General features: G+C 38.5%; 1 protein-coding gene and 1 pseudogene across 2 annotated transcripts; one reads left to right on the top strand and one right to left on the bottom strand.

Moving 5' to 3' along the window:
- The first annotated feature begins 36,346 nt into the window (after nucleotides 1-36,346).
- Nucleotides 36,347-41,802, top strand: LOC146364298 (serine/threonine-protein kinase SBK1). Its single transcript, XM_084915875.1, has 4 exons — nucleotides 36,347-36,552; nucleotides 37,292-37,454; nucleotides 38,267-38,469; nucleotides 39,341-41,802. Exons 2-4 carry the CDS (start codon nucleotides 37,292-37,294, stop codon nucleotides 39,932-39,934), a joined length of 960 nt encoding a protein of 319 aa, XP_084772001.1. The 5' UTR covers nucleotides 36,347-36,552; the 3' UTR covers nucleotides 39,935-41,802.
- A 4,122-nt stretch (nucleotides 41,803-45,924) lies between these two features.
- On the bottom strand, nucleotides 45,925-59,994 carry LOC146364299 (scavenger receptor cysteine-rich type 1 protein M130-like; annotated as a pseudogene). Its single transcript, XR_014798877.1, has 16 exons — nucleotides 59,937-59,994; nucleotides 59,536-59,727; nucleotides 59,274-59,428; nucleotides 58,310-58,457; nucleotides 57,760-58,063; nucleotides 55,015-55,320; nucleotides 54,438-54,734; nucleotides 51,978-52,286; nucleotides 51,103-51,399; nucleotides 50,543-50,815; nucleotides 49,977-50,140; nucleotides 48,056-48,164; nucleotides 47,722-47,880; nucleotides 47,223-47,318; nucleotides 46,172-46,282; nucleotides 45,925-46,031 (listed from the first exon to the last, which is right to left on the bottom strand). The product of XR_014798877.1 is annotated as a scavenger receptor cysteine-rich type 1 protein M130-like (transcript).
- Between the last annotated feature and the right edge of the window lie 954 nt (nucleotides 59,995-60,948).

Genomic DNA, 60,948 nt, shown 5'->3' on the forward strand with positions numbered 1-60,948 from the left:
TACATTGCATTAAGTTATTAGTGGTGTGGGTGTTTTATTTTATTTATTTATTTATTACCAAACTGTAGGAATTAATGCAATTTATAGTTGTGGTATGTCATTAGACATCAGCTAAAAGGGGCCACAGGGATTTATCCAGTTGGTGCAGGACACCTGAGCTGAAGCTGGTACAGGGTCACCTGAACCAGCTAATCTTAAATGGTTATCTTCAGAAGATAGGTAGTGGATAATGCCCAATGAGACGATCGCTGGTACACTTCTACAGTGAACATTTTTTTGCTTATGCACCAAGTCACTGTTTCTTTTAAATGAGTTAATGCTGTCTTTCAATTTTAATACCCAGTTGTTGATACACCGATGTTTCACACTGATATTTGGCTTCTTAACAGGAATCAAGTGCAGTAAGAATTAAACAGCCAACAGATACAAAAAGGTAATAAAGTTTAGGAACACAATCTAGTGCTTGAAAATAAGGACCAAAACAACATTACTACATAAACCCTTTGAAGTGCATGAAATAAATGTATACAAGGCTGAAATTCTGGCACTCAGTGCATTCTTCAAAAGGCCATTAACAAAATGGTCTCTCAATCTTTACAGCTTCAGGAAGAGAGAGGTGCTTTAGATCCAACGCCAACCATCACCGACAGAAAAGGGTTTGATCCAATGATTGATGAGGGCCTTAATGGAGCACTGTGCAGACGAAAAGCCAAAGAGGAAATGCCTTCCATCCCACAACCACTTATTAGTAACGAGTTTCGGACAAAGCGGCCCTCAAACATCGTAGTGGCGATGGTGCTCATGCACACAAGCCCTTTGAAACGTCTATGTAGGTGCATGTGTTTTGGTCCATGCACAAATGTGCGTGCAGCATTAGCGTTGCAAAGTGTGCACATTCATGTGAGAGTATATGCATTAATGTGTATGTGAGGCTATCAAACTGGCTTGCACTAACCCCCTAATGGGATCATATTCGATAAGAAACACCACTCAGTCAGGCAAAAATGCAAACACATCCTCTTGATGTTTCTATTCCAAGATGGCCTGCTTTCTTGGAAAGCTAAATGGAGCATTAGCAGATGGTCTCTGGATTCTGGTGAAGTTTTTTTTCCCACAGTGGGAAGCAGTTATTTATTTTCAGTGTAACTAGATCTCAGCAAGGTAGGAACAATTATTTTAAAGCAAAAATGATCTGCATCTCCATAAATAACATGATTTAAAAATTGTCTGTGATTTCTCGCCTAAAATGAGCTGCTACTCTGCACACACTTTATCACACTGTTCCATTAAGTTCGTTGCAGGAATTTCATGAGTGTCGCATCTCAGTCTGCATCTTCTTTTAATCTCCTCATCATGTCTTGCAAAGCTAAGTATGTGTGACAGAAAAGACCAGGCTTTTTCCAAATTGCCTGAAAGTGAATCATGACGGCCATTCAAGTGCTGTAGAGTAGCCTTTGAAGTCAAGAAAAGAAAGAAGAGTTGAGGAGAAAGGATGAAAAAAAAAACTGTCCGCCCTCACTTTCCCTCCTTTTTCCACTCTCTTTGTGCCTCTGTGAACTTGCTGTCCTTGGATGAGACACAAAGGCTCCGGAGGAGAAAGGCCTAAGAATCGCTGCGAACGCCACACACAAATCCTTTTCACTGAGCCAGCCGCTGAACCCAATGCCCACTCCCTGCTATGTGTGTGTATGTGCATATATATTCAACCCCCACCTTAGTTAATAAATGGTTCTGTCTTCCCACATTAAATCAGAAAGTAATATGACCACCAAAAGAAGCAAAATGTCATTCATATGGAAATTCTATCATCTGTAAATAAATAAGTCTCATTAGGGTTAATAACCTAAAGTTATGTTAAATGTGCGACAAAACATGCCCAGTCTTACAATTCTATAGAAGGGTCAGAATGGCTATATGGGTGTCCACGTGGTGCTAAAAAAACAAACAAAAAAATTTATTAATTTTTTAAAAATTTGAGTGAAGGTAATGTGTACTACTGGATATTACACAGTGCATGCATGTTTCTTTAAATGCAATTTAGAGTGTTTAGCTATGCCACTAGCAAAGGCTATACACACGCTAATCCCAAATAAAATATATTCTGATTGTTTTGTTTTTGGGGAAGGTTTGTCAGTGCGGAAAGGTTTCACAGTGGCTCTTTTTAAAATAAAGGGCTACAAAAAGAAACTTTACCAAATTTAAGCAACACTAAAACTAGCATTTAATGTTAGCAATAGAGCGTATATGAAAAAAAGAAATAGCTATCAGCTAATTGTAACTTGAATTCTTTAAGGGAGTGAATCCTCTAGTTAAAATAAATAAACAAATAATGCTACTTTTGAGTTGATTTATGACCTGAGTAAAGATCTGAAGAGTTATGCTTATGATCTGAATTTCTACTTTGAAGTCTTTTTTTTTTTTTTTTTTTTTAAATATGCTTATTAGTGTGAAAATTATATTCCCATTGAAAGTAAAATAGACAAAAAAGCCGGTTATCATCTAGAGGATGGTTAGCTTATTATCAACAGTCCACTACTATAGGAATGTGTAGTGTCCTCAAATTCTCAAATCCAACCCAGGTCTTGTTTAAAAAAGCAAGATGACAGTAAAATGCCAAATTGGAGGCAAAACTAATGGATACAGTCCCTGTGAATATTTTATATATTGTATAATATCAGCATGCTTATAAATTTTGCTTCAAAGATATATAAAATTGCAACTTTTTTAAATTGATGGAACATGAAAGGCCTCAAAATTAGGCCAGTACGGTAAAAACACTGCAACGCATTCATTTTAGGGTTTCCTTCCTTTTCTACTTTCAAAGTATCCAATTACACCAGTAAATATTCTAAAGCATAGCATCCTGTGGTGTTGCCTAGCTGGGTTTAAAAGTAGCTCGGTTCTAAAAGTATCACTGAAGGACAGTATTTCCTCGCTGAAATTAATCCTTAGGTGTCAGAAAAGGGCCCAAGCGAAGACTTCCTAGTTCATTTCCTTGCCTGTGACCCTCACTCATTCAGTCCCACCCACAGTGACCCGGCTTAGGAATTCCAGGGGAGGAGGTGGGACGAAGCTGCCAAGGCGCATTCCATGGCTTCGACTTGACAGATCCATGAAACAAAAGCAAAGACAAGGGGAGATGAAGGCATGAGTGAAGACGAGGGAGAAGCGGAGAACGTGGGTCACATTGTTCTCTCATTTTAAACGCATCAAGGCTAGGAAAATCAAAGGTAAAATATGTGAAAAATTAAAGGATGGGAGAGCTTGGGCTGCAGTCTTTTGCATTTCAACTGTGCTAGTGTAGCATCTACTTTAATTCCAATGTAGTCCTTCAAAGCCAAGACCAACATAATGTAATCTGTCCTTCTTTTTGGGGTACACCAATCCGGTATAACATTATGACTACTGACAGGTGAAATGAATTACACTGATTATCTCTTTATTATGACATGTGTTGGTGAGTGTGATGTTTTGGGGAGAAAGTGGACATTTTGTCCTCAAAGTTGTTCCGTTAGAATCAGGGAAAAATGGGCAGGTGTAAGGAATTCAGCAAGTTTAACAAGCGCCAAATTGCAGCATCTCCAAAAACTGCAGCTCTGGTGGGCTGTTCCCAGTCCAAGAAAGGAACAGTGGTGAACCAGCGACAGGGTCATAGGTGACCAGTTCCAGAGTACCACTGATACACGTTGGACGCGAAGGCTGGCCCATGTGGTCTGATCCAACAGACAAGCTACTGTAGCTTAAATTGCCAAACAATTTAATGTTGGTTCTGATAGAAAGTGTCAGAATACACAGTGTGGTGTTCATCACCAAAAGCACCAGCAATAGGTGAGTATTCGAGATGGACAATGAAGCCATGGAAGAAGGTGGCACGGTCTAATGAATCATGTTCTCTTTAACATCACACGGATGGTCAGGTGCATTTGTGTCACATACCAGGGGAACACTTACCAGGATGCTCTATGGGAAGAAGGCAATTTGACAGACCCAATGTGATACTTTGGGCAATGCTGTGCCAGGAAACCTTGGGTCCTTCTGTCCATGTGGGTGTTAGTTTGGCACATATCACCTACATAATTCAGAACCTGTGGCACCTTTCAGCAGGGTCCTGCCACAAAGCAAAAATGATTCAGAAATGGTTTGAGGAGCACAACAATGAGTATGAGGTGTTGAATTCAAATTCCCCAGATCTCAATCCAATTGAGCATCTTTGGGATGTGCTGGATAAACAAGTCTAATCCATGAAGGCCCCACCTCGCAGCTTACAGGATTAAAGGATCTGTTGCTAAAGATCTTGCTGCCAGATACCACAGCACACCTGCAGGGGTCTAATAGAGTCTATGCCTCAATGGGTCAGGACTGTTTTGCCAGCAAAAGGGGGACCAACACAATATTAGGCAGGAATACTGTATGAGTGTGGATAACCCATGAAAATTTTCTGAACGTTTTCAAGTTGCAACAACTTTAAATCGACTCTAGCACCCAGCTGCCGTGGAAGGACTAGGCACCACAACCAAACTTACTTGGTAAACTACTTCTTACAAGCTACACTATAACTAACCAGAAATAAAGCAGTTTGTGTATATATGGATGTAGAACACATACCATTTTGTATAATACAGGTTTAATCCCTCCATATTGTACAATTCTAAGCAGTTAAAGACAAAACCAAGCACCAGGAAATGATAATTTTACAGGTAAGGAATTATTTTAGATTATTTTGCTGCTCAAAATCAGTTGAATTTGATATGTCACAATAATCCTTCACCAAAGCTAACAGAAAACACTGTATGCTATGCTAAATCAAATCAGTCCATCTTACAAAACAGTCATCACTAACATACATGCATTTGGAAAGAGCATCAAATTTCAGTGAACAATTTGTATATTTTCATGAATTCAACTAAAACAGCTGTAGTAACTATATGATAACAAGCATGTCTGTTGTTTGCTAACACGTTCATATGAATTTTTCCATTTACTGCCTGCAAATGCTAGTTTGGGGAAGTTTATTCTTTTGAGGAAAATATTCATTTAATAAAAATGTTTAATAGTGCAGTTCAGTTACTCTGATATTTGGAACTTCAACATCTCAAAAGGAGAAAATGAAGTCAAATTTATTCACTTTGTTTGGTTATTTGAGTAGGCCTTCAAAGAAAAACTGTTAGGAAATAATTATCATTCCTTATGGATTCTAAACATGCTCCTGCTATACTTTTAGCAATATTTGCTCACATTGAAAAAAAAAAGAAATCCACGTGCTAGCTCCTGAGCTGAAGCGCCTCTGGGACAACAGTTCTCTGTGGACACCACCATGTGCTTGTTGTTGATGTTGAAACTGGGAGCCTCACTGTGCACGTGGGCTTGACCATGTGGTCCTCTTTGTCACAGTTTCTTCTCCTGTTTTCCCCTTACCCAACCATTTTCGTTGCTCTTCCCCTCATCCACAAAAAGGATGACTGCAGGAGGTTGACTTCAAGAAGCTTAGACAGACAAAGCATCTGACTGAAAAGATGGATATCTGAAAAGCCACCACAACAGCAGGGTGTTTTTCTCTCTGACAACTATTAACAGAAAAAAAAGCACCTTGGTTTTCAGGTGGTTTTACAGTAGCTATTGGGCTAGCATTTCTTGTAAAATGGAGAAAATGACTTTATGTGGCTTTGTGATCCATGACTTTAAGACAATGTTAAGAGTTGATTGATTGTTTATTAATAAATACAAACTTGTACTACTGTATATGACACCAGAGAAAATGTGAAAATATAGTCATACTGCAAATGGTTACATATTTTATATGGTGAAACATGATTTTTTGGATGTAAACATTTTACTCCCACGCTCCTCTAAATATCACCCAAGACTCTAGCAAGATAGAGCACATGGCCCTCGAGCAAGAACCACTCACACAAACTGGACCCCGTGCTGCTGCTCAGCAATATCTGTTAAGTCCGACTGGAATTTAAACGTTTTCTAAGTTCTTGTCCCTGTGTTAGTCATTTATCTCTTGTGCTAAATTTGTGTCAAAATTGGATATCAGAAATTATATGAAAATTTCCATGTGGTGATTTTAGAAACTAACAGCTGTCCTCTGCTTCTGCAATTCCTTTTCTTTGCAAAGCTCCGATCACCTTTAAAGTGATCGTCTCACAGTGAGTGCATTAGATTTCACTTGTAATTAAACCCCATCCACAAACTGTTTAATTTGAAAATACATGACGTTAATGAAGGTAAAGCAAACAGTTACTGCAAAATAGACCAAAGCTTAACCAAGTAAGCCTATATCAAATAATCCACAAACAAAAATGAACATGTCCATTGTCAGTTTTATAGTGTCTTTCTCATCCATTCATATATAGACAAAATATTTCTGGATAAATAAATTCCTTAGGTGTTATTACTTATCACCGTCAAGGGGAACATTGTCCATCCTTTGTTACTATTCAGTGCCCTCATACCTACTGCACTGGTTTGCTTTAATAAAATTGTTAATGTTATATCATAATATTCCTCCACAACTTAGGTGTATTTTTCTTATTTTGTCAGGTCTTTGAAAAGGACTTTGAAATTTGTTACGCTTTCATTACCTGATTTCAAAGAACATGAAAGTCTTCTTTTTGTGTCGTTGGAAATGGATCTTGGCTGCAAACAAAGTGAAGCTGATATCCTTATATGGCAGTCAGGGTTGGCCAAGTATTATTTGACAGGTTTACCAAGTCCAGAAACACTAGAATTACTTTGAACAATTTTACTAATAAGCTTCAAAGAAAAAGCTTAGGATAACAGTACAGAAATGTGGCATGATGGCAGGCAAAAGAGCTAAGTCAATGTGTAAACCTGCATTTTTACTAATGTCCACCATGGGATGACTAATCTGATTTCAACATATTTGATATATATATGATGTGATAGCAGTCCTAGAGATAGCAGCAGAAGATTGGCTTTCCCCTGTTCATGTCTTTTTGGGTGTATTTTTCAATGTTATTTTGCTAACAAAAGTATCAACGTCAGCAAAGATTACTTATCACAGCTTGTCACAACTTTCTGCTCATTGGTCAACATTACAACATCAGTTCAATTTTATTTATATAGTGCCAAATCACGAAAGCAGTGGCCTCAAAGTGCTTTCTATTTTTAAGGTAAAGACCCTACAGTAATATGGAAAAAACAAATAAACAAGCAGTCAAAGTACTTAGCGACAGTGAGAAGGAAGAACTCCCGTTTAACAACAAGAAACTACCAGCAGAACCAGGCTCAGGAAGGGGCAGCCATCTGCTGTGACTAAGTTGTGTCATGACTGATTACCATTTCTGACTTTTATTTCTTTAAATTGGTCACAAAGGTTTTGGCACCACGTCTGCGATGCTGTGAAGCAGATCCTGCAAAATAATGTTGATGCTGTTGGTGGAATATTGGCATGTGCATGGTGTTGGATGTGACACACCACATGCCAAGCCATCTATGAACACATTGAAATTGTTTAGTAATTGTTAGATGATATAGTTCATGATTATATTTGCTATGGAAAATAACAACAAATAAAATGGATTTTTTGGAAGGCCTCTAAAAGTGGATCGTTATCGCTAAGAGGACAATAAGTACAACCTGTTTGTAACTGAAAACGTGACACGATTGCCATTAAAAACATCATCCTTTGTATGAGAACATGTTAGATTTACACCTTACTCCCCCTTCTTTTTCTCATTTGTTTGCTATTGTCTCACATGAAAGAGCAAATTTGGTGTCTGCCATGAAAATTTCCTAATTCAGTTTCTTCTTGAATTGTTTCTCTGAATTGACACAATTTGAATGCATTACCTGTTGCTCCCACCATTTCAAGTATCTGCCAGCACAAGTTGTATACATGTGTGCATCTGCTACATCATTTATAGGCCTAAATGTGCGCATGCCTAAACGCTAAATTTATGTACAATTGAGTATCCATTTCTGCAGTCAAGTGAGTCTGCTTGCATAATGGAGAGTGTTGTGAGAGAAATGGGTGTATATTTAGGTTGGCTTCGATGCAGTGGGACTCTACACTGCAGGGCCTGGCTGCCAGCCAAACTCCTCTGTTACCGTGGAAACGTGCTGCAGCCTGGCATCCAAGGGGAGCAACCCAGTTTAACCGTTTTTGGCCTTTTTCTGTCGCTGGGGCCAGCTCTCTGTGTTTGAACTGCAGTACTTTACAGCCCCAAATGCAGGCACAGAGGACACACACAGAGACATATGCAGGTATGTATTCATACTCAGTGAGGTGCATTCATGCTTTGTGAATTAGGACATTTCATAAAAAAATGTTGTCTTCAGCTGGCAGTAGTCCACAAGCTGCCATCAGTGTGGAAGTACATACCTTATAAATAAAACTGTAATGCATTTAAAGGGATGACCCTTTTAAGTAAGATGTGGCATAAAAATAATCATCCATAATCAGAGCATGATTTCAGGCCAGTTATGATAGTGACAGGTCCTTCCTGATCTGTGCTATTATTAGCCACGTCATCAACACTGTGAGACTCTTAAAAAAACAGCCACAAGCTTCAGCGCCATCATATCAGTTTTCTACCTTTTTTAAATCCTCTCCTGTAAGCCCCATGCTGACAGAACCAACCAGGCTTTGCAGGCTGCAGTGTGCATGGTCCTAAATGTAGGTGCACAACGTTATCATTGCATTGCATACTCAAACATCTCTCTAGTCTCAATATGTCTAATGCAATAACAAGCAGATAAAATGAGGAACAATCTAACTTTAATTCAAATATGTTGGATTTATTTTTATCACCAATATGTGATGACAAATATATGCAAAAATGACCCATTTCAGGAACCAGAAACACATACTGAGGCTTTGTCATTTCAAATAGTCGTACATTTTTGGAGGGAAGCTGTGGTCAGACAGCACTGAATGAGTTCTTAGAAACCAGCCAAAAAAGGAAAGAAGGTGCCACAAGACCGAGACACAGCAGCAACCACACTAATCGATAAATTTAAGAGATAATAATGTTTTTTAGTCTTTTTCAATTGTTCTTCCGCAATACTTTAAAATAAAGCTATTTTGATTTGTGCTCCAGGATTCTCCCCATGTAGGCATACAGGACACACACACACACACACACACACACACACACACACACACACACACACACACACACACACACACACCACCATGGAGAGTTTTGACAGGCCCATATATAGAGATCACAGCCCAGTGTAGCATTGCTGCTTGCAAGAATAAATTAAAAGGCATTTGGGAGCTTGAGCAAAAGATTTACAGGTGCAGCAGAGAGGGGAGGCTTCTGCAGACAATTATTCATGCTTGAAAATGTTTAATGTGCAAATGAGATTATTGTAAACACCCAGGGAAGCACTGAAAGCCATGGGGTAGCAGTGGCATCTTTATTTATGTAAGAGCGCCATCTGCTGATATGAGAATTAGACTCACTGACTTCACTAACCAACTATGTGTACGCATACAAGCAACTGAGCTCTGATTATTTCTTTGCTCTCAATATACACAACAGACTAGACAACAGACAATTCCAACAATAGCAACATGAGACAGGCCATAACCACCTGTACATATTTATATTTAGATAGTGCAAATATGTTGGAATAAACAAGGTTAAGTCAATAAACAAAGTTTTATCCATTCTTTCTTGAGGCATGCAATTAAGAAAAATAGTCTTTCTTTTGTCCAGCAGGACAGTGCTGTTTGATTCTTTAGCACAACATCTCTCTATAACTCATGCCTGAAGAAGATCCCATACATCGACATGCTGCCTTTGGAACAATGCATAGATATATAAATTTTAAAATTGGAGCCAAATAGCCAAATCGAGACAGTTTTCCTCTATACGTTCATATGCACACATTAATTTGATATTTTCCGATTGCAAATGCATAACACTTTTTAATACACATAGGCACTTTGACACTGTGCGAATGTTTGATTCGACAGAAAAAGAGCCTAAAATGGTCAATGAAAGGGACACAGCTAACAGAATATGCGGAACATGCATGTGTTTTCACACCATCAGTGCGAATGCTCAGAAAGGCCTTTATGTCTTACAGCTTACACTCACTATACCTAAAAAAGGCAGTACTGAGTTAGTTTCCTGAAAGGGGTGCAACCTTTCAGTGAAAACCTTCTGTCGTTACATGAAAAGTGAACTTGCTGCTAAAAACAACAGAGAAAAAAATAGGGAAGATGCATTAAAGCGGTGGTCCATTTCCTGTAAGTCCTCACGGTTCCTCATTCTGTTGAAGCCAAACCCTGTCGTGTTTCACTTTCAAAACATTCCTCTTCTTGTTTTGGTGTCATTCAGTGCACATATTAGCACACACAACACACACACATACATGACCAGGTCAGCATGACTGCAGTGACCTCTGTGCACTCACTCTGCTGCACACACTGCTGAAACACTAAGCCCTGGTGGATTTGGAGACCTGACATGCTGGAAAAGTGACAGTGCACTCTGTGTTTTGTTGTGTGCAGCTGTCACTCCTCAGGTTCACCTCTGTCTGTGCCTGTTAACAGAGGTGAAACTGTGATGTTGCCCTCAGCATCCCACAGTCCTGACTCACCCCCACCCCAGTAAGCAAAAAAACAGGAGCACTGAGGTTTGTTGGAGGGCTGTATGTGCTTTTACAAGTGCTGCACAAACACCTGATAAAATGTGTTTAAAGTGATGAATGCATGCATATGCATTTTTTGATTTTTGGATTAGTCTCACATTAAAGTGTGCAGTGTAAACCAGGAGCAGTGATAAGGGAATCAAATGGCAGGGAAGCAGGCCCTGTCACTTTAGTGTCTCTGCTCTACTGGCCTTTCTTCATATTCTTAAACAAAGTCCCAGAGCAGCAATTTAGCAGCGTGAGTTCTGGCCCTGCAAACAGAGCATCTTTCACGGGTGGATGCTGGTGAGCACAGCCCCGTCAGCAACATCAGCACTAAGAAGCTGACCAGTGGAAACAGTGCAGGACAGACTCCTGAAGCTGGACTCATCTTCTTAAAAGCCAGAGACTACTAAATACTAAATAATACCTAAAGTAAAAACTAAAACTTGCTGTGGACAAAACATTTTAGTTAACTAAAATAATAAAATAATAACTGCAGCAAATGATCAACAAAAACTGAACTGAAGCATGAAACATCTGAAACACCCACCCTGGGAACTAACTAAGAGTGATTAAATTGAAAAGTGGAAAAGTAATGGGAAGCACTGTATGCATGCAGCTTGCTGACCAAGCTACATAGCAATAGCTAATAATTCACCATGTCACTTTTTCATTCACGTAAGTCATTTCTAGCTCTATTAAAAACACAGCAGCATTCAAAACGCTAATACTTCAGAGTGAAAAGTACTAAGAAATGAATGACATCATAGTAGCTACATTCATACACAAATGTTGGACTCTTTGTAACAACCCACAGCAGAACAATCTTAGTTTTATGAGATTCAATTCAATTCAATTCAATTCAATTTTATTTATATAGCGCCAAATCACAACAAAAGTCGCCTCAAGGCGCTTCATAGATACAGAGAAAAACCCAACAATCATATGACCCCCTATGAGCAAGCACTTTGGCGACAGTGGGAAGGAAAAACTCCCTTTTAACAGGAAGAAACCTCCGGCAGAACCAGGCTCAGGGAGGGGCGGCCATCTGCTGCGACCGGTTGGGGTGAGAGAAGGAAGACAGGATAAAAGACATGCTGTGGAAGAGAGACAGAGGTTAATAACAGATATGATTCAATGCAGAGAGGTCTATTAATACATAGTGAGTGAGAAAGGTGACTGGAAAGGAAAAACTCAATGCATCTTGGGAATCCCCCGGCAGCCTACGTCTATTGCAGCATAACTAAGGGAGGATTCAGGGTCACCTGGTCCAGCCCTAACTATATGCTTTAGCAAAAAGGAAAGTTTTAAGCCTAATCTTAAAAGTAGAGATAGTTTCTGTCTCCCGAATCCAAACTGGAAGCTGGTTCCACAGAAGAGGGGCCTGAAAACTGAAGGCTCTGCCTCCCATTCTACTTTTAAATACTCTAGGAACAACAAGTAGGCCTGCAGAGCGAGAGCGAAGTGCTCTAATAGGGTGATATGGTACTACAAGGTCATTAAGATAAGATGGGGCCTGATTATTTAAGACCTTGTATGTGAGGAGCAGGATTTTGAATTCAATTCTGGACTTAACAGGAAGCCAATGAAGGGAAGCCAAAACAGGAGAAATATGCTCTCTCCTTCTAGTCCCTGTCAGTACTCTTGCTGCAGCATTTTGGATTAGCTGAAGGCTTTTCAGTGAGTTTTTTGGACATCCTGATAATAATGAATTACAGTAGTCCAGCCTGGAAGTAATAAATGCATGAACTAGTTTTTCAGCGTCACTCTGAGACAGGATATTTCTAATTTTAGAGATGTTGCGCAAATGGAAGAAAGCAGTCTTACATATTTGTTTAATATGTGCTTTGAAGGAGAAGGAAGATCGATCAGTAAATGAGTCTCCTGGCGTACACTAATGCCTTTAACTTATATCTTGCTCAATCTTTTTTATGCATATATTTCATACATTTTTCATAAAGACTTCAGTGTTATTTTTGTGAAATGTTCCACGTTTTTAGCAACAGTTGTCTATACGTTCTTTACTTTCTGCCATGTTGATTGTTTATAATAAAACAAACAGTATTTAAACCTTCTGGTGCAATATCGGTAAAACTATAGATACTGTGGTGCTTTTTAGCAAACCAAATAATCAATTAGCTTGTCTGCAGTTCAGGGTTTAGACCGGTGAGTCCTGCGTGGGTCATATGATCACTTTAATTGCAGAGTAGGAGGTTTAAACTTCACCTTTGAAGTTTAACCCACATCCTCATAGGTCCAGGCACTGTTTCTGACTTTTAGCTGTATAAAATAAAACCGATTAAAAAAACCAAGTCAATGTGTTTTGCTTTCTTTAAATTTGATTAGATTTATATATATATATATTTTTTTACCACAGTTATTGTTTCTTGCTGTGATTTTGCTGAGTCATCACACGACAGACTAGATGTTGCTGTGGTGTAAACTTAAAAATAATGAAAATCTTTAAGGATATTGAACATATGTATGAAAAAAAACAATTCAATCAAAATGAGAGATTAGTGACTCTGAACATAGCAGCACCTTTGAACAAAAGGTTTGATTATTTAATTAATCTTCCATTAGAGGTCATTAAATAATAATTTAAAATGGGGGCATCCACTTGGACATCATCCTCTATTACCCGAGTTAAGGAGGCAATACTTTTGGTAGTGTTTGGATATGAGCAAGTCAGTCTGTCTGTCTGTAAAAACATGTTTTTGAAACTTTTGTAGGGGTGTTAAAATCCAAAATTTAAACCCACCAAGTTCTTCAAGATCAACATAATGATTGAATCAACTTTATTAATCCCTGAACAAATTATCTATTGATAGACAAAAAGCCTCATAACTTAAGGCTTTTTAGAAATTAGGATTCTTACAAGTGTGTTGTGTATTGTCGACATATAGAAAGTATCTTATTAAGATCATGCCAGATGCCACATTTGACCTCTGACCTGTCCTTCAAGGTCAACACACTGATCTGAAGGTCAAAGTGATAATAAAGCTATATAGAGCTATTTAAGACTATGTTTCTTACTGCCATTCTTTGTATTGACAACATATAGGGAATGATGTATGAGGATTATAAATATCACATCACTTTGCATTTTTTTCAAGGTCAAACTTTCATAAATTATGAAATGATACTGTGATAGAGATTCTAAATATCACATTATATTTTGCATCTAAATGTCACATGACACGTTTGAGCTCTGACTTTTACATGTCACATCTGCCCGTCTTTCAAGTTGACCCCAAAAATGTGTTATATGTTTAATTTTATCAAGCAAAAGCACGAGCTGCTAATTAATTAGAAACATACTTTAGTATAATATTATATATTAATCTCAAGTTATTCATATGTAGTCATGTACAATTCAGTACCTATTATCTACTCCTACATAATGTTTGTGTAATCAAAGTAAACCTCTGTCATTCTGCCCTAAAGTAAATACTGCGCAGAGAGTGAGCTGCATTGATGGAGGTTTGTGGCTCAGAGTGTTTCTTGAGGAAATGACTGAACTAATTTAATCTAATCTTGCAGAGCATTTTGTAAAAACCACAAAGACATCAGACACAAAGTTACATAAACAACTGTCCAGGACTTTTTATATTCAGTTACGACATTTTTTCAACTTTTTTGTAATGAAACTTGACACACATGAAGCATTGTGTTAGAATGACACTTTCACATCAACTTGAGCTTGAAATAAGTGTAAATTGTCACCATGCTTTGGATTTACACAATCTGGCTTCTTAAACTGGAACAAAAATAATCAGGAGTGACATCGGCTCTCAGGTTCCATTCAGGCAAACTGTTTCACAAGGTGAGATGTTAATGTGCACAGACTGAGAGGAATCCTGACTGAGTGTCCAGTTAACTATCCAGTTTCTTGTCTCCGTGTTCAGCACATAAGACAGACCCAGAATAGCCCTGCTGACTGAAGTCTATAAAAACAGGTGAAAAGTTCATCTGCATCTTTCTGAAAGATCATCTTTTTCATACACTCATACAAGTGAGCCTGCAGGCATTTGAGAGTTCACTTTAGCAGATGTTAGTAATGTGCCTAAGGTCACTAGATGGCAGCATTTGACTCATTTCCACTTCAGGATTTCTATTTCTATTCGATTTGGGGAGAAAATGTAAAACTTGGAGGAGCCATAGGTTGTTTTGTTATTTAAAAATCCAATTTATATTGACATATTTGACTGAAGGTAGCCTGTTTTTCTCCAGCATTTAACAAAGGAGATACAGCTCTGTGTCCTCTGAATGAAACCCAGTAAATTCCTTAGCCATCAACATGTCATCATGACATAGGTCAGTGGTCTTTACACTTCATTACCAGAGCACATAAGCCAGACGCCACTTTCTATAAATATTCACTGTAGCTACTCACACCTCTTTGGGGCTGGGAAAAAAAATGTACTCGAGCTATAGATGCTTGTAAAGTTCCACAGCAGATTCCCATCATAAAGTTCACCTTTTTACTTACATTGATCCTTAGAATATGTAGCACTGGAGCAACCTCACTACACCCCCAATAAGGGCGTCTACATACAAATACAAATCATACCTGATGAATTTTAAGGTATTGTCTTTAGCAGTTTGCTCTGTTACAGATGCTTGAACTGTATTTATGATAAAGGATACATGTAATTATGATATAGTTAAGCTTTAAATGCAGATGTTCATACCTATTGTTCATAGGAAAATAGCAGTTTTTAAAATATATATTTCTAAATGATTATAGTTAAATAAATTACAGTTGTGCTTAATGTGATGCTCCACTGAAAAAAACAAGCACTAAAATGAGAAAAAACAGTGGCAAAATTACCTCAGTGCTGCTGTTGAAGACTGTTGCTTTAGTCAGTGTCAACAAAGCTTACAAAGCTGTGCAGTGTTACATGTTTTTGTTGAGCGGCTCAAGTAAATATGTTCATACGCTTTTACTGCAATTCACGTTGCCATGGAAAAGACATTTTAACAGACATCAACAGCCTGAAGAGACACTGTGTCATCTTAAAAGAAGAGATAGTCGTGTTACGCGCTGTTAATTAGTCCTTACTTTTCTGATGAGCAAAACGTAGGGACAGTCAGACCTCGTGGACAGGATGCCATCTATGGTTTCAGACAGCACATTGTGAAAGACGCTATTTTACAAATAAAATTGTTAACTAAGTTTCTTTCTTATATAGTAACTTTTCTAGATCAGTTATAACAAAGTGGTTTGTGATATAGAACATTAAAAGTAAATAAGATAGGAGTGCTGTTGTTTCTTTGTTTTTTTGTCTTGCAGATTTTGCTGAGTTTCTTCCAGTGCGTTCATCAGAGTGTGTGAGTGGTAGATAGGAGGGAAACAAAGCACTTAGACATAAAATAAAGTTACTCTCTCTCTATATATATATGAACGAGACTTGTTATATAAAGTGCTTTGAGTCTCAGCTACAGTAGAAAAGCACTGTATAAGTTATTTACTTCCCTGCTTGTTTGTTGTTTTGATCGCATAGCATTTATTAGCAGATAGAAATTACTCATCGTCATAAGAAATCATGGGACTGTTGATCTTTTATAACCAAATGTGAATCTGATTATTAAGACACACACTGTAAAAAAATTGAATATAAAAGTATTTTACTGTGTATTTTATAGTTTTGTACTGTTCTTCTAGAATATCATTAAATTAACGTAAAATCACTGTAAATGTAATAAAACATAATTTTCTTGCTTTTTAAATGTATCTGTCTGTACATATGCATATTTAGATTGTTAAAATACATTCACAAATGCATCATAATTTCACAAATATTTGTCCGTTATTTGAAAGATTGAACTGTTAAATTCAAATGTAATGCTATGGAAAAATATATAAAATGATTCGTATAAACTTTTTGTACATCAAATAATTATTATTATTGCTGTTATTTAGGGCGACCGTGGCGCAAGAGTTGTCAGTTCGCCTTGTAATCAGAAGGTTGCCGGTTCGAGCCCTGGCTCTGACACTCTCGGTCGTTGTGTCCTTGGGCAAGACACTTCACCTACTGGTGATGGCCAGAGGGGAATTATAAAGTGGAATTGTAAAGCGCTTTGAGGGTCTCATAAAGCGCTGCATGAATGCAATCCATTATTATTTAAACCAACTGTTAACTGTATATTTAAGTATTATTATTCATATTGCCGCATTCATTGACCTTGTTTATAGGTAATTTCATTGTTTAATCACATTAAATTGTTCCTAATTTAATGTTTAAAAGCACGTGAAAAAGGCAAAATCCCATGTGAAATTAGGGCAACAAACTGTATTGTCATTACTGAAAATAACCGTATTTTCATGGGAAAGTTATTTTCTGTTATTTTCTGTTATTATTTTGGCGCCCCAGCTGCCAGAATATTACTGTTTTTTTAGTTGTTGTTTTTTTACAGTGCACTTAAAAACTCCAGAAGTTGAATTGAGACTCTGATGTATGAAATTTATGTTGCAAAGCCACCAGTTATGGGCTATTAGCCAAAATGAGGGTAGTTTCAATCAATTTTCAACCTTTGAGGAAGTATTAACAAAGTTCAATTTCATGTGTAACAAAAGAGAGATGATTCATGTGAACACCTTGAAGTAAATTTTGAAAGCATCTGCTTTGTGCTCGACATACGGAATTACTCATTCTAGTGTTAGATCAGAGTAAAATAAACTAACAAAAAAATCACAGAATAAACTAAAATAATCATGTTAGTAAGCCAACCTTGAACTAAGACAGTCATGTTTAACAACTTCAGATGGTTTTCTCTACATATTTTCAGTATCAGTTTCGGATTTGTTATCATGTTATCTTGTAAAAGAGTAATCCAGTAAGACCTTTGCTTAAATTGCCACCTCCCTCCGAGTATTTCCACACTCTTGCCAGCCAAGTTGACAGCATATCAGCTACCATCAGGCTATTCTTAGAGATCCACCACACCAGAAAAGACAGAACTCTACTATAACAGTAGTTGTTGACAAAACACAACACACCGTATCCAGCAACTTGTAAGTCCTGAGGGGATTACAGCCTATGTGCTGTTCCGGGATACATTTCCAACACTCTGCTCTCTGTAAAATATCCATGGAATCCCTGTGCCACCCTGTTACCCCATGATAGGAATAACTGGATGAGCATAGTGGTGGCTCAGCCTCATACCACGCCATTATCTCAATTAACACCAGTGCAGGACCTGCTGTAAGCCTTGAGAGAACAGCATTGCGAGGGTGCTGTATTGAATTCATGAGATGGAAAAAGGTTGAAGAGGAGAGGGAGGAAGGTGAGGGAAGAGAACGAGTTCACATTGTAACATGACTCTAGAGTGACGCCATTGGTTGTTGCTCCTCATTCCATTGTTTGATACTTGCCTTGGCAGGAACATGAGGTGTTATAAAATATGCATCCTGAACATAACTACTATAAACCCAGCGGGAGACCTCCAAGTCTATCCATCATCATATCATTCTCCCATCAACCACCTGTGCTGATATCACAGCTCAATTTGCCATCTGTCACTTGTCAGATTTTTGGAGAGATTTTGTTGTAGAAGTAGCAAAGTTAGAAAAGACTCAGATCACCACAGAGCAGCAGGAATAACAGTCAAAGTCAAACAGAAGCTTTTAAAATGCTGGCATTTAAGTCAAAGTGGGTAAGACTAAATTTTGTCTGTTAACTTTTGTGAAGGGTCTGAGAAACTGCCTTTATTAAAATAAAATTATTTTAATGTACAATGGTCCCTCGTTTATCGTGGGAGTTACATTCCTAAAATAAAAAAATTAAAGATGTTTTAAGGCTGTAAAACCCCTCACTACACACTTTATACACCTTTCTCAGACAGTCATAAACATTTTCACTTTTCTCTCTTGTTTAAACAAGCTCAAAGATATGTAGAAAAATAAGTCAAGTATTATAAAATGAAACCAAAGATCAAACCCTGTTTTCAGGTCCAGGACATGGGAATAGAGCAGCTGTGAAAGAATTCATTAATGAATCAATGGTACGGAAGTAGAGGAAGCAAGTAGAAGAAGCTGAGTAAAGTTTGACTTATCTGACTGTTTTGTTTTGCTTAATGCACCTTATAATCCGAAAAATGCAGTAACTTCTACCTTCCATTAGCATCTCAACTTTTTGTTTGTTTCGTCGACATTGTTGTGTTTGTTGGGGAGAAAACTTACAAACATACAGTACAGCACTTCAGAGTCACACTGCTAGCGATCGAAGATTTATGTAAATTTGACAAGCTAAATGCATTCTGAAAGCACAGAGGAGATTGATTGACAAAGGTCTACGTGTTCTACGTCCAATCAGGACGTAGAACACAATGTGCTGTTAAAAAAAAAAAAAAAAAAGCCTGCAAAATTGCACACAAAAAAAATCTGCGAAACAGCGAGGCTGCGAAAGGTGAACAGTGTTATAGCGAGGGACTACTGTATACAGTTTTGGGTTTGTTTTTTTTTTTTTTTTTTTACAAATTTGTTATGAATTTTGGAATTTCGTTTTTTTCATTCGTTGAATGAAAATTCTATTTTTATTTCATTCATTTCTACGTTGAATGAAAATTCTATTTTCATTCAACTTTTATTGAAAGGAGAACATATCACAAGCTGCACCACAGAAACAAACATATCAGTACATAGTCTAAACTTTATCCTGCTCATCAAACAGGTTGATATTTCATGCAATGGATTATAATCTAAAATGTAAGTCTTTGTAAATGGTCATGGAACACAAAGTGCAGTGGCAAAAGAGATGCCATTACTTTGTAGCTGTTAGACCATAACGATGATTGTACTATATATTTAGGTTTTTAGAACCAATGCCTATTGGAAACCAATTGATATCAAGATATATCACTTTCACATACAGTATGTTGCACAAATGTCAACCATGGTGTCACACAAGACAGGGATCATTAAAGTCAGTATGAATAGTTCTGTTGATTTGGGAAAACTTGCTCAAAGCTTCAGAGGTGAACAACCAGTGCTCTTGGCAGCATTAGTTTAGTCAGCACCAATAGTTATTCACAGTACATGACTTGGTCCATTGTCTTTTATTTTGCAGGGGACGTGGACTTTCATCTTTGAAAACAACTTTCATCACATACATACAGCCCATTTGTTATTCCGTCTCATCTGTTTCTGTATTTAGAACTGACTGGGAGATCCAGATTCAGATGTCACAGATCTAGTGACTAGTCACAGATGTCAGACTACTTTCTCATGTTCATGACCATCCAAAACACTCGAGTCTATGACCAAAAGACTTACCAACTCTCTATACATCATCAGGGGAAGATAGGTCCTAAAAGTGTTGCTGGCAGTCAAACACACATGAGGGAGAGTGTTCACGTTTCAAAAGTTGGAGCAAGAGGGAATGACAGCATGAGTATTGTGCTAGTTATTCATCTTTTAATCTTATTTTTTTTAAATGAGAATTACTTGTTACTTTACTTTAATGAATTGATCTAAAACTATACCTTAAATGCAACGTGTTACATTAAACAAATCTAAATGTATCAATTTTCATGAATAAAGCAGTAAATATTTTTTTGTACTTGACTAATTTCATAATATAATCAATGAAAACAATTACAATGATTACAGTAAATATATACATCTGCTCACCCCAATGTTCCCAATGAATTTTGTGCAAAAAAAAGCTTTTGACTTTAAATACAGCTGAGGTCAACGCTACAACTGCTTTTGAGTGAATGCTCTAACCATGAGGAGGCTTGTCAATCTGAAACCATATCTTAGGAGCCTGTCTTCACCCACTCTGTCAACACTAGCCCTGCTGTCTACCCCGTTCCATGCTCCATCCATTTACTAAGCTTTCTATATTAAGGCCCAGATGCCTCCTCCCCTTCCCTGCCCATCAAATTGCTGTACATACACATTTCATCAGTGGAATTCTGTAGTACATTAGACACACACTACTTGGCATTCTCCTGTTACACTCTATTATGATTTCAATTTTAAAACACATATGATCAACTGCAACTGCTAAGTGTGTACACTGAGCATTATGTTTAGGATTGGAGTAACTTTAAGGGGTTTTATGTGTTTCACACCCCTGAAGAGCTGCTGACAGCATATAAAATTACAGTGATGCCTGTTTTAAATAGTACCTCTCCAGTATATACTTTTCAAAATAAAGTTTTCTGTGTTTGTCAAGCTTTAAATATTACTGTATGTCTTCCAAGAATCCCATAATTGTAATATATCCATATCTTTACCAGTTCCTTAACTAATCAGTACTTCTCTCTAACATTTAAAATTTTAACAAACATGCAGAGTAATCTGTACGAAATAAGTATGCACTGAATATTCCTTTATATTATTCTTGATTTGTGTTTTTTTTTTTTGTAATTTCTATTAAAAAAAGAAGACAAATACTTTTTTGTCTTCTTTTTTTTTCTTTTTTCTTTTTGCTCTTTTTTGATGTTGACATTTTTTATCCATAATCCGTAAAAGGCTGGTGGGGAGTTGTCATCACCCTACCAGGTGGGCGGACACATAAGTTTGTGAACATGATAGCTTAAGAAAAGGGTGACAAAGATTATGAAGTTCATACCATAGGAGCAGCTACTAAAAATATTGCACAATTTCCATTTCAGTAAGGTCGGTCAAGTTTCCTAAAAATCTTGAATGTGATAACTGTCACTTAGGATGTTTTACTGATGCCATAGTTGCATCAACTAAAAATCTCTGACAGGGTAAAATCTTAGAGTTTAGAGGTCAAGTTCTATATAAGTCTTGTCAATTGATAACTATGTTCATGAGCAGGACTGGGATCAAAATATTGACGCTGGCATTTTTGGTCCTTTATTAATAATCTGATTCCCCTCTCGCCCCTGCGGGTGGTCTGTCCTTCAAGCTCGGGTCCTCTACTAAAGGCTGTTTTTAGGACCGCACTCTTCTGGCCAGAGATATTGGATGTTGTTCCTGGGATCTGCTGGAGCAACTCCCCTAGCTTTGGGGGGTCACTGCACCAAGTGCAGATTGCGGGATCGACTCCTGACCAGGGTGTCTGTATCTAGTAAGGGTCCCTAGGCTAGACCCTCAATGCAAACCAAGCCTACTTTGGATATGGACGAGAGACAGATAACTGAAGCCATAACAGGTTGGTACAATTATTGTTGTGACAATTAGATTGTGCCGTTATGGGTGCATGTCTGATGCAGGGGCGTTAACACCTTTCTTATATCACCACTCTGAAGACCGATGAGCATTGTCAACAGGTTTACTGACATTCAAAAGGGCAAAACTAAAAACAAGATAAAAAATACAGTCATGACATACATATGTGCAGCATAATATGCATTTATATACCACCCTGCTACTACATAGCATATGTCTAATTATGTAAACTTTTTAAACTACTACTGATGCTATCCCAGACGACCTCCAAAATCACAGGTAACTAGCTTAACAAAAGATATAGCTTTACAGCCAAATACTGCATTAGCGGGCAACATATTGTACAAAAAACAAAGTTGCAACTTATACTTTAAGTACATACCGGCGATACAACCATAAACAGAAGATGTGGACAGTATTTTTTCCAACAGGACACCATAAACTGTGTGCCGATATGTTTCCCTTCTTCTTGCTCACTTGCTTTACTTGACTGAGCACACTTCCTGTTCAATAAAGTTTTTTCCAAAATAAAGCCGTTTCTAAAGTGCATTACTTGGAGCAACCACAGAGGGCGCTGTAAACACATAATAAATAACAACTGACGGAGAATGATATTTTAGTGATACAACATTTTACAACTTTTAGTGATAACAGAACACTCCCCGCCTGGTGTGAATAAAGGCCACAATTAAATATTGGGGAAAACAACATGTTAAGAAGGCACCAAAGGTACAATCTCTGAGATAGGTCTGGTTAACACCTTTGTACCATCTGATTTGGCTAACTTAATTTCCATGGTACGTATTTTACCATCTTTACTTGGGAACACCTTAGTTATGAGACCAAGAGGCCATTCATTTCTTGGCACTTGACTGTCTTTAAGTACCACAACACTTCCTAAGCTCACGTTAGGCTGGCTTGATTGCCATTTGCGGCGTGGCTGGAGGGTAGGAAGAAACTCTTTTCTCCATTTGTCCCAGAAGATGTTCGACAGGTGCTGAATAGGGGTGCAACGATACACAAAATTCACGGTTCGGTTCGGTACGATACTTTGGTGTCACGGTTCGATATTTTTTCGATACAAAAAAATGTTCATGCTTTTTTAATTTGTCATTTATTAAAATTATAAATATATATTTTAACTCAAACGTACGGTTTTTAAATTTAATGTTGCTGAAACAACAAGGGGATAAAATAATAATTCTATCTGATTGAGAAAACACTCATCTTTGGAAAAGAGAGTTTATTACAGAGAAATGGCTCTTTCCAAAATAAAAGCTATACTATACGCTTCTTCTGGGGTATACTCTCAGCAGCATATTAAATATATCAGGTCCCCATAAGGAGAATCATGTGCTAACGGCTGTCTAAATGACTCAGGTAAAGTTTGTAGCATGCGTGCTTGTTGTTTTTGTCTGCTTCCACTTATCTTTGCACTAGGGTGATGTCGGCGTAAATGTGCAGTCATATTGATTTTGTTCCCACTAGTGCTGTCAGCGTTCATCTGAAATGACGTTAACGCCACAACACGGCAAATCTCCGTTAACGAGCTACCGCAGATCGGCCAGTGCGTGGGGCTGGACGACGTCAACACGTTAACGAGCTAACTGCGCTAACACAGTAGTTCCCACCCATGTAATTGAGCATTGCGTGGCACATCCGACATACTGTTTTACTTTTGTCCATGACGCGCTTACCTTCAGGGTCATACTTCACATGAAGACCAAGATAGTTCCAAAGGCCAGATCTGAATGAGGGTGGGGGAGGTTCAATTTGCCATGTTGCAATGAGCTTAGCTCCTGTCTTGCTAGCTTGCGCTGCGCTCAGTGGATCTGCGCTCGACAGTGCAGTCTAGGCGGAGTAGTCGAACGCAGATCCACTGAGCTCGCAACACAGACAGCATCGTCAGAAGAACCGAAAGCACTATATCGAACGGTTCAATATCGATATCAATATATTAATATCCCTCGGGTCTGATGAAACCGGGACAAGGGGTCTAGAGTTTATGATAGCAGCCACCTCTGCCATGAAGGTGACGAGAACCTCATGAGTGAGTTTAGTGGTCTTAAGCTGAAAAAACATAGAGTCCAATATTCTCCGTGCTAAACCTATCATTCTCTCCCATGATCCGCCGAAATGGGAGGCATGAGGTGGGTTAAAAGTCCATTTACATCCATGTTCTTTTAAGAAGGTGTGCACAACTGTGTTGTCCAAGTTTGAAGGGATTTTCAGTTCTTTACATGCACTTACAAAATTGGTGCCTCAATCAGAGCGAACAGTTTTCACTGGTCCCCTCACGGCCAGGAATCGTCGGAATGCATTAATGAAGCTAGATGTATCAAGTGACTCTACCACTTCAATGTGAACCGCTCTAATACTCAAACAAGTGAATAAGACAGCCCACCTTTTTTTCTGATTGACGCTTCCTCTTGTGCGTCGTGAAGACACAAACCATGGACCAAACACATCTAAGCCCACATTCGTGAACGGGGGATCTGTTGTGAGACGGTCTGGAGGGAGGTTTGACATTTTTTGTGTGCTCAAAGGGGCACGAAGTCTTGCAGGTAACACAATGATGGATGATTGTGCTCACTTTTCTTTTACTGCCCACTATCCACCATCCTGCGGAGCGAACGGCTCCTTCTGTGAAAACTGATGCTGGGTCTGCTCGTGGTAGTGCATTATGAGAAGAGCTGCAACATGGTGGTGGCCAGGAACTATGAGAGGGTTTTTCTCACCTTGGCTAATGTTTGAGTCTCTGATGCGACCACCTACTCTAAGGAGTCCTTCTTTATCCAGACAGGGGTCTAAGGTTTTGAGAGGACTGGTTTTGGGTAGTTTTTCATGTTTTTGCACACACTTGATTTCTTCAGCGTACACGCCTTGCTGTACTGCTCGAATGATAAGGTTCTGAGCTTGGTTTAACTCATCCACAGTAAGTCCCGTTTCACAGTAATGCCAGCCATTACAGTGATTGGCTTTGCTTGGTGGGGATTTGAAGTTGTGGATGACATGTATTAGTCTAGAAAGAGCACGTGTGGGGGATGTCCAGGTGGAAAACTTGGTGAATCTGTCTGAGCCCAGTTCTTTAGTTGAGGCTGTTGTTTTGAGTGCAGTTACCTGAGGTCTTACATCTGAGTCCATGCTGGGCTCTAGAAGGTCATAGGAGTCATTTAGAGAACTCTGAATCTGATGCAAAAGGTCAGTGCCAGTGAGCCAGTTACTAAGCGGCAGCTGGTATGCAGGAACTAGTGATGGGATTTCCGGCTCTTTTTAGAGAACCGGCTCTTTCGGCTCAGGTTACTAAAAAGAGCCGGCTCTTTCGGCTCCGAACCGTCTCTTCAGGTTGTTTTGTTGCGTTAATTAATTTATTATTACCAATAATATAAAATTATGCACAAAAGGAATTACTAATGTAAAAAAAAAGAGGTTTTATTTATATATGTTTATATATAAATATATAAGGTGGCCCCTAGAGACAAAACACGTACAAACTCCAAAACACATTTCTAGCATTAACTGAACTTCAAAACAGAGCTACCTACATCACTTAAATTACACAATTGAAAGCATATGTGTATTGTTTGAGTATTTATACACAAGCACTCATATATATTCAAATAATTTTAAAAAAAGTTCATTTACCTGTTACTACCACACACCAAATCCGGTCGTTGGTACTTGCTGGCTTGTGTAGCCTCTAGGTAACAAAAGCTCAACACTGCGCCCTAGCATCCTGGAGCACTTCTGTTGCGTTTTGTACGTGTTTTGGAGTTTTTACGTGGTTCTGAGTTTTTATGTGTTTTGGAGTTTGTACGTGCTTCAGGGTTCATACGTGTTTTGAAATTTGTACGTGCTGCTTTGTCGCTAGGGGCCACCGTAAATACACTTTTATTTATTCACTCCACATAAAATGTAATAAATAAATCATATAATACAAAAACCAACTAGTCACATTTCAACTTTTAACTATTTAAATTTTCAGCTTTTTCCTTTTAAACAAATTTAAAATGAAACAACACAAAACACTGCAAACCACAACACAATTAAATATAAATTAAAATATGAAAACAAAAAGAAGATGCATATTCTCTGTCATATAGGTCTGCATGAATAAACCTTCTGAATCCTTTATCATCCGCAACTGAAAATAGTTGTGGATTATTACTATACCTTTCTAATGTGATGTTGTTGTCCCTGGCTCTCTTTCTCTCTCTCTCCCTCCTGCTCTGTTCCTGTGCTAATGCAAGAGTAACTACCGCCTCTCCCCCCTCTGCCCAGCGCAAGGCACAAGGCTTGCATGCGGAGTGAAGCGGAAAAAAAGAGCGAGAGAGAGGGTGAGAGAAAGAAGAAAAAAAACCCCCACGGCTCACGATAAGGAGCCGGCTCGCGTCGTTCACGTCAAAGATCCGGCTCTAAGAGCCATTTCATTCGCGACCGACACATCACTAGCAGGAACAGAACGAGTGGCGTGATCTGCAGGGTTCTGACTGCTAGCTACATAGTGCCACTGGCATGGCTGAGAAGATCTGCGGATCCTAGTCACACGATTACTGACATAGACATAAAATCTTCTAGACTCGTTGTAGATGTAACCTAGGACTACTTTACTGTCTGTGTAGAAGGTAGTGTGATCTAGTTTATAGTCAAGTTCATCTGAGATAAGATCTGCGAGCTCAACCGCTAAAACGGCAGCACTAAGCTCTAATCTTGGAATAGTCTGATCTGGGCGTTGTGCTACATTAGCCTTACCCATTACGAAGCCTACTTGACTGTGTCCTTCTGCATCTGCCACTTTTAAATAGGCCACTGCAGCTATGGCTTTGGTAGATGCGTCTGAAAAAACACACAACTCTTTTTTCACGGCTGTTGAAGGGGAAATGTCTGTGTATGCTCTGGGAATGGTCATGTTAGGCAGGTCTTTGAGTGAGTCTTTCCACTGTGTCCAGGACTCTTCCATTTCGGGAGGCAGTGGAGCATCCCAGTCCCCATTTTCAGCTGTAAGTTCACGTAGAATTGACTTTCCCTGTATGGTGACTGGTGCTACAAAGCCCAGCGGATCATAGAGGCTGTTTATTGTTGATAGAACACCTTCTCTAATAAAGGGCTTTGACTCAGACCTAGGCTACGCTGCATGGGCACTGAATCAGCTTCAAAGTCTAGGTTTTTTAGATTTTTGGCATGATCTTGAGTCAGGTTAAAAGTCCATTTACATCCATGTTCTTTTAAGAAGGTGTGCACAACTGTGTTGTCCAAGTTTGAAGGGATTTTCAGTTCTTTACATGCACTTACAAAATTGGTGCCTCGATCAGAGCGAACAGTTTTCACTGGTCCCCTCACGGCCAGGAATCGTCGGAATGCATTAATGAAGCTAGATGTATCAAGTGACTCTACCACTTCAATGTGAACCGCTCTAATACTCAAACAAGTGAATAAGACAGCCCACCTTTTTTTCTGATTGACACTTCCTCTTGTGCGTCGTGAAGACACAAACCATGGACCAAACACATCTAAGCCCACATTCGTGAACGGGGGATCTGTTGTGAGACGGTCTGGAGGGAGGTTTGACATTTTTTGTGTGCTCAAAGGGGCACGAAGTCTTGCAGGTAACACAATGATGGATGGATTTTTGGCATGATCTTGAGTCAGGAATGCCTCTAGTACTTCCTTTCTGTTTGCTGCTACTTTATGCAGTCTTAAATTTGAGTTTGCAAGTGCATCTCGGGTTCTTTGGAGTAGAGATATGGCCTTTTTAACAATAGGTAGAGATTTTAGTCCGTCATCAACGTAGAAGTCGCGCATGACAAACTGCTTCACATCTGCATCGTAGTCTGGTTCGACGCGTAGGACAGACTGGTGCAGGCCATATATGGCCACTGCTGGCGATGGGCTGTTCCCAAAGACGTGGACCGTCATTCTATAGTCCACAATTTCTTTGGAAATGTCATTGTCGCGGAATCACATGAAGCGTAAGTAATTCCTGTCTTGCTCTCGCACGTTGAAACAGTAGAACATCTGTTCGATGTCTGCTGTGAAGGCAACGGCTTCTTTTCTGAAGCGTATTAGGACCCCAAGCAATGAGTTATTAAAATCTGGTCCTGTTAACAGAATGTCATTCAGGGATACGCCTTCATACTTGGCGCTGCTGTCGAAGACGACCCTGATCTGCGCGGGTTTACGGGGATGGTAGACACCAAATAGTGGCAGATACCAACATTCCTCGTCCTCTTTTAGTGGAGGGGCAATCTCTGCACGTTTGTTTTGGAATATTTTGTCCATGAAAGTGATGAAATGTTCCTTCATCTCTTTTTTCTTTTCAAAGGTGCGAAGAAGAGACATTAGGCAATTCAGGGCCTGTGGTTATCTGTATCTTTTGTTAGTCCTTCCTCCATTATTTTTAAGAAGGCATTGTCCTGGATGGAAGGTGAGATGTAGTTGTCGTTTCTGGTTTGTTTGAACACATTACATCCTAAATGATCAGGTTCACAAGCACTGTCTGCCAGCTGGGAGCTGAAGTTGAGTGGAACTTGTATCCCACAATGTTTCTCTTTTATGTTGAACACATTAGGACATGGCTCGAACGCTGTGGGACGTCCCCTTTCAGTTGCATTTGTGAACAGAGTCCTTACTGCAGGAGTTTTGTGGACGTCACCTAAACACACGTTTCCTACTATGACCCGTCCTAGGTCCAATTTTTGAACATAGGGTGCGTTGTTAGGGCCACTTATCTGTTTGCGGACTTTGTGAGCTCTAATGATATCCCGTCCAAGAAGCATTAGTATGGAGGCGTTAGAGTCCAAGGCAGGAATGAGGTGAGCCACTGACTTTAGATGGCTGTGGTGTCTAGCTGCACTGGGTGTGGGGATCTCGTCTCTGTCATTTGGGATATTTTTGCACTCAATTAGGCTAGGCAGTGGGATGTGGACTGAACCATCTAAAGCTGCCACTACATAACCTGTAGCTCTTCTACCCATTGTCTCTTTGGTAACTGCACATGTCTTAAGCGAGTAAGGGGAACTAGGGCCGCAGTCATTAAACAACTCGAAGAACTCAGGATGTACTAGTGATCTGTTACTTTGTTCATCATGGATGGCATAAAGCCTTACTGCTTGATGTGTGGGTGGCCTGCTGGGTAGACATTAACGAGACAGATTTTAGAACATGAACTGCCTGCTTCATTCACACCACAAACCTGAGTGCATTTAGAAGTTATCTCCTCTGATTCAATGGTGTCAGGCTCCCTGCCATGCTCTGCTGCCGGTTCGGTTTCTTTTAGCCAGGGAGCTGGTCCTGGGTGGAGAGCCGTGCAGTGCTTCTCATCGTTGCACTCAGAACACTGTACCTTGGCTTTACAGTTCTTTGCTATGTGTGAAGATGAGGCACAGCATCTGAAGCAAAAGTCGTTGTCTTTTAAGAACGTTTTCCTGTCTAACGGTGTTTTCATGCGAAATGCTCTGCACACTGAGAGAGGATGGGCTTTCTTGTGAATTGGACAAAGCTTTTCACCATCTACAGTTTTGTTTGGGGACCTCTGTGTGTCTGAACTAGTGCGAGAGATGACATCAGTTTTGTGCACAGAAATCTCTTTTTGTCTGTTTGCCTTTTAGTGATAACTTTTAGTGATAACAGAACATAGATATTAGCAGTGGCTCATTGGTCAAAGTAGCCATTCATTTTAGTTTAATCCTTGCATCTCTTCCTTCATTCTTATGTTCCTGCATCTATTTTCTTACCACGTTAATTTCAGCTTTCGCCATCTCTTTCTCACTTCTCCACAGTTGGTACTAGCAGCAGCATCCTGTGACTGTGGCCTGGTTACTAGTTGTTGCAGGTACTACTGTTCATGGTGCAACAGCCCCGACAGCTAACATGTTGGTTAATTTGACACATTTTGCTGTATCTATTTTTAGTTTCTTTCTATTGTTTTGTCTCAGCTTCTCAGCTCCACCTTTTTGCCACTTCTTCCACACCAAACGTTTCCTACACAGTGCACAAGTGCACAGTAAAGGTAGGGGAGGGGCTGGTAGCATTAGCAGATTTGATTGGACAATCCAGTGTCAATAATGAAAATTACTGAATGGGCTGCTGGTGCACAGCGGCCATTCAAGCTGGCCTGTCGGCCCAAAAGTGCATCAGCCCACTGGGAAAATTCCCAGTATGCCAGATTACCAATCGAGACCTGTTAATGAGGCATGTGCAATTTTGGTAAAATTTCCTTTTTAACACTATACTTCAAAGAGTTAGACAGACAGTTAACCATCCAATTACACAATAAATAGAATGTATGAACAAAGCACTACCACTCCCACCCACTATAAAAGCCAAAACACTGTGGATATGAGTGGTGCTATCTTGGGCTGCTGATTTGCAGCCACCATTTGTGCAATGAGGACAAATTTGTTTCAATTTCCATTGTCATCCATCCATGAAAGAAAATGGATGGATGGATGAAGCCTATCCTAGGTGTTTAGGGTGAGAAGTAGGGCACACCAGTTTCCCATCTATTATAGTCTGGAGACTGTTAGAATTGCCAGTTAACCTACCAATACATGTTGTTGAACTGTGGGATGAAGCTGGAGTGTCTGGAGAGAACTGAGGCAAGCATGGGGAGACCATGCAAGCTCCACACAGAAACATTGCACCACTGCTCTGTGCTGCTTGTTATATAATTTGTATGTTTTGAAAAACAGTATAAGTAGTATTTCTTGAATGATCATTCTGGCAGGTGTAATGTTCAGGACTTAAAAGCAGCAGCTGGAAATGTTAAAGCCGCATTTAAAAACGTGTTTGTGGATGTTCTTAATGTCTTGTGTAGTTGTGTGTCTCTGTGTGTGGGTGTATGTGCATGTTTGTGATCTAAAGAGAGCGATAAACAACTGTGTTACAACACGAACCATCTGTCACCAAGAGTTGGACAGCAGAGCTGCAGTTTCTCACGCCTAAAAGTCCTACGCCCAGAACCATTGCTGTTTATTAGTGAATCTCTTCTTCCACAGCAGGTGCTTACCAAACATGTCTGTACTTTAATGTATGTTAGATGCAGTGTGTGTGAAACCACCATGCATGCACAGAAAGGCTAAGCCACAAAAGAAAGTCTAAACTAGCCAAATGACGAAAACATCATGTACACACGCAAAGTCGTGCATGCAGGAAGATTGTAGTCACAGCCACACATTACTGGCCAAGCCACAGTTGAGAACAGCTGTGAGATATGGTCTGCGATAAGAGTGACACATTTGGGAGTGATGACACATTAATGTAATTTTACACAGGGATAAATTTCTAGATTGTAACACTGAGGCCTTGTACTAAATGTCACTGGTAGTCTGTTTGGCTATTGTTCAGAACAGCTGTGTAGGATATGCAAAACACCTGACATCTATTTATATACCAGAGGACCAACTCTGACCTAAAAGTGACAATAGATTTAAGGAAGAAATTTATTTTTATTCATTTAAAAAACACAGTTTTTGCAGGGTTTTCAAAGTTACAATATAGATTAAATTACTGATTCATTAAAGCTTCTCTAAATTATATTTGCCTCAGAATATTTGGAAGTTCTTGAACCCACAGAGAGTTATCAGAAATATCCATTTCTGTAGCTACCTTCAGGTTTATGATGTTTATCAGGTCATATTATTGCTGCATTGGTGCTGGCAAGGTAGAGAAGTGAAATGGCACTCATGATACTGATGAGCCCTTTATTGTGTGTCTTTCTGTCTATCTTCACTGCTCCACTATCCAATAAAGGAAATAATGCTCAAAAAGTAATGAAAAAAAAGAACAAATGTTCTAATAACACTGATTTGGGTTTAACATCTTCAACTTCAACTTCAACAAGTTTTAAACTTAGGTCCATATATGTTTAGACTCTGACAGTTTGTTTTTTTACCTGTTAACTGAAACATATTCCAGTTATAGTTATATAATGGAATGAAGCAGATAAAAGACCTGAAGTTGATTTGAGGTGTGGTGTCTGCAATATGCAATTTGCAGTTTAGAAGATTTTGCTGTGAACAGACAAAATGCTGTCAAATTGCTGGTGAAATTAGCCATACTTAAGCTGTGAAAACCCATTGCTACAATAAATAAATTGCTACAATATTGGATGTCCATGAGAGACAAAAAAACCTGCACACTGCTGGAAAAAACATTCTTTGAACAGAGACCCAGATCAACCTCTACCAGAATGATGGAAAGAAAAATGTATGGAGACGGTGTGGAACAGCTAATGATCCAAAGAATACCACATCATCTGTAAAATATGGCAGAGACAGTGTGATGGCTTCGACACGCATGATGTGTAATGATGTGTTTGTTGATGATGTGACACAAGGCAGAAGCAGCCGAATGAATCCTCAGGTGTTCAGAGACATACTGTCTGGCCATCTAAATGCAGTCAGATGGGGCGCCGCTTCATAATACAGATAGACAATGACCCAAAACATAAAGCCAAAGCAGTGGAATATTCATGAATGGCCAAGCATGCATTTCACTTGTTTAAGACTAAACTTCAGACAGAAAGTCCCACAAACAAACAGCAGAGCATTAAAAAAGAGGAAACCCAGCATCTGGTGATGTCCATGAGTTCAAGATTTAAGGCTGTCATTGCCACCAAAGAGATTTTAACTAAGTATTAGAAATGATTTTTTTTTTCAGTTAATTTCTCCAATTACTTCTGACCCCCTGAAATGAAGGGATTGTGTTAAAATGCTTTAGTTCCTCACATTTTTATGCATTCTAATTGTTCAACCCACTGAATTAAAGCTGAAAGTCTGCACCTCAACTGCATCTGAGTTGTTTCATTTAAAATTCATTGTGGTAATGCACAGAACAAACATTTTTTTAAAAAGTTGTCTCTGTCCAAATATTTATGGAGCTAATTGTATTTATATCACAAAAACAGTCAACTCAACATACTTTATACTGTAAGGTAAAGATCATACAATGATAACCAACATCAGGAACCTTCACTGCCAATGATGGCTGGGAGCTCAGAGGATTAAATAAGGGTACTTTCAGGCCTACAGTGTTTCGTCCCTTTAAATCAAACTCTGGTTTGTTTTCCCCATTGGTGTAGTTTGTTTGTGCAGATGTATACACAGTAATCACACTCGGAAGCAATTTGGTTCACTTGGAGTTTACTTGGATTTTTCCTCTGTGTGAAATGAAACCTTTCACAGGGAGAAGCTGATGAGTTTAAAAGTTTATAAACTTATCGGCTGATTTGGACAGACTTGCTGCTGCAAGCTGTTCTTCACTGTTAATGGAGTGAAAAAGTTCACCCATTTCAAGGCTGGGTTGTTAAGCAAAAGCCAGTCATATCCCAGACCTGCTCTCAGTTCTGGAATCACAAGGCTGAAAGTGATCTTGTATGAAGTCATGTGTGACTGTGCAACATGGAAAATAAACAGAATTCTCCAAATGTCCATGTGTTCCTTAAAGATTTTCACTGACTTTAGAGAACTGTGGGCTATATGAATTTTTCCTGCAGTTTATTTGGTAATGATAGTGGTGGCATAATTTTTACCTGCTGGTAAAACATATATTTTGTTGAAAGTCTCTGTAATATTACTGGCATCTGTGCTACTGGCATCCATGTGATGATTGCTAAAGGCTACATCTTTATTAGAAATAATTACAAACTGTGAAAGGAATATTCAGAAGTGAGACTCCTCTGCTCTGTGATTTAATTCTTGTGAGTACACGAGGGCATCAAAGACGGGATAGGAAGCTGGGATATGGATTCAGTCTGGCGCCGTGGAGACTACTGCGCACCATCCTGGGATGAAAAAGATCCCAGAAATGACATGACTCCATGTCAGTGGTGACAGCGTAACATGATGATCATAAACTTCAAAACATGCTCCACTACATAACTTTAATCACTGATGGCAGCGTGACTGAGGACGAGAGAGCATTGCTATGATGTTCGCTGACTACTGCCAAACATAGCAGGATATTTTTGGAATCCACAGAAGTGAAAAAATAGATACACTATATATAGTTTCATCAGGTCCACATACTTACAAAAACAACAAAACAAAAAAACCCTGTAAAACTTTGTGTGACAGGGTAAATGAGACAAGCTTGCACAAGTACTTTGTAAAACAAGTAAGATGGAAAAGTGCTAAATACTACGTTCAGTTACCATTCCTCCTGTCCTGGTGTGAACCGCTTGAATCGGTTAGTAGTGAGTGACACCTCATTATCCCTCCGCAGCCGTGCAGCGACCAACACGCCAACGTATCTGTTTCTTTGTGTTGTTAGTTCTGTTTGCATGGATGCTCTGTGCCCTCAGATTAAGTGTTCATGACACGGGGCAACAAACACATACACACACAGTCACAGAGACACAGGTGCAGCAAAACCACCACAGACACATCACTGGGTTGTAGATGACAGCCTGGAGGATTTGTTTGTTCAAGTGCCACAGCTTGAGTGCATTCATGGCTCACAATGGTAAACCTCCCACCGGGCTGGTGCTGTCTTCCCCTTAAAGACCCACTTCCACGTGAAAGTTTCAACAACATGCATCCAAGGCTACGCTTATTTCAAACATATATCAACGCATTTATTATTAAAATAAAATCATTTATAATCATAATTATGAGCTCTGCTTTGACGAGTAGGCTCTGCACACAGAACAGATGATTAACAGGCTATTTTATGCCCATATAAAATTTAATAAACATGAAAAACCTGTCAGTTATTGTAAACTGATTAAATTTAAGAAAACAAACAAAAACAAAAAAAACAAAAGAAAAGAAAGAAAAGCTGCATATTTGCACCAAGTCAAGGAATCGCGTAGACAAACAAGTAGTTCTTTGGGGTTGTATTAGTGTGTAATGCCCAGAATAGCATGCTAACAATGTTTGTTTTGGGTTTTTTTTTTAAAAAAGAAAAGAAAAGAAAAGAAACAACTGAGAGGTTTCCTCAGTTTTGACCGTTCAATTATTGTAGATGTTTGCAAATAAGCAGAGTCTACACCAAATATTCACAATTTGGTCAGCTAAGTCTAAAAATGGAGGATTAAAAAAAATGCATACCAACCCTGGCACATTGAGCACAGACAGGTAAAATGTGAGGCATGCCGGTTATGAGCCGGGCTTTTCTACCAGAAAGTATTCACTGTTTAATACCAAAGCAATGCATAAATTAACATTTTATCCTTTTGATGACAATAGATGGAAAATTAGAGGATCACTAAAATCAAATCATCTGATAGCTTTACAGGTGCTTGACACGATCACACTAGATGAAGGCATGTGTTGACCAAAATTAGTACTTTCTAAAAACCATCAATGTGTTCATTACATTTCAGGTGCAAATTCATCTAGCAAGAAAAATTGTGGAGCAGACAGCCAACAAAATAAAAACATAGACCATTCCACCAGAACTGTCCAGGACAGGAGTGTTTTATTTGACATTAGGAACACACGTGATGCAAAGTATTAGTTTGAATTCACATCTCTGACTTCATATCATGGCAGCCATTTACCCCCTATTGCAGGACAGGATGTTTATATCCCTAAAAATATAGAGTTACAATACAGTTAAAGCAACATTCAGCTCTAGTTATTTCCTGTAGTACAGAAGGAAAAATCTCATTATGGTCATGCTACTGTAAAAACAAACCCTGTATGGCAACATTCATTAGACATGCACAGTAAAATAACATGCAACTCGAGAGCGAACTGCTTTCTCTCTTCCAAATACCAATCACTGAGTCCAATCTGCAATGTAATCAGAGTATCATAACCATGTGTCATATGATATATTTACTTGGACACCTCAGCCTCATTTGTAAAGTGGTAACAAATCCCAGTCAAAAGGTCAGTGTAGCAATACCACACTAAAAATACTTAAATAAAAGTCCATTCATTTCAGTTTCCTCGATACAGTTACAGTCAGTGAAGATACACTTTAGATATTGTTATTATTCTTGTATAGTTCAACCTGTAATAAGTTACTTTCTAAAGCACTTACAACTGTCAGTGAGTTTAATATGTTTTCATCTAAATTACACTGGTGAAGTATGAAACAGGCAAAAACTGGTAGATATAAAAGTACTAGTATCCACAACTTGCTACATTCCTCCATTAAAAATAGATTTGGGTGAAATGTTTTATGTGCTTCAGAGTAACTGGGAAAGAATAAAAAATAATATTATTTCCAGGTTATTTCCATACTTATATTTGTGATGATTTTAATTCAACCACAAAGAAACATGTTTCTGCATGGGGTTTGTCAAAAGGCTAAAGTCACTGTTTGTGTGTGTGTGTTTTGGGGCGAGGATGTGTGTGTGTGTGTGTGTGTGTGTGACAGAGCCACAAATATTGAAACTGTAATTTCATTCGCTTTTTCCATTAAAAGAGGGATTGAGTAAGGTTTATGAAAATGTGTTTAAATTTGTGTTTTTCATATATTTATACTACATGCACATGTGCAGTTGGTTTTAGTGTGATCGTGTATGTGTGTTTACGTGGGCGTGCCCTCCCCAGTGGCAGTTTGTAATCAGCTGTCAAAGTGGGCACTGACCCCATCGCAGCATTTGAGAGCTGCATGCTGGGAAACGAAAAGCTTTCAAGTCCACTCGTGCAGCAGCAGCAGTGAAAGTGAAGGACAGGCAGCACAGACATTTAACCTGCACTTGTTCAGGATATTGATTAGCTGCATTTTGTCAGTTGTAAGAATGGTGGTTTAAGCCTATGCATTTTTTGTGTCTGTTTGGATTGCCATTTTTTAAACTCCAGTGACTTTATCAAGAACAGTAAAGAGCAAAGGTAAGATTTTATTATGGTTAATATGATAATCATGGCTAAAGATGGCAAACCACTGACAAAACAGGTACTAAAAAAATCTGCAATCCCATTTTTTGTTTTCGTCGAAAAATGTAAATGTCATTCAAAAGTTTTACTCATGCATAGCAAGTATAACAATGTGTGTGATTTAAAAAATAAATAAATAACAACCATCTGAATGCATTGGTAGATGTTCTTGATCAAAAAAACCCTAATAGTATGAATGATAGTATAAATTTTATTTGACACTGGAAATTAAAGTTTTTCAGAAACAAAAGAGCCATTTCTTGAAAAAACTGCACTCTTACTTCACCTGAAATCGTAGATTTGGTTTTTCTTGCAGAATATTGTGCTGGCGTCTCAAACCTCAGGTTAAAAATTTCAGCTCTGGCTTTTGATTTAACTATGGATAAAGATTCAGGGTCAAACTTTTGTTTAATATGCTCATTTATGTTCTTAAATTGGGATTTAAATCAGTATTTTTATCTTTTCAAACTTTAACAAAATCTTAATATAATTAATATTTTTAAAGTATTTAATGGCTGTGCACACACCCTATGTGGCTCTATCACATCAGCTCTGACCAAAATTTCGATGGCATGCAACAAGCTGCTTGCACAAACAAGGGATTGAATTTTTTTGATTGTTTGTTTTTTCGTGGGAGAGCAATTTTAAATTTGAAAAAGCACTTGCTTTGTTTTTGCTTTATGTTTGGCTAAAGATGATTGAGCTGGGCCTCCCTGATGACAACCTGATTGATGAGTTGATGGAGCTGACAGCACAGAGCCTCAGTCACCTGGAAATCCAAGAACACTTCAACGTCATCAAAGAGATCGGACGAGGGAAATATGGGAAAGTGCTCCTGGTTACACATCGCTTTAGAGGTATGACTGCACTTATTCTTCTTAAAGAAGAGTATAACCGGTTTCCTTCTATTAGTGTTATAAAAATCTTTTGTTTCCCAGGAGAAATCAGTTACAGAATTTACATTCTTTAATATTAGGAATGTGATTAAAAAAATACTGAGTTTTAAAATTTCTTAATACATGGCAGAAAATTGTTTTTTATTTGCACTTAGCTGTTGTATTCTCACAAAAGGATGCAATATATGATGACATATAATGTTTCTGAAAAGTACATATTCAACAGACTTAAGACCAAAAACACGTAATCATTTATAGTCTACCAAAAGTCACCAAAGTTGTTCTTTTTGTCATGCCAGACATCTCTGTGGGTTGAAGTAAAATAAAACCTACTGAGAGAGAGAATGCTTTAGTGAAGAAACCTCAGGTTAAAAATTTGGAAATTTGGAAAAACTGCTACTTGAAGAAAACATAAGATGTATGATTTCTTCTGATTCTGTGCAAATCTTGAACCCCGGATGACCCAGTGCAATTGAGTCAAATCAAAGCGGAGCAATAAGGGTGTCAGTGGAGACAAAGTAGACAGCCTGAATGCATAGCATGGGGTTGCAAAGGGTGGCTGGCTTGAGGCCTGGAGGTTCTCAATTTGGAAACAGCTAGCGTGTATGGGGGTGACCCATACACGCTAGCCTACGTTTTGGAAATACTCTGTTGTTGTGTCTTAAATAATTATCCTATTCAACTGTCATCAGTTTAATTTCTCTGTTTAACAAAGTAACACAAACATGTGTATGAACTGGGATATTAATTACAAAAACATGAATGATCTGCAGGGACTCCCATGGCATTGAAAGTGATGCCCAAAACTTCAACTAAGCTGCAGGGCTTTCTGCGAGAGTACTGCATCTCCTTGCACCTGTCCTGCCACCCCTGCATTGTGGGTCTTTTTGGCATTGCCTTCCAGTCTAATGAGCATTACTGCTTTGCCCAGGAGCTGATCATTGGAAGGGACCTTTTTGCTGTCATTCAACCAAAAGTGAGTCAAACAATTGCAAAATAAGACTACAACTAGAGCCATAATAGTGGGTTTGTAAGATTGTAATGTAATGTAAGCATTTACTTGAAAGTTAATGCTAGCATGCTTATACTGTCACATGTGCACCATCTGACTTTAGTGTGTTAAGACGTCAACTGTGAATTAGCATGAACCACAGAGTGCAGTTGAATTTGATGGCAATATTATTAGTTTTGCAGGTATTTTGTCGTAAGCCAACATATTGGCTCAGTGGTTAGCAGTGTTGCCTCAGGAGAAAAGGGCCCTGCATTTGACGGGTTTATGTGTGTTTCCTGTTTTTCTGTGTGTTTTCTCCAGGTGTTTGAGTTTCTCAGAATAACTCAAGATAACTCAGGATACAATAACGTACTTAAGATGTATCTTCTGGCCACCAAAGGAATGTAAAGGAAAATGTATCTCACTGTATCTCAATCAATCAAAAAAAGAAAAAAAAAAACAGTCAATCAAAATGAAAATCAGTAGATTTCTGCTGTTGGCCCTGGAAATCTGGGGACGACCCCTTCAGCGCCGTCCATAAGCCATGGCTGTATTCAAATCTTCCTAAGATAAACTTGGGACATTTTACAACATTAAGAGGCAGACCCATCAAATATACAGAATTAAAAGATTCTAAAGGACCGGGTTAATTTGAACTTAGGCTGACTGAATTAAACCTTTCACAACCAATATGAATGGTTTTCCAAATTTCTTGAACTCACATTCATCAGAAGAAAACATTTAGATGTTTAATGTTTGGTGAAAGAAATGATGAGCACTAGAAATATATTAAAAACGACTGTATCCAGCTTCTATATCAGGGTCACAAGCCCATCTCCAATTTCATTTGTTCTAGGTGGGTATCCCAGAATCCTCAGTAAAACGCTGTGTCCTTCAGATCGCCAGTGCTTTGGAGTTCATCCACACCCATGGCTTGGTCCACCGTGATGTGAAGCCTGAAAATATTCTTCTGCTGGACAATCTCTGCTGCCAGGTGAAGCTGGCGGACTTTGGCCTTGCCCAGAAGAGAGGAACCCTGATACGTTTTATCACAGGAATCCTTCCCTATATGGCTCCTGAACTTTGTTCTGTAGCTCTGCCCGAGGGCCAGAAAGAGGTGACTGCTCCACCTCTGAGTGTGGAGCCAAGTCTGGACACCTGGGCATTTGGCGTGGTTATCTTCTGCATCCTCACAGGCTACTTCCCCTGGGAACGCTGTGTGGACTCGGATGACTTCTACGAAGAATTTGCAGATTGGTGGAGAATGGAAAATCGATCTAACGCTGAGGAGGACATCCCTCCTTTGTGGAAAAGGTTCACTCCAGTAGCCATGGAGATGTTTGGTAAACTCCTGGCTCTGGATGCAGGAAAAAGGTGTTCAGTGGGAGATGTGAGAGCATATGTGGAGAAGGACTGGCTGAAGAAGGTACCGGGTAATGATCAGCAGTAAAAGTCAGGGAAAAAAGGGAAAAAAGAAAGCAGCATTTCTCTGGATTTTGTAGCTCCTTATTGCTTAAAAACAATAAAAAATATATGATGTAGTTCAAAGCCAGCGTGTGGTTTGCAGTGATCTTTAATATCATTCTGATGCCTTTGTCCTTGTGTAAAAGCACCCTAAGACTAGCAAATTTCTTGTCTTACTGACCATTCAAAATATCCATCTCACATTTGAATTGAAAATCATCAATAAAACTACCAGGAACATCTTTAGACTGTGGAAGGAAACTAAAGAAACCCACCAGATATGGAGGTAAAGGACTCTGTGAATCCAGAACTTTCTTGCTGTGAGGAAGCAGCACCATCTTGCTGCTAGTACGCAAAACAGACAAAAAATAAAACGGGAGTTTTCTGCATGTATTTGTTGCATTTAACTAATAAAAGAATTATATAGTAACAGTGTGCTCCTCTGGGCTTTCCTCAAGTCTTTGAGGTTCCTGATTCATGTTGCCTATCTTGGCTCAGGCTACTCTTACTAAAGAAATTTAAGTTAAATAAAAGTTAACAATGCAACCTAATTATTTTTAAGGTAATGTCTTTTTTGTATATGGGATGATACAGACTGTATGTCAAAATACATGTGTACCTTATGGTACATACTAGTGGTGCAACGGATCACGGTTGATTCGTAATCTGAACTGATCCCACTCCACGGGTCGGCACGCATGTGATCCGAAGATTCGAAAAAGAAGAAAAAAAAGTATGTGTATGGTGCGCGTGGTGGGTCTGTCAAGCAATAGTTATGGCCAGTGCTAGCGGTCCAAGTGGAGGAGCAGAGGAGTTTGTGGTATTTAAGCAGCCCTTTGCTGGCAAATCTGACCGGGCTAAAGCTATTACAAAAGCTACTGGGCTGTTTAGCTGCAGACAGGAGGCCATATTCTGTTGTGCAAAACAAGGGGTTTAAACTATGATGAACGTGCTTGAGCCACGCTATGATATCCCGTTCGCGTCCACTTTAGTGGCAAGATCGTTCCAAGCATGTATGAGCAGGAAAAGATTAAAGTTATGGCTGAACTGTCCCAGGCATCTTCTGTTGCCCTAACTACTACAAATGGGTGTAGCAACGGAAAGCTACGTGACCGTGACAGCTCATTATATCACAGCAGAGTGCGATATAATGAGCGGTATGTATTATTGTAGGGTCTAACTTACAATATAAAGCACCTTGAGGTGACTGTTGTTGTGATTTGGCGCTTTATAAATACAATTGAATTGAATTGAATTGAGTGGTAGATACAAAGCCCTGTACTGCCCTATATTGTACCATAATTTTTTTTAAGTGGAATGAGTGTTGAGTTGAATGTTTTTAACAGGCAAAAAATACTTCAATAAGTAAATGTTAAATTTTTGTCTTTTTTCTTTTTTTGCTGATCCGAAAATTTATCCAATCAGTGACTTAAAACCGTGATCTGATCCGAACCGTGAGATTTTTGATCCGTTGCACCACTAGTACATACAGTATATTTGAGGTTTTGAGTAGTATAACACATAGACCGTGCCTGCAGGGACAGAGTTGAATTTTATTTGAATTTACGTCCACCAGAAATACAAATGACCTAATAACTGCTCAACAGCTTCATCTATGAAATTTATGCTTGATTCCTGCAAAAAATGCATAAAATGAGAAAACAGATGCAAAACAATAAAAAAAAGGAGGGAACAGAGATGGTTGCAGAGAAACCGAAACAATGAGAAACTGACATACAGAAAACAATTAACACAAAGCTACTGCAGTTGCAGCAGAGTGCTTCTAGTTTTTCATACACTGCTTTTGTATTTTCACTTAGTTTCTGTGAAATAAACAATGACATGGTGTAATAATGATGAAGACCAGATGATTTTTCTTTATGTTCTTATATGTAAAAACTAAACATTTAAAAAAAAGTGTGTGTACCCAGCATGCAAAAATATATAATTCATGATTATATGTTCTGTAGTTATATGGTTATTTCTGTCTTATGTACAAAGAGAAACCCCAAGAAGTTGATTCTGTTTATCTGGACGCAGCGTTTTCAGCGGGAGAAACATTTCATCACTTATTCAAATGACTTCTTCAGTCTCAGCTGAATGCAGGTTTCCCCAAATTTATACACAGTAAATCTGCATAATGAACGAAACTAGCACCACTGACGATCATTAATATGCAAATTGTCATGACCACTGATCAATGACGACTGGTCATGAGTACCATTCACAGAGAGACATCTTTCACCATCTTACAATGCCGTGATTGCAGGTCACGGCTGAAATACACACAGTTACATAAAACAGATCAAATTCATGACCTCACAAGTCATTTTTTGTACCCCATCTGTCATACTTTATTGACCTTTCTTTAACAAGGTTACATGCATAATCTCATGCAGCTTGTTCTCCACTGATAGATGTTTTGCTGTTGCTGTTCACGTACACGGGACACCAGTGTTGCTTTCTGATTGGAATGTTTCAGGATCTGAGGATGGAAGAACCAGACTGACCCGAGTCCTTAACATGCTTTTCCAACTCATGCTTTACTATATTTTTAGGACAGTACACAAACTGGGGTCTTCTTTCAATTCACTCTGGGACCCAAGTGCACTTCCAGGCCTGTCATACAAAAACTAATACAGGCAGTGTATTAGTAGCAAAGCCAGTGGAGGAATTTGGCTCACTGACTGTAGAGTGGTGTGAAAAAGTTTTTGCCCCCTTCCTAATTTCCTATTTTTTTTTGTATGTTTGCCAAACTTAACTGTTTCAGATCATCATTTTAAATGAAGGTGTTTATTAGTTAATAACTGGTTGGGCCACCCTTAATAGAAACAACTGCAATCAAGCATTTGCAACAACTAGCAATGAGTCTTTTACAGCGCTGTGAAGGAATTTTGGGCCACTCATCTTATAATTCAGCCACACTGGGGTCTTTTGTGACCTACTGAATGAATTTTAGCTCCACTCTTGAGGTAATTTTGGTCGGCTAGTCACTCCTGGGAAGCTCACCACTGTTCCAGGTTTTCCCTATTTGTGTATAATGACCCTGACTGTGGATCGCTGGAGTCCCAAAGCCTTAGAAATGGCTTGTAACCCTTTCCAGACTGACAGATGTGATTTTGTTTCTCAGGTGTTATTTTAGATCGTGGCATGATGTGTTGATTTTTGAGGTCTTCTAGCCTGTTTCACTTTGTCAGTCAGGTTCTATTTAACTGATTACTTGATTCACCAATTCTACCAGTAATCAGGCCAGAGTGTGAAAATGAACTGAGCTTTCCAAAAAAATGTAGTTATTCACAGTTAATTCATGATTTAACAAGAGGGGCAATATTTTTTTCACACAGGACCAGGGAGGTTTGGATAACCTTTCTACATTAATCTATGAAATCATCATTTAAAAACTACATTTTATATTTACTTTGGTTATGTTTGTCTAATCTTAATTTTTTTTGATGATCTGAAACATGTGACTGTGATAAATATTCAAAACAGTAGGTAATATGAAAGGAGGCTTACACTTTTTCACATGTATGTGCTGGTTCTCACATACATGAAAAGAAGATTAAAATAATATTTTGCATGTGTGTTCTATGTAACAAGGCATCACACCAAGTTTGTGATTCTGCAGACTTCAGAACTCGCAGTAAACTTTTTATTATGTTTATTGTTCTTTCTATATATTAGATTTTTAGAGTGGAAATTTTATGAGAAGTTACATTTGGTGTATCTATTTTTAAAAACATTGATTCCAATAAGTGTGTGTGTGTGCATGTGTGTGTGTGTGTGGACAGCATCTACAGTAAGCATGATTTGGAGGTAACAAGTGTGTAAACCAAACAACAATAATAAAAAAAACCTAACAAACAGGCTGTGGACAGACATGATTTCTATTGTTAAGAAACATGATTTCTCATTTTATATTTACAAATAAACAACACTGTGTATATGGCTTCTAAGTCCCCACTGGTTCCTTCTCTGGACAAATGACACTTGAGACTCACTGTAATTATCATCGAGATCACTTACGGACCACTATGTCTCTGCTGTATCTATTTCAGCTTCAGCTACACAGCAGACTTAATCCTACACCATGATCCCTCAGCAAGGCCTCTAACAGCAATGCTGGCTGTGATGTTTACATATGACATGAGGGGCACTGCTTACAAATTAGTCCCTTTGGGTGTATCGTTGGCTCTCTTCTCAGTGGCCCTTTGCTAACTCCTAACCAAGCATCCGAGGCCTTAGTAGGTCTGTCAGTCTTATAAAAGCTGCACTAGCCGGTCTGTCAGTGCCTCAACGATGGCCTTACTCGGGTTAACATTTGTAGTAAGCAGCTGCTCTAATTTTGACCATTGGCATAAATTCTTAAGTCATAATAGAGAACGTTGTTTCAGTTTCAGAACTTCAGTGACTCTCAAAACATCTTGTTGATGAAACAGCTTATCTCTCAGGCATTAGGAGATGTACTCAGAAGAGCAAACCTAAAAATGTCACTCATTTTATGTCAGTGGTATTCATCTATCCAGTGTCCCATGGTAAGAACAAAATGTAATGTCAGCTCAACAGTAATATTGGCTAGTAAGTTTTAGTCAGCAATACACCCATAATTCATCCTGATTTCAAATGGCATGCTAATGCTAACTAGCCTGTTATTCACCAAGTGGCTTTCTGAGCCTGTATTTTTCTGCAATTACAAACTCTGTTTAAACAATCTTGGTATCAAAATAAAGCTAACATTTGTGAGATTTCATCAGAGGTGTAAATATTACAGCAAATGTTACTAGATCAAAGTTACAGAGGCTGGAATATAGAAAAAGTAATTATAATTTATTTTTGGATTTTATTGCACATAAACACTTTGAAAATATGCTTCGGTTCACATTTAACTCCAGAAAAAAAGGAATCAACATATCGACATTGTCTGTGAAGAGATGAATGCTCCTGAAGTGAAACAGTAAAGACTGCAGCACTTTTAATGAATAGAAAGCCAGGCTTTTTGCAGTTTGCTACATTTTGGCAATATATGTCAGTTGAAATTTATTGAACAGCAGAAATTATTTAACTTTATTTACATGCCTAAAAATGTTTGTTTTTTGAACAAACTTTTCTGAATCAGTTTCTGAATCAGTGTGTTGATTTTTTTGACAAATGCGCCAGGCTTTGACTAGTTTGCTGCTTTCACTGTGTTTGGTGGTTGTAGAAATGGTTTATATGAGCTCTTAGCTGAGATTCAGAGCTTTACGGGACTTATATTACCAAGCTCTTGTTACAGCCAAGTAAACAAGATCTCTCCCCTTTTTGCTCCCGGCACCAGAGGTGCTGGGGCTCAAGAGGCTAGTCTTAAAACAAAATGTACCTGCCAAAGAAGCTAAACAGACTGAAAGATCACCCACCTGACACTCACAACAGTCACAACCTTAATTATTCTTAAGTTTAAGAAAAATAAACAAATTGGGTGACTTATAGAAAAATGTGTTCTGTGAACAGTTGTCATGACTGTGAAAATTAGCCCTAAATTAGCTGCAGAAAAAAAAGCTACAACCATGAGAAGAAATAAACACAAAAGATAATAAATGAAATCTAATAGTTTTTTATTTGTAAAGTTGAGCATCTTTAAGATGAAGACTAAACAGACCAGCTTAGAACTACTACAACTGCGATTCTGGTGTCTCAACGACCATCTACAGACACATTGAAAATAACAAGACGACAACCACAAGATATTGAATATTTATGCTTTAAAGACTATATTTTACTCAGAGTAATACCTTATCACTCTTATACATTTTGCATTTTACAGTTTTTGCCATACAGTATCAAAAGAGAGATTGTTATTGTTTTTACAGCAAGTTCTTGCATCAAATATAGTTTTCCTTCAGCCATTTCACTAAATGTATATTGCATTTAAAGATTTTAATATTGTTTTTCATTTAGTCCTCATTCCTCCGCACCAATCCTGGGGCTGCTGTGTTTGAGTCATGTATGGCTGTCATGGACCTCTGCTGTAGTCTGTGTGGTTCCAGGGATTGTATTGATGTCGTCAAAACTCTCCACTGGATTTTCCACTTCATAGGTCACCCCATCTGTCACAAAGAAAAACAGATGACACGTGTTAAACATTGATTAGTCTTATTTATTTTAATTTATTTGCCATTTACTGTTATTAAAATGGAAACACTGTGATCAAACTAATTTAGAGCTCCAGTGCTTTCATTATGGACACCTTTATGCGTGTTGATGTTGATGGCACTAGTGCCTGGAAAGGTCAGGGGTCGAGCCTCATCTGCTTGAATATCATCCTTCTCTGAGATTAATTCAGCCTCCGACCTGACTCCTGAATGAAAAATAGCAAGAGAACACTTACACCATGTTGGCTTTTTAAAAAACAAATATTTCCCAAAAAACTCCCACATGCCAGATCTGTGACTGTTTTTCAAAGACAACTGAACCTCACATCCTGAAAAGGACAGTTTAATAGGAACGATCTAAGATAAATCTAAGATAGGCAAATAGTTTTATGAAAAGAACTCTGGCACAGAAGAACATCTTAATAAATGGTAATTGTATACATTTTCATTTTGTGACAGTGTCAAAGGTGGTAATTCTACTTTAAGATTATTATCACAGACTTAGACTGCATTATGTTAAAAAGTGCTGCTTTGCAATGAGGCACATCTGGCGAGGGAAAGCTGTGTGTTTACAGCTTAAAAATATTTGCATTTTCACTGGACTGTGAGTGGAAACATGGTGGCCGATTGGCTGGCAGATTGTTTTCACTTTTGACATATTTTCAATCAATCAAATAAGCGCTGTTCGTGGTCATGCTCCTGACCATTTCTGGGGTTTTGACACTCTGGACTACAAACGCCGGTCTTTGTATCCAGAGACCTAACTCTCATCACAGATGATACGAGAATTTTGCATTTGCATCTGTTTTATATCTCTGTTCAGGTTCATTGTGAAATTTTGGTGAAATTGAAAGTGTATGTCTTCGAATGGTCAGCAGGGAGCGGCAGTAGCAGTGCACAAGGAGACAACATCAGAAGGGATAAAAGCCTAATTTAAGTCAGGTGAGGTTTTGTTTTTTATGAGCAGAGAGACTGAAGTTCTTGATGAAATACAAATAGGTAAAGTAAAAAAGTGTTAAAGGTGTTGCTGCTTTTTATATTTCCAAACTAAAATAGTGATCTTAATGATGTACAGTATGTAAATGACACTAAGCTAAAGATTTGTTTAGGGAAAAAAAGACACGAATGAAAGACTTAATGACTCACCAGTACAACTGAAGTCTTCCATCTCATTTTCTTTGTCAATGACATCTTCATGTTTCCCACCTTCAAACTCCAGTTCTTTCCCAGGCAGCATTCTTGCTGAAAGGTTACAGCATTTCACATTTACTCATACAGTACATAACAACAGCTTTCTCACCAATGCACAGTGCTAATGTACCAGTGAGGTAACAAGGAGCACAAGAGCAGGAAAAACACAGCACAAGAACAGGTGTGCTTAATTTTTCTCTTCTGTATTTACATTTTCAATCAAGCAATGTTTGGTTGAGCTGATGGGCTGCTTGTTCAGTCAGCAGCAGTGATGATGATATTTGAAATGCCTGTAAAGACTGCCCTCTTGTGGCAGTCTGCAACACCCTTTTTGGTTTTAAACTTGGAATATAAAGGAAGATCTCATGTTCAATCGGGATCTTTACACTTTTTAAGGTTTTCAATTAAAAGTGAGACAAGCCATGTGTGTAAGTTATGAAATAAATATACTCACATGAAGCTCTGGAGCTCCTGGCTCTCTTGACACAAAATCGTACAAATACAAAAGTCAAGATCACTACAAGAAGAAATCTCACACCCATGATAATAGGTGCTATGGATATAGAGGAAAGTGGTGGCAGCGGTGGTGGTGTGGGAGTCCATTTTTCACAGCCTGAAATCACACACAGCCAGTTTATTATTTTTTCTGGATTCAGTCACAGTGAGTTTCAGTCATAATTTATCTGTATCACACTGATCAAAGTAAGTCAGCTCAGATTTACAGAATGCAAAAAGTGTCTATCTGTCAAAAACAAGTAATTGATTGATGGATTCATGGTTTATCTTACCTTCACAAAATATTGTAGCTGAAGAAACTTTTCCACAGGAACGTTGTTTGACGGCGTACTTGGCGTCCATGGTAACATCAGTGAACTCCAGTGTTGTTTCTAAGTTGACCTTGAATCAAATTTAAACTTTTTCACATTTAGAGATACAGCCAGAATAAAAAACACTGAAATTTCTCTGACAGTAAAAAAGCAACACACAGCAGAAGAAGTCACTAGAAGTCCAGACCAAAAGTATTGGGACATTCAATTTCTTTTATATTTCTGCAAACTTTGTGTCAGCAAAGTGTCCAGAAAGTTTCTAACTTCAAACATTTGATCAAGTTGTGTAATTGTAAGTTGTGTCAAGTAATCGGGGCGGTCTGCCTCTCCCCACCGCAGGGAAAAGGGTTACACCACCTGGGTCTGGGTGCAGTTCCCCCCTCCAGGGGCAAGGGTACCTAGACCCAGTTCGTAGAGTACACTTGGGGAGTGTGATCGTGTGTACAGCGTCTCTTTATGTTTGTCTCCACGTTGGTTGAGTGTGGAGTAAGTGCATATGAGAGCATGAGGGTGGGAATGGATGTTTGTATCTGTGGGTGCCTGTATGTCTGTGTCTATATGTCAGGTTGGGTACCAGACGCCACCTCTCTGGGGACATCTCAGGCCCTCCAAGGTTTGGAGGCCTATCTCCCCCCACCACCACTTCCCCTGCCAGTGGCGGACTCCCTCAGACATCGGTGCGTTGGTGGTTCTTTGTGTCTGGGGATGGGCGTCCAGGTGCACACCGGCTCACTCCTTGGCGGCCGCTTATCGGGGCCTGGAGCCTGGGGCTCGCTCGGGCCACTTCGGAGGTGGGGTGCCCCCGGCCTCTCGGCCTGGGGCTCGGTCACTCAGGCACAGCTGGCTGCCGGCGGAGCTCACGGGCGCATCACTGCAACCCCCCCTGGCTTCTGCTCCGCGGCTGCTGGGTGAGCCCTCATCTGGGACTCTCCTCAGCTCTTTCTGGGACAGTGGCGCGGCTGCTCCTCTGTTGGTCTTCCTTGGTCTCTTGTGTTCTGGGGGCCTCTGGATGTCTGGAGTTTTGATCTCCTCCATACCTGCTTCATGCCCTGGAGGACGGGGCAGTGGATCCCCACACCCTCTAGCAGATCATTACATGAAGGAACCTTTTAAAAAAACAAGCGCGTCCATGCTCACAGGTGTACACACGGGTGATCACACCCACAAGCTACACCCTTTTTGGCTCCTACCTCAAAGCACACTGTGTTCTGTTGATCTTATGTGCTGCACAATAATGTTTAATATTTAGTATTTACTGTCATATTCCCATATATCATTGTGATGTTGTTTATTCTATTACTCTTGTTCTCTTCTGCTTGTTTTCTTTTTTCTTTCTCAACAGGTGATCCAGGTGATCGATAGATGAATTTTTTTTTTTTCTGCCCATTCTGTTGGTTTTTGTTTTTTGCCCTTGTCCCTCTTCTCAGCTGTTTCTCTTTCCCTCCTTCTTTCTCCCCTTCTTTCCCCCAGTCAAGTCTGTCCCGTATTCAGCAAGTGAAAATAAAATAAACAATAAAAGGTGAATCAAATGGACCATTATGGCAAGGCTGGGATGGTCAATTTGGTAAAGTAAATCCGTTGGGCATCTTTCTTTGCCTTTAGACAATAATTCTGATGGCAAAAGAGCCAAACGGGACAGGCAAAAAAAAAAAAACAAAAACAAAAAAAAAAACCAAAAACATTTGGTCAAGTTGTGTTTATTCAGATACAAGTTTCATGCATTTCTTTCCATTTTATAAACCTAAATATTTTAAATGTGAGATTCCAGTCTTCATTATTAGATTAAGCTGAGACACAGAGCCAGGAAACTGTCCATGATTTTGGTTTGTAGAATATGAGACAAATCAGTGACCGATTCAAGACGTAAAATGTAAAGATTTACCTGTTTGATTTCTGTAGAGCCGCTATGGGTCTCATTAATTTCTTTACAGAGCTTTGTCTCTAACACTGGGGAACGATTAAATGGACAGACTCTTTCCCACTTATCTCGATAATTGACTTCAAGAACACCTCCATGTTTTTCAGTCGTGCGGAACTTTACACTTTCTGTAAAAGCAAAGAAACTGTGTTGAAAGAAGGAAACAAGCTCATCCACTTCTGTCTGGCAAATATGATGTTAGAGATGGTCACCTTAGCTTTAGCAAAATCACTAGGAGCAAAGCAAGCACCTGTCATCACTCTACATTTAGTAAAGTTGGAGTGTAAAACATGTGTTCAACATATTTTTAAAAGATTTTCAAAAAATAACTCAGATTTCTTATATCTTATAATGAGCTTGACAATGTCATTTTTATTTTAAAAATAATCTTCTGTTTTATAAAATAAATACCTAAAAATTACCCCAAGATAATAAATTAAAATACTACCAGAATTAAGAGAGGACATATATGTATGTACTGTATATAGGGATGAGTTTATGGAAAGAGAGGTTTATGGACTCACACTTACCACTACAAGTAATGAACACCACATTTGTGTCACACTGTCCTTCAGTCCTCCTGCACTGGCCAATGATGGAATGGTACTTTTCACAGCTGACATGGTAAAAGTTACCTGAACCCTTTGATGGAGCTTTGGATTCAATGAAGACAGCATCGCCACAAAGCTTTTCTTGGCAAACTTTGTGTGCATAGGATAGATCCCAGTTACTAGCACACACTGGAACGTCATCTATCCTCACTTCCCCACGGCAGCCCTGTGAAAGGCTGACATTGGGCTCCTCTGGAAAGGAAAGCAATAAACACTGCAGTCAAGTATTGATAAAGACATAAAGCACTGAGGTAGAAATGATCAGTTAATCTTCTCTGCACTGCAAAATCAAAATATGACGAACAAGTCCATAATCAAATAGTTCATTTAAGACTTTTAGCTTTAGTTTACTTTATCCAGTGTATCTGGAATAATTCTCTTTCACACTCCAAGTGTCTTGTTTCACTCTTCAGTGTTTCCAGTGCAAATGTAAAAAGTCTGTGATCATTTAAGATCAGTCCTGCTGATATAAATCTTACTTTTGCATTCAATAAAGACTGGCTCCTTCCTTGAGGGTGTGGTTTTATTTTCACATTCCCAAATGCTTCCTGGATTTTCACCACAGCTGAAGCTTTTGTTCCAAAAAGAATCTATTTCAGTTGTTTGGGGGTGAGTTTTATTTGTTGATTGGTATCCACCACAGTCCATATCCTGGCAAAGCTTTTCCTTCTCAGTTTCATTGAAGTTTTCTCTGGAAACAGCACTGAGTCCCTGTCTCCAGTGAACCAACACTGTTCCACTACAGGCCTTTTTGTCAGGTACCATCGTCCTCCATTCTGAGACAGACAAGAGAAATAAAAAGTTCACAAAACATGATGTAACCAACAGGATTTGTATGATATAAATAACACACTCTGACATTATGATCCTGCATCAACTTAAAGTTTTTAAAGTTTAGCTAACCTGCTGACTGCTGTGTAAATAAAATGATTTTATAGAGTGATAACAAAGAGATGACAACTGATGGCAGCGATATTTTTATAACCATCAGACTGCACAGGCTAGCTGTTTCCAGCTGATTCCAGACATTAAGTGAGTCAGACTGTGTGGCAGAGCCATACTGGTGACATGGACAACAAGCAGAAAAGAAAAGAGTAAAACTGAGTAGAACAAATATGATTAATGGAGGTGAGGATGTTAACATTCTAACCTTTATTTCACTAAAAGTAACCTTTTAAGGCGAGCATGTCAAAGTTTGAACGCAGCATTATTTTTATCTCAACATTTTTCTGAAATACAAACTAGTCTCAGTTTGTTTCAATTTCAATTCAGTTTCAAAGCCTTTATTTTAAAATTAGGCTGAAGGAGCAAAGAATAATTAAGAAACTGCTGACACAAAGATCATTATACACACCAGAGCATCGGAGGCCACTGTGTTTGCAGGCAGCTGTAGAAGTAGTAATACTGCTGCATGCAGATAATGGACTGTTAGCATTTTCAGTGCAGTTCAGGTTTGAAATGGCTAATTTATCTGCTGGTGCAGGTCCAAAGTAGGGAAGAGTCTCGACAGCATCACCACATTTAAGCTCCTGACAGATGGTGTTTCGATTGTTAGTGTCTTTGAGAGCATCCTCGCACACAGGGATCCACTTCCCCTCATACTCCACCTCTACGTTTCCAAAACATTTGTAACTGGGAATGCTAAATCTGGGCTTGACACTACCTGAAAGAAAAGAAAACAAAAATAATAATACCATATATTTATAATACTCTTATTTTATTTTTAATTAGAATTTTAAGCAACAAGAACCATCATCATCTTAGTGACAAGAATTTAAGTCTGATAGCTTCAGAAAGATTTATATTTGCTTCTTTAACACAAATGAGCGTAATTATGAAAAATAGTATTTACACAGATATTTTTAAAACATTTAAAGCAACATTTAAAAAAAGAATAATGTCTTGTTGTTCATTTGTGTCTTTTGACAAGACACAAATGAACAACTACAGGCCGATCTCAAATCTCCCATTTTTAAGTAAGATCATTGAAAAAGCAGTTTCTCAACAGCTCAATTACTTCTTAAAACAGAATAACTGCTATGATGCCTTCCAGTCAGGTTTTAGACAGAACCACAGCACTGAAACCGCTCTGACCAAAGTGTTTAATGACATATGTCTGAACACAGACAGTGGAACAATGTCAGTCTTAGTTTTACTGGATCTCAGTGCAGCATTTGATACAGTTGACCACGACATATTACTCAAACGACTGGAGAACTGGGCAGGTCTTTCAGGAACTGTACTAAACTGGTTCAAAACATACTTAGAAAACAGGAAATACTTTGTATCAATAGGTAACTTCACATCTGAGCAGACAAGTATCACATGTGGAGTTCCCCAAGGTTCCATCTTGGGACCCCTTCTATTTAACATTTACATGCTCCCACTGGCACAGATTATAAAGAACAACAAAATAAACTATCATAGCTATGCAGATGACACACAAATATATATCACAATGTCACCAGGAGACTGAGGCCCTGTACAGGCTCTTGGTAAATGCATCGAGGAAATTAATGACTGGTTGTGCCACAATTTTCTCCAGCTAACCAAAAACAAAACTGAGGTAATAGTCTTTGGTGCCAAAGAAAAACGATTACAGGTCACCAGAGAACTTCAATCTATACAGCTAAAAACCACAAACCAGGCGAGAAATTTGGGTGTAGTGATGGATGCAGACCTAAACTTAGAAAATCACATTAAGACAATAACAAAATCAGCTTACTATCACCTCAAGAATATTTCAAGGATAAAAGATCTGATGTCTCAACAGGACCTGGAAAAACTAGTCCATGCATTCATCTTTAGTAGGCTTGATTACTGTAACAGCATCCTTACAGGTCTACCTAAAAAATCAGTCAGACAACTACAGCTCATTCAGAACTCTGCTGCTTGAGTCCTCACTAAGACCAAAAAAGTGGACCACATCAGTCCAGCTCTGAGGTCTTTACACTGGCTGCCTGTCCGTCAGAGGATAGACTTTAAAGTTCTGATGCTGGTCTATAAAGCTCTGAATGGTTTAGGACCAAAATACATCAGTGACCTCCTGACCCAGTATGAACCTTCCAGATCCCTCAGGTCATCTGGATCCGGTCTTTGATCAGTTCCCAGGGTCAGAACCAGACACGGAGAAGCTGCATTCAGCTTTTATGCTCCTTATATCTGGAACAAACTCCCAGAAAGCCTCAGATCAGCTGAAACACTCAGTTTATTTAAATCCAGGTTGATGACTCACCTATTCTCAGCTGCATTTAAATAAAGCACCAAATCCGCACTTAAGCTTAAATTTCAAAACTTACATTTTTTAACTACTGATTTTATCTACTGTTCTGATTTTATCTGTTTTGATTTTTGATTTTATATACTGTTTTGTTAGTTAGTTAGTTAGTTAGTTAGTTAGTTTGCTTGTTTTAGTCAATTTTAAATCCATCCATCCATTCGCTTCCGCTTGTCCTTTTCAGGGTCGCGGGGGGCGCTGGAGCCTATCCCAGCTGTCATAGGGCGAGAGGCGGGGTACACCCTGGACAGGTCGCCAGTCTGTTGTTTCTAATGTCTCTGTAAAGCACTTTGAATCACCTTGTTGTTGAATTGTGCTATACAAATAAACTTGCCTTGCCTTTCTGTCTGTTTTTTAAATTCTGGTATCCTGTAACTTAGTGACTGAAGAATCAACAGTCCAATAAATTGGAGCAATAAAACTGGCACTGTTTTCCAAAAGGTCCAAATGAGTTGAAAATGGAACCTTTTAAAAAGGAAATTCAAGACATTTATTATATTTTTGCAATATAAAAATATTTTTAAAACAATTAATTACCTGAGCAAACAACATAGGCTGGTTTTTGTTTACAGGACTTATCATTGTCCTGGTTTTTGACAAAGATGCTCTGTGTCAGGTCAGTAGTCTGACTTGTCGGGTGTAAACTCTTAAAGAGGATATCACCATCTTTGGGACTGTTGTGGGCTTTTATGGGCGTCCCACAGTTCAGCTTTTCACACAGTTTCACAGACTTGTCTTCTGTCCAGGTGTCTGCACACATATCTCCTTCCTTCTCTTCTACACGAATCCCGACTTTTCCCCAGCAGCTGTTCGTCAACCTCATCTCAATATTTCCTGTTGTGACATGAAAAAGTTAAATTTAAGAGGAAACTAGTATCAGCAGATATTTCACAACTTCTTAGACCAAGCTAGGTTTCAGAAAAAATTGAAAATAGTAGAAATTTGATTGAGAGAAAACAAGGAGGTGAATGTACATCTATGGACATTAAAAGGTATGTTATAAATAAATTGTCTCTTCTGAGTGGCTCACATTACAACTAGTGACACAATAAATCAATTCCATAATGACGTCAGTCTTAGTTTTATACTTTAACTCCTTCACATTTCACATTACCTGAACATTTTACATAGGCAGTAGAATTATGGTGGTCAGGAGGCAGAGGTGTAGTTTGGTTACACTCAAAAAGAGACTTTTTTCTGGATGAGCAGCTAAAAGAGTTTTTCCAAACTTTATTAATCATATCAGCCCTAGAATTGAAAGAAAAGATGGCAGCGTTCCCACAATGCATCTGCTGACACACTGTGTCTGCAGACTCTTGGTTCCATGTCTCGTTAGACCCAGAGAGCCAGTAGATTTCTCTGCCATGCTCTATCCCCACATGACCAGAACAGGTTCCACTTAAAAACACCACCTTGTGACCTGATGGACACAAAGAGAGAAACGTGATATACAGTAAGTGGCTGTGCAGGTCGTCTACCTGTTGAAAGGTCATTTGTTCATATGTGAATGTTAGACAAAGCCCTTAGACACAGGATTAAAGCACTGCATGAATGTGTGCTTGTGACTGGGTGAATTGGGCTTGTAGGAAAAAGCGCTTTGACTTTAAAATGCTGAATGTCTTTGCTGATAGCTGAGCAGAATAATGATTCTCTACTACTTTCAGCAAAACACTCTGGGTGCTCTAAAGGAGTAGAAAAGCACTATGTAAGTAATATTTTATCATACTCTAGCACGTATCATATCATACTTTTTTAGAGATTAGGAACTACAATCTCACCTTCGGTTTTAAAATAAGAGAGTGGTAATTAAAAGACCCTGATCACATGATCAGAGAGGCTGACTGCTTGAATAAGGACTTAGCAGGTCTTCTTAGAGTCAGGAGCCACACCATGTAGCACTTTATATTTCATTAATAAAACTTTAAAATAAATTCACCATGAATTTGACCAGAAGCAAGAATAGGGGTGATGTATGAGCACCACCTTTATTTATAAAGCACTTTAACATAAAACCAGAGTTCACAAAGTGTTGTACATGCAAATAGCATAAGCAAAGTAAATAAAAATAAAAATAAGATAAAATAAATTAAATAACTAAAATAAATTAACTATTACTATTTATATTTTACTTACTATTTATATTTTATTTCTGCACACTTGGTGAGGAGCCCCCACAATTTTGTTGTAAATTTACAATGACAATAAAAGGCTATTCTATTTTATTCTATTGGCCAAGGTGTGAGTGGCTGGTAAACACTCCACTATTGGGCAAACATTGTTTTGTCTGTAATTAGTCTGCTAATCTACTGACAAAGACATTTGGCACCCAAAAAAGCCTAATGACTTTTTCACAAAAGACCAGTGATGGGAATAAAGGTGTTACAAGTAACGGCGTTACTAACGGCATTACTTTTTTCAGTAACGAGTAATCTAACTAATTACTATTCCTATCGTTACAACGTCGTTACAGTTACTAAGAAGAAAACGCGGTCTGTTACTATTTTTCAACAAACAGACGGTTGAAGCTGTGTTCAGCTTACCGCATCTTATATCAGTTGCACGGAAGTAGCTGTAAGTAATCTGGATGCTACAGCTTTAAGCAGCTGCGCGTGCTCCCGCGGACGGTAATCACGATCGCTGTCTAGCACAACACCTGGAGCTAAGGGGGCAAAACAATCACATGAGTGCTGCTGTTTGACTGAGGAAGAATAAAGTAGTCGTGGTAAGCCAATCACATGACCACTTAAAGACAAAGCAACAAGGTGATATATACCAGTTTTTTAAATTGTGTTGATAGGCCACGTAAAACCAGAGTCATGATAAACAATATATACGCGGCGTTTTTTACTGAATAGTTTCGTCACGTTTACTGTCTAAGGACAGTGCTAGCAAGCAGTCTCTGCTTATGAGCAAAAACAAAAACAAAAAAACAAAAACAGCTGTCAGACCTGCAGGTATCAGGCTGTGATGTTCTCCTTTATAGTGGACAGAAAGTGGAGTGGCACAAATAATTTGTGTGGCATCTTATTGAATGCAAAACACCTGATTGTTATGTAAATAGTTTGAAATTGTTATTTAAAAAGTCAAGGTAAATGGATGCAAATAACTTTGTTTGCAAAACTTGTGCATAGAATTTTAAAATTGACAATTTATATTTGCATTTAAAGTTGAATATGATTCATTAAACATGTTTGTGGTTGTTACAGTAAAAAATATAACTTTTTCTACTCTGATTTTATGTTTTTTTGTCTGATTTTAGATCAATTGTGTTAATACAGTATGTCAAAATGAAAATATAACTGTAAATTCAGACACGAGAGGCTGTGCTGAAAGCAATGATACCAAACAAAGCAAAGTAAATAGTTTTTAAAGGTGAAATGTAGAGGAAACATCAAAAGTAGTCAAAAATGGCCAATTATACCCTTTTTTAAAGTAACGCAATAGTTACTTTTCAAGTAATTAATTACTTTTAGAATATTGTAACTCAGTTACTAACTCAGTTACTTTTTTGAAGAAGTAACTAGTATCTATAATTAATTACTTTTTCAAAGTAACTCGCCCAACACTGCAAAAAGACAAATTGTTTATTTGGGTTTCTAGTTGGATTTTCACAGGTAAGTGTATTTAGACCTTAGACTTGATGATTTACTAAATAGAAGCATGTAACTAAGCAGAAGGGAAAAAAAACACTTTTTTCTTCTGACTGACATCGATGAATGAAAATGTCTTTTTCCTGGTTCTAGCATTTTATTATATTTCAGTATGTTTACTTTGGGAAAGCACCATCATTTGTGACACATGTGTAATTACTTATAACAATTACACACAGCAACAAGGTCAAAGGGCACGTGACACTCACCCTCACAGGTGATTCCAGCTGCTTCCGCTTCCCGATCCGAAAATTGGTTGTTTGAGTTTTCTGTTAAACACTCAGATATCTTTGATATCTTCTAATTTGCACGTTATTGACAGGAAGCTACCAGAACCCTGACTGAATTTTTCAGTTTTGCCTTTTTCCCCACATTGCCGTTGTTTGCAGACAGCTGCTGATTGAGCCTCTGTCCATCCTTTTGCAGGAACTTTCTTCCACTGGCCCTCATGCTTTATCTCCAATCTTCCAGCACATCTTCCAGGACCATCTGCCAGTTTCACCTCCACACTGCCTGTACCATGACAATAAGAGATTTATCAACCATGAAACACAAAAAGAATAAATACATTAAATCAAACTCTTACTGAACACATTTTGGGAAAATTTAATCAGAATTTAACAATGTCACAATTTCATTGAATGAAGTAACTCATTTTCTCTCTCGACATAGAATTTGTTGCAGGATTTAAAATCCCATTATAAAAGCAGACAAAGGCCATCAGCAGCCACTCTGTACATTTCCACTGCTGTATCTCACCTGAACACACCACATAAGGTTGGTTTGAACACTGGATATTGTCACCATGCTGAGCCCGACAGTGCCACAGTGAGGACTCCGTGCCTTTGCAGCTCACATGGTCCATTATCCCTCTTGAATTTGGATGTTCGACTCTAGTATAAATCAGCTAGAACAAAGCATTTATGAGTTTGCTTTATTTCATTGACAGACAGAAAACACTGACTGATTTAAAGACAACGAGTCACTGCATATTGTTAGCCTGGGGAAAAAAGAGTGGTGAATAAATATAAATCACAGACAGTGGAATAACTTAAATTACCAAACAGTACAGATAAAACTAACATCCACTTGTTTGGTTGGATTGATTAGGAGCTCAAACTGTTGAACTTACTTTAAACATTTTTAATTTTAATTCATTTATTTTAATCCAGGGTTTCCAACTCCAGGCTCCGAGGGCCAATGTCCTGCAGTTTTTAGGTGTGTCAGTAATCCAACACAGCTGATTCAAATGGCCAAATTACCACCTCAACATGTCTTGAAGTTCTCCAGAGGCCTGGTAATGAACTAATCATTTGATTTAGGTGTGTAGACTCAAGGTGAGATCTAAAACCGGCCTGGAGTCGGGGACCCCTGCTTTAATTATTTTGAGGTTCAAACAATGCCATGTTGATTAAATCAAGTGATTATTAAAATTCACAAAATAAACATTTGTTGCAACCCTGTAAAAAAGCATCAATCCAACTATACTGAGGAGAAAAAGCTACATGGTGATCACTAATATTCTTGTGACATCAAAGAAATATATAATATTGTTATCATCTCCAGCAGCTTTTACTTCATGTGTATTCAGTATTAATGGTGCACATTAGTACACTAATTACAATAAACCCAGTAGCACTGCTGTATGGACAGTTTCTGATACACTCAGTATCCATGTATCAGAACAACAGGTAACTTATGGTGAGTAAACTTGAAAACTCACTTCCCCACATTCAAGCTCCTTGCAGACTAATTCAGCTTCCTTGTTAGTCCAGGTGGAGGCACACACAGGATTAACTGAACCATTCACTTCAATATTAACTGTACCAGAGCACTTGCTGTCTTTACCAGAGTGCTTCAGAACTACTTTAACTTCATCTGAGAGAGAGAGAGAGAGAGAGAGAGAGAGAGAGAGAGAGCAGTTTTACACTGTGAAGTATTTGCTTGGAAGTTGTTTGTGTTGGAATATAGATGTGTTGAATTACCTGTGCATGTCACATTAAGGTTTTTGTTTGTGCTGTTGTTTGGGCTGAGAGAGTTACCACAGTGCATTTGCTGGCACACATCAAAATCAAAGTTGTCCTGTTGAACAGGTACCCAGTTGTTATTTTCTTCTTTTTCCAGCTGCCCAGAACACACATTTGACTGGTTTCCTTTGAGCTGCAGTCTCGTATAACCTGTTCATAAAAACACTTTCACCATATTCAATATGTAACACTTTTATCACTGCTGTATCTCACCTGAACACACACACACACACACAGGGAGATTTCACTTTAAACATTTTAAAGATTTCAAAGATATTTTAAAGATTTTTAATTTAAAATAATGCTATTAATTAATAACATTACTACTATTCAAAGTTAAAGAAACTAAATTAACTTGCCTGGTGAGATCACCAGCTCAATGTGAGTGAGGCAGAGAAGCAGGAGCAGGAACCACATCATCACCACAGCTTATGACTTGAGAGTGAGGCAGACAAATGATATGTTCAACCTTATATTGCCGTGGCTTCACCCACAAAAAAGGAAATGAGCAGCATACGCGCCAAAGTTAGACTCACAAATGTTAACTTAGATTGAAAGAAAACACAAGTGCTCTAATTTCTTATACAGCACCTTTTTATGTTAAACTTAAACTCACTCTGATGGTGTAACACTGAGAAAATGTGTAAACATATCAACAGTAAATCACACTACTGATTTTATGAGAATGTGAAATTTAATTTACTGATAAACTGTAAATTCAACCTATAATAGCTGATTCAATAGCTGTTTTTTTTTATTAATAATTTTAAAAGAAATGCTAACAGACTGATTTAACTCCAGTTCAACTGCTGATAGGATGCTTGACCCAGCACTGTTCCAAGCAGTCATTTCCTGCATTCATAATTCCGTTATTTGTGACAATTCTGCAACACCACAAGCTGAAATGCAGCCCCAAGCTACGACAGAGCATCCACTATTTTTTATAAATGGCTTTGGACACTCACTGCTGTTCCCTCTTGATCTCGTCTGTACATACTAATTACAATTTGTCACTGATATTTGCTCTGTGCTGCATTTTTTCCTATTTCTTGGGAACACAGTAAATCGTTTTTAGGCCTGCATCATCATCATCAGAATATCTTTGTTGCTGCAAAAATAATATATTTTTTATCTGTGTCATTTTCCTACTTTATTTTACATGCAGATAAAGAAATGGGAACAGAACACATGTTTTTGCCACATGCTGCTAGTAACATCCTGTCTAAAGGTATACCAACCTTTCTGTTATATGTTGATCCGACAGTCGTTCATTCTTTGAGTTACATGCATTGGTTATGTTTGAATGATTTATACGTTAAGGTTAAGTGGTTTAATACAGCAAAGGAGCATTGTCAAGCTTACATATTATAA

Source organism: Perissodus microlepis, chromosome 20 (genome assembly GCF_051167445.1).
Source record: "Perissodus microlepis isolate ML-2025 ecotype Zambia chromosome 20, ASM5116744v1, whole genome shotgun sequence".
NCBI lineage: Eukaryota > Metazoa > Chordata > Actinopteri > Cichliformes > Cichlidae > Perissodus > Perissodus microlepis.

Coding starts and splice junctions, on each gene's coding strand:
- LOC146364298 (XM_084915875.1), top strand. CDS start 37,292: ATGATTGAGCTGGGCCTCCCTGATGACAACCTGATTGATGAGTTGATG. Junction 37,455..38,266: donor GGTTACACATCGCTTTAGAG/GTATGACTGCAC, acceptor AATGATCTGCAG/GGACTCCCATGGCATTGAAA. Junction 38,470..39,340: donor TTGCTGTCATTCAACCAAAA/GTGAGTCAAACA, acceptor CATTTGTTCTAG/GTGGGTATCCCAGAATCCTC.